Genomic DNA, 60,948 nt, shown 5'->3' with positions numbered 1-60,948 from the left:
TTCAGATTAGACCTACACATTTCAAAGAATAACTAATCCTATTTTGTCGCGAGAGTAATATGTTTGCCACCACACAGTCTTTCCTTCTCTCCAAAGCATACGGATTCGGGTAACAAGAGCTAAGAGATTTCAAGCCGATCCAAACATCTTGCCAAAAAAGGATCGAACACCCGTCGCCTAAAGAACGCCTAATAGCTTTTGACAATGCTGTTACAATCAAAATAAATACCCGCAATCTGTTTCCAAGGACAGGGGTTCGAAAGGCGCATAGGGATAAAAGGCCAACAACGAGACCTGCTATGCATAGCCCATATAACCTGCCTCGAAAGAGCGTTTTGTTTGTTCTGACTTAAAACTCCACCGCCACTTCGCAAGCATGGCGAGATTAGAATCCGTAAGCGAACCAAAACCAATACCACCATGCTCGACGAGACCAATGACCTTTGACCTTGTCACCCAACCCTTTTTATCCTTATCCTCATTTCTATCCCAAAAGAAATTGCGTCTGAAACAATCGATGGCCTTTATAACCTGAACGTGTGCCCGGTACCAAGAGAAGAAGTAAGTCGGGAATGTGTTCAGCACCAACTTGAGCATAGTAATCCTACCCCCAACTGATAACTGGCGGGCCTTCCAACTCCGTTGTCCAACTCCGAACCGGGTTCATGTTTCCACCCACCAGAAGGCCAAGGTGGATGAATGGGAGAGAACGGACCTTACACCCGAACCCCACCACCATATTATGCAAAGAAAGCTCACCAACTCCTATACAGAAAAGGCTGCATTTTTTAAGGTTTATTTTGAGACCCGAAATTAAGTAAAAACACCGAAGGATCCGTTTAAGGGCAGTAACATTATTAGAGGACCAATCGCCTAAGAAATTGCACCATCGGCAAAAAGGAAGTGGGAGAGAGCCGACCCATGCCCATTAACCCGGACACCTATAAACAAACTAATAGAGCAAGCCTTTTTCATCATACTTGAAAGAGTTTCCATGGCGAGGATAAAAAGATAAGGCGATATCGGGTCACCTTGCCTTAGACCCCAAGAGCAAACAGATTCGCTAGTGGGCGAACGTTTATCAACACCGAAGCCTGCACCATTGATAATATGGCAAAGATCCATTTTCTCCATTTCCTAGAAAAGTTCATTTGTTCAAGTATAGATAAGAGAGAATCCCAACTCAAAGATTCGTAGGCTTTCTCAATATCCACTTTAAACACAATACCTTTACGCCTAGATTTTTAAGCAATGTAATCACCTCATTAACTATCATGAGCCCATCAAGAATACTCTGATTCACTTAGAATGTCGTTAGCTCTTCAGAAACAAGCCCCCCCCCCCCCAATCACACTCTTCAACCTATTCGCCAAGACCATCAATAGAATTTTGTTTTCGTCTCACTTCGATGTTTCCGCCATCGGTTGGGGTGTGACATTGCCTCTGAATGGTTAAGTATTATACTGAGTTTGAATGGCTAAGACCTCTAATCTGAATTTGTTAGAGATTTACCTCTGAAAGGTTAAGCATTATACTGCCTCTTAATGGTTCAAACATCTTATTGGTTCAGACCTCTTACTGGTTCAGCACTTAATGGTTCAGACCTCTTACTGATTCAGCACTTAACCATTCAGAAGTTGCCAAACAGCCCCTTAACCTTATAACAAATATTCGCAACAACTGTCAAATCCTTACAACAATAGTTCCGACTAGTTTAACCTGTCCACCTAAGGCGTACGTCTTCATAAACGTAAACACAATAACATATACTATTATTGAATACATGCTTATATTAGGATGTGGGCTTCCAGGGCATCAAATGGGTGGGTAGATGTGGTTGTTCATGGATTTTTCAAATTCTTTTATGGTACAAAGGATAACGAAGGTTACACCTTTTTGGGCGGGTAGATTAGTTTTCTTAATTCTTTATCCTATGTTTTCAATTTTTTGAAAAAGGACAAATCATACACTCTATACTAAACCACAACTTTTTTTTGTCCACGTCAAGGATTAAACTCTCACAACTTGAAAATACAAAGTCTTACCTAGCACCTTAGTACCGCTACCGCTAGACCAAAGGCCCTTTGGTGCTATGTTTTAAAAGTGATTGCTATAGCATTTTTATACAAGTTATTCAAATTGGTGGTAAATATACATCACTAGTTTAATTAATGGTCTTTTGGGGTTCAGAACCCTCGCATAGTCTTGTAAGAAAAAAAAAAGCTAAGGCTAAGTGGTGTGGTCTAAAGCCCCCTTAGTTAAAGTGGAGGGGGCTTTATCATGTCAACCCTTTTACCTGGGTGAGGTGGTTTAAATCCCCCTCCAACCATCACTTCCACCACCACTACCATTCTCTCCCATTACAAGCACCACCTACATCAACAACCACTGTTGCCACCCCCTCACCTCCAACCTTCCACCACCATTCACTAGCACCGTCTATCATTACCACATTGTGGCACTACCATCTTCCAAATAAGCACCATTCAAACCACCACCACCACCTGCGACATCTATCCTCCCCCACCACCAAACCTGACCACTTCATCACCGTGAACCACCACCACTTACAACAAAAGCCATTTTATGGGTAAACAAATATGGAGATCGAGGCCGGCCATGGCTTCCGGCCGACCGTTCTTCTCAAGATGATAGTTGTGGGTTAACCGATTTAGGGTGGGCCCGTTTTCTTCTCTTCTCACACCTGTTAAAGGGGTTGGCGGAACACATCAACCCCCCACCCCACCCCTCTTTGGTGCACCTCCTATGGTGTTGAAGGAGCTGAGCTGGATAGGGGCGCTAGCCCACAACATCCAACCTAACTAACACCATGGAGCCCTACGGACTGGTGTAACACTCAACATAACCACGTATCGTCTAAACTATGAACGAAGAATATAAAACATGAATCAAACTACAAACCTTTGTATCACGGTGCATGCCCCCAATTTCTAAGCCACAATCATGAAAACATGTTGTGTAAACACAATCCGTCATTGGTAGTTATAAACAACTTGAGATAATAATAATAATAATAATAATAATAATAATAATAATAATAATAATAATAACAATAAAATAATAATAATAATAATAATAAAATTTAGAATTTGTGACTGTATTTTTGGTAAATAAATAAATTAATAGACCATAATTAAGGAGTAGAATACTTTAGAGAGGAAATTGAGTGACCTTTTAAGGCCTAAAGAGTGGTAAATTATTGGCTTTATGTACTCATTATTGCAATATCATTGTTAACCGTTTCGACATAGAAAGCCTACATGCATTTGACCTCACTTTAAACTTGAATAAAATGGGGCAACTTCAATGGTAATTAGAAGCCTAAAACAAACTTTCTTGCATGTGCTCCCTTTTCTTTATTTTGCTTTATAAATAAACTATATTATTGTAACTTTAAAAGATATTCAAAATTATCTCTTATCATTTTCATTGTTCAAAAGGGATGTTCGGATGTTTTGCGAACCTAATTATCGTAATTTAAAATTGCAATTATCGAGCTAACAAGGATTTCAAAAGTGATCTACAGTACACACATACACACCAATACGGTAAGGATATGATGTTATAATAATTTTGGGCATGGTGTCCTTGTATACATGAGTTAATTACACCTTTTAGGAAAAAAATGGTTTTTTAATTGAACCCAAACATACACACACTCACACATACTAGATTAAAATCCTGTGTAATTAAATATAATATGATATGATCTGCTAATCTATATACTCGTCAAAATATGTATTTAAAATGAAGTCACTTGACAATTAAAAATTTGGTTAAATATGTATTTAAAATGAAGTCACTTGACAATTAAAAATTTGGTTAAGTTAATTCTAAACAGTTTTTTTCAACCAAGCTTTAGTTTTTTTTAGTAAGTGATAAATGTTTATTTAATTAAAGTGTATATAGTCTTTTAAGCTTTTAACATAGTTAAGTTAACCTATATTGCAATTATAGATATATAAATACAAATAAAAAATTAGGAACCAAAACTTGGATTTTTTATACCACCTATTTTTTTTATTATTTGAAATATTTTGTTTTTACCGTTCAAATCATCCAAACCACATTAAATATTTAAAGTGTTTTATGGATACTCATAAAAATATTATGTGTTTTATGGATACTCATAAAAATATTATCATTCTTCTTCTTCTTCTTTTTAATTTTAGTGATTACTGTTTTGAATATGGAGATATTTGAAGACTTCAATAGAAGTTTTAGTTATTTAAAGACTTAAATAATTACCCATAATTAAATAATAAGTATTGATAATTAAATTTATATTATATTTAAATAGGAAGTTTATTTTGGCTAGAAAGGATAAAAAGTAATAGGATCATAACATGTGGTAAAATTTAAAATAAAAAGAAACGGTATTTTAGTCAATCGTATCCAATCTTCTTCCTTCTTCTCCCCAGTAACTTCAAAACCCACCATTTTCAAAACTCACCTTCTTCAACCTTTTCTTCACTTTCTATCTCATTAATCACTACATTATAGTGCGATTTTCGTCACCGATCAATGATTCAAAGCACCAAATCAACGTGTTCTTCAACTTTTTTTTTTGAAGAAACCCAATTTAACTTCATACAATATCTCATTTTTTTCCCGTGAATTTGAAGCTAATCACTCAATCCGTTCGATTCGATCGCTGATAAGTGTTTGTATCATTCAAATTTCGTCAATCGTTGAAGAAATCGGCTTCGATCCATGTAAGAAATTCTTGAATTGCATTTTTACGATCTGGGTTTTGGAATTGAGTCATTGCGTTTTACGATCTTGGCGGAGGTCCGGGGGCAGCGCCCGCGGGAGCAGGGTCCAAGGGGCAGAGCCCTTAGCTGTGGGCAGCCCTTGGAATTTTTTTTTTTATTAAACTGCTTTAATAAAACTGCATCAGAAAATTTGATTTTCTGAAAATTGCCTTATTTTCGTAGACAGTTTCTGGTTCAGAGAGAGCAGTTTCTTTTGTGTTTTTAGGCCATTGCGTTTTAGAAATAAGACATTTTAAGTGTTTTCTGGTCATTGAATTTTAGAAATAAGACATTTTTGAAGTGTTTTTAGTCATTGCGTTTTAAGTAAAAACACATTTTTATGTGTTTTCAGTTCATTGCGTTTTAGAGAGAACAGTTTCTTTTGTGTTTTTAGACCATTGCGTTTTAGAAAAAAAAGACATTTTTATGTGTTTTCTGGCCATTGCGTTTTAGAAAAAAAAAGACATTTTAAGTGTCTTTTGACCATTGCGTTTTAGTAATAAGACATTTCTTTGTGTTTTTTGTGCATTGCGTTTTAGGTAGTGATGGGACAGTGGATGCTGATTTGAAACTAAGGTAGAAGATGGTGATGAATGTTCACCGGTGAATCACACCCTTTGACCTAAGAAATAAAATAAGCAAATAGGAATTCAGAAAGATAAATTACGTTTTTGGCCACTGTGGTTATATCACTTTTACTATATTAGCCCAAAATAATAATTTTTAACATATCTGCCCACATGGTTTCTATAACTAACCATTTTGGCCCCTAAGTCTAGAGATCATGGGGGCCAAAATGGTTAGTTATAGAGACCATGGGGGCTAAAATGGTTAGACTTAGGGGACAAAATGGTTAGTTATAGAGACCATGGGGGCAGATATGTTAAAAATTCTTATTTTGGGCTAATATAGTAAAAGTGATATAACCACAGGGGCCAAAAACGTAATTTACTGAATTTAGAAATTACGAAAAAATTTAGAACAAACTAAAAAAAACTTATGACATTTATATGCACTTTAGAGGACTATGAGTCAAATTTATAATTATTTACCATTTTATATAATAACAAATGATGAAAGTTCTTAGGAACAGTTTAGGTTTCCAACTTTCTCATGACCAGCATCTGCCAGTTTGCACGACTTACTTACATCCCAATGCTGCCACGTATCAGAAAGAGTATAATTCTGACGGTCAAATTCGTATTAGAAAAAATGTATTGCTAGGTTTTAAAAGAACTTCAAACGTAATTTGCTGAGTTCCAGAGTATGAGGTTGCCGGAATTGTCAACATCGGAGGTTGTGACGCCATGGCCGGAGCTGTTGGACTGCCAGACGACGGCGCCGGAGGAGCCCAGGTTGCCATCGGGGAGGAAGGTAATGGAAGCATTGGGATGTAAGTAAGTCGTGCAAACTGGCAGATGCTGGTCATGAGAAAGTTGGATGCGGAATTTAATCAAAATTATATATATAATTTTAAATCATTAAAATAATGGATGTGGAATTAACTTTTGAACTTTCAGTGTATTTTAGATGATTATGTCCCTCAAGATGCTAGCATTTGTATGTTTTCTAATATCGTTTTAATTATTAGAAGTCCGTTTTAAGAATATATTAATACTCTTAAAAAACGTCAAAAATGTGTTTTTAGTATTTTTGGCTCATAATTCCTTATTTAGATGATAGATAATAACTTGATTTTAAATTTAAAAATTTGATTTGGAGGATAATATAGAAGTAAACGATTTGGAGTTAATAACATTAATTAAATTTCCTTTTTAGTTTGGTTCAATATACCTAGACATGTTAGTGATTAAATTCTTATTTGTGCTTTTTTAATTAGGGGAAATCTTGGTTTTTGAAATATGTTAATTCGTTTTTAAGAGTTTATGGATCAAAGTAGTTGGGTAAAAAGTCAATATGGATTCAGGCTTTCGATTCGGTTGACCCAAATCATTTTTAATTTAGTAGTATTTTCATTTGCTTGAATAAAATGATCTATGATGTTTTGGCATGTTTTCAGTATTTATATTATCTGTTTGACCCACTTATAGAGAAAACATAACATGAATCACAACCTAAACATAAAATCTATATAACCTTTGATACTATTATCTGCAATTCTTGATTTTATGGCTTTTAAACGGGTCGTCATGAGGTATTATCATCTGTCATCTAAATGAATCTTATTTGAGTAGTAACATGCCAACTTCATTAATTTTTCACTTCAAATACTTGGCTATTTCTATGGTTTTTTGAGGTTTGTTTGTTTTTAGTTCCAGGTTCTACTTTTATTTTTCCTTCTATAAATCTATAATATGCAGGGCTGTAACCGTAATGAATGAAACATTAAAGCATGCCGAATGCTTGCCGACTCGGACATGCTTTGCCATGACGCAATATTGTGAAGGAACCCTTGACGCCATCAGGTGATTGTGCAATTTTGGGTGTGTCGTCGTTCCTTCACAGAATTTTGGATATGTATTTTTTTAGTTTTCTATCTTTTGAGTTTTTACTTGCAAGTCCTTATTCTAATTCAAGATAATGTGAAACATTTTTGAGTTTTTCTTTGTCGTTCCTTTGTTAAGATAATCATAAACTTTATAGGTTTCATCATTTTTTTTTAATTTTAAGAATTGTCATTGTGTTGTCTTTCATCATTTGCAACTTTTCATTTTCTTTAACACATCCAAACATGTCTTCCATGAAATCTTTGAACAGATTACCAGGACACTGGTATCAAAAGGGGCTGGATCTGAATCTTATGCAGGTTTTCTTTTGATGAGTTAGATATTTACATGATAAAAACCATGTATTTTATGGAAACAGACTGAATTAAAACTATATTGAAGCTTTGCAAATTTTTAGGCCCTTCAAAGTTGTTCATGTTCGTCAAAGCTCCTTTTTCTTTCAATATGCCTCTCCACTTTCTTCTCAAGCGTGATTATAGATTCAATAAAAAGGTAATGTTTAATTATCGGAACATTTTTATTTGAGCATGTTGATGGCTTCAAAAGACCTATATCATTTTAAGTACTTTTAGAATGACCAGCTCTTTTTAAATTATTAAATCGTATCGAGTTTTCTTTACTAATGGTTCCTCTTATGAGCAACTTTACTAATAAGTGATAACATATATATTGTATATATTCATACAAATCAATAACCTAGAGCTTGATACTGGACGTTCATATTTATTTGTTTGTTATCTATTTTTTTTTTTTTGCCACATTTACAACTCCATCTAGAGTTTCATGTTATAGTTGCTTTTAGAGGTTCCAAGATTAGTGGGATGGGTAATTGGTCAAAACGGGTAGTAGCTTTGGATCATATGTGATGCTGTCCTTTTACAACTCTATTTAGATTTATAGGCTACACTTGCATGTAGAGGTGGCAGGTTGGGCCACATGCTAAAACAATTAAATTTTAGTTGCTTAGGTAAAGCTTTTTAAAGGCGTTTGGAGGAAAGGATACTAGAGTTGACCAATCAAGTCAAGGTAAGACTAACAAATTTTATCAAGCTTGGATCTTTGACTACAACAAATGATCAGTTCGAAAAAAAAGCAGCCTGATATTTTCTAAATGTCGTTACAATTGATCATTTTACCTTAAGGCTTCCTAATCGCTTAAATACACTAATTTGCAGTTTCTCCTATAAGTAATAAAAATTCTTCTTATTGTTGTGACCTTATAAACTCCATTTCCTTAGTCATGTCCTGAACAAAATGTAACTGAAATCTGTGGTATTGTTTTGCTTGGAGTGGTCTGAACCTTTGATCATATTTGCTTTATGCAGTAGCAACTGATCTATGAAGGACTGGAGAGGCGAAAGATCAGTTTTTTCAGCATTATTTATCGGCACCAAAGCTGCCAAGGTATAGACCCACATTTAAAACATTCTCAAACTTACATTGCTTCATTTATTATATTTTAGGAGTGTTTTGTTTAAAAAAGACCAAGTTCTTATCAAATGGATATAAAACACAACCCAAATGGGTTTGAGTGAAGAGTAAAAAAGTCATGACTCTTCAACTTTTAACATAAACAAACTGAGTCAGTTGAAATAGGGTTTGTATACTAATAGTTTTTCATCCATATTTATAAACCTTTTGTAAATAAATAATGCACTAAGTGTGATAATTAAAGACAATATTATCACATTAATAACATGCATTTAGGAGTTTTATGCACAGTTATGATGAACCACAACTCAAATGGGGTTGAGTACTAGGTGAAAACGTTAAACAAGTCCTCTTAACACAACTTTTATTAAATAACCGGTGCAACAAAGATTATTATTATTACAATAATAGTTGTAATTAACTACCTATTTGATCCGTTTGAGATAAGACACAAATCACATGGTTTAGCGACTCATCTTTTGCTTATTCTAGCATCTGTCAATTTAGGAAAACCAAGATTGTAAAACATATTTCATTCCTGTTCTTTGTAGGTTATCGAGAAAGTTTTGCTAGCCCTCAATGGCACATTGAGCCAAATCGCCTTCCGTGTGACAACCATGGATGTCTCGGACTTGACCATGAGAATTGAAAGGTCGTCTACTTATGACTAGGACAAGGCCGCCACAAGCAACTTTTGAAGGTTTGTAAAATGAAAATAATCAAATTATCTTTTATCCGTTATATAAGGTTTAATGTCGTCGGGAAAGGTGATTTGATGAAGGTTATACGAAGCCACTATGTATTGTTTCTCGAATGGTTGGTGTGCTATGGTTCGTGATGTTGGTCTGGAGGATAAAGATGTTATTGTTTTCCATGTTGTTGATGCTCAGATGCTAAAGTTCACTCATTTTAAGGTTGATTGTCTTTCCGGTGTTAAAAACAATTTTTTTTGTAGAGATGTTATTTCCCGAGAACGGTAACTTGGTAATTTATACTTTACTACTTAGGATGAAGAACCAACTGACCTTTTTATTGTCGATTGCATTTATTCTTTATTTAGTGGTTGCCGAAAGAGTTTATGAACAGGTATTTCAAAACCGACACTTTGGACGATAACTTTACAATTCGTTTTGGAGGTACATACATGTGGAATGTCAAAGTGAATAGGCTCGGGGGATCGAACTACTTCATTCAAGATTTCTCACAAATCAACAAAGAACTTAATCTCATATCAGGTGATGTAATCGTTTTTGAGTTGGTTGCGAGACGTATTTTCAACATTCTGGTTTTCCGTCCTAATGGAATATAGTATGTTGTTCCCGAGGTTGCCAATAATGTTGGTGTTGAAGAAGAGGACGACACATAACAAATGGATGTTAGTGAAGATTTGTTATTAGACGGCGAAAATCAAGACGTGGAAGATGACATTGTAGACGTTGAACATGATGTGCCAGTCATTGTAGCGGATGCTGTGTTGGAACCAGACTTTGTTGACGTTCCACATATTCCGGCCGTTGTTCATCAAGCCAACCAATACGAACTAACATGGTGTCCATCTTTTCGTTTTGTAAGTTTTTCATACTCTAAATGCTTTATTTTAATATTATGTAACGCTTTGAAGTTTGTATTTTGTTTATTAGTTTTTTAATTTGTTTATTTTATCGGACTGTAATGCAGCGGTTCCCAAAGGCATTTGCAGCAAATGTAGATATGTCTGTCCTTGATGAGATGGTAGTTCAAACTGAAGACGGGTTTTCAATGACACTAGAGATTCGGCAAGAAACGGCACGTTGGAAAATGCTGCAGGCTGGGTTGGAAAATGGAGCTCAGTTTTTGCTGCGATATTATAGGGATCAAAACACGTTGCGAATTCTTAATCCGAACCCCTAGGTGATGTATCTATTGACAGATAGCGTCAGAAGTAAACAACTAATATCGTTACCAAGCATGTCGTATGTGTGGTAACAGTTTTGGAACAATTATTACTATATATGTTTTGTTTACAAAAACATAATGTGTAACGAACATTATGTCGATGTACTTTTGGGACGTGCTCAAGTGTCTCAAAATATTAGGTTTAACAATCAAAGTTTAACGGTTCTACGTTTAAATTATTTTATGTGTTTAGTTGGTGTTTAGCCACCCGCGAAAGTCGCGGGATCTTAGGCTAGTTATAGATATATAAATACAAATAAAAAATTAGGAACCAAAACTTGGATTTTTTATACCACCTATCTTTTTTATTATTTGAAATATTTTATTTTTACCGTTCAAATCATCCAAACCACATTAAATATTTAAAGTGTTTTATGGATACTCATAAAAATATTACGTGTTTTATGGATACTCATAAAAATATTATCATTCTTCTTCTTCTTCTTTTTAATTTTAGTGATTACTGTTTTGAATATGGAGATATTTGAAGACTTCAATAGAAGTTTTAGTTATTTAAAGACTTAAATAATTACCCATAATTAAATAATAAGTATTGATAATTAAATTTATATAATATTTAAATAGGAAGTTTATTTTGGCTAGAAAGGATAAAAAGTAATAGGATCATAACATGTGACAAAATTTAAAATAAAAAGAAACGGTATTTTAGTCAATCGTATCCAATCTTCTTCCTTCTTCTCCCCAGTAACTTCAAAACCCACCATTTTCAAAACTCACCTTCTTCAACCTTTTCTTCACTTTCTATCTCATTAATCACTACATTATAGTGCGATTTTCGTCACCAATCAATGATTCAAAGCACCAAATCAACGTGTTCTTCAACTTTTTTTTTTGAAGAAACCCAATTTAACTTCATACAATATCTCATTTTTTTCCCGTGAATTTGAAGCTAATCACTCAATCCGTTCGATTCGATCGCTGATAAGTGTTTGTATCATTTAAATTTCGTCAATCGTTGAAGAAATCGGCTTCGATCCATGTAAGAAATTCTTGAATTGCATTTTTACGATCTGGGTTTTGGAATTGAGTCATTGCGTTTTACGATCTTGGCGGAGGTCCGGGGGCAGCGCCCGCGGGAGCAGGGTCCAAGGGGCAGAGCCCTTAGCTGTGGGCAGCCCTTGGAATTTTTTTTTATTAAACTGCTTTAATAAAACTGCATCAGAAAATTTGATTTTCTGAAAATTGCCTTATTTTCGTAGACAGTTTCTGGTTCAGAGAGAGCAGTTTCTTTTGTGTTTTTAGGCCATTGCGTTTTAGAAATAAGACATTTTAAGTGTTTTCTGGTCATTGAATTTTAGAAATAAGACATTTTTGAAGTGTTTTTAGTCATTGCGTTTTAGGTAAAAACACATTTTTATGTGTTTTCAGTTCATTGCGTTTTAGAGAGAACAGTTTCTTTTGTGTTTTTAGACCATTGCGTTTTAGAAAAAAAAGACATTTTTATGTGTTTTCTGGCCATTGCGTTTTAGAAAAAAAAAGACATTTTAAGTGTCTTTTGACCATTGCGTTTTAGTAATAAGACATTTCTTTGTGTTTTTTGTGCATTGCGTTTTAGGTAGTGATGGGACAGTGGATGCTGATTTGAAACTAAGGTAGAAGATGGTGATGAATGTTCACCGGTGAATCACACCCTTTGACCTAAGAAATAAAATAAGCAAATAGGAATTCAGAAAGATAAATTACGTTTTTGGCCACTGTGGTTATATCACTTTTACTATATTAGCCCAAAATAATAATTTTTAACATATCTGCCCACATGGTTTCTATAACTAACCATTTTGGCCCCTAAGTCTAGAGATCATGGGGGCCAAAATGGTTAGTTATAGAGACCATGGGGGCTAAAATGGTTAGACTTAGGGGACAAAATGGTTAGTTATAGAGACCATGGGGGCAGATATGTTAAAAAATCTTATTTTGGGCTAATATAGTAAAAGTGATATAACCACAGGGGCCAAAAACGTAATTTACTGAATTTAGAAATTACGAAAAAATTTAGAACAAACTAAAAAAAACTTATGACATTTATATGCACTTTAGAGGACTATGAGTCAAATTTATAATTATTTACCATTTTATATAATAACAAATGATGAAAGTTCTTAGGAACAGTTTAGGTTTCCAACTTTCTCATGACCAGCATCTGCCAGTTTGCACGACTTACTTACATCCCAATGCTGCCACGTATCAGAAAGAGTATAATTCTGACGGTCAAATTCGTATTAGAAAAAATGTATTGCTAGGTTTTAAAAGAACTTCAAACGTAATTTGCTGAGTTCCAGAGTATGAGGTTGCCGGAATTGTCAACATCGGAGGTTGTGACGCCATGGCCGGAGCTGTTGGACTGCCAGACGACGGCGCCGGAGGAGCCCAGGTTGCCATCGGGGAGGAAGGTAATGGAAGCGGTAGAGTCGGAGGTGGCGACGGAGTCAGATATGAAGCCGAAGAAGAAGGTGTTGTTAGGGGATTTTAGGTGACGGTGAATGATTGAACGGGGCCGATGTCGGTGATGGTGACGATGTTAAATCAACCCCACCACCTGCAGAGTCGGTATGCCCCCGGACTGCTCGGTTCTGCAATTGAAACGTTAGTCTTAACTCGATTACCACCCACCAGTCTACTTGGGAAGAAAACGTACAAGATTATCAAGGTTGTGAAATGTTGTTCATATATGATTTGGGTTCTAGGTTTTATAGAAAGATGGTTTAAACCATCAATGAAGATGAGAGAACAAGTGAGAGATCTGAGAGGGATGTGTCATATGGCATTTTTGTACAACAATTGTAATTTCTGTCATTCACATTTAACAATTTTCAAAATCCGTATTTTTTGTTCAAACTTTTAAATATTAGGGGTTGTTTGGCAACATCTGAATGTTTAAGTGCTGAATCAGTAAGAGGTCTGAATCAAAAAGTGCTGAACTAGTAAGAGGTCTGAACCATTAAGAGCTTGTATAATGCTTAACTGTTCAGAGGCAAATGTCTAACCAATTCAGATTAGAGGTCTTAACCATTCAGACTCTGTATAAATCTTAACCATTCAGAGGCAAATCTCTGAACCATTCAGACATCTGCTCGTGAAACAAACAGTCTGAACCATTAAATGTTGCACCAGTAAGAGGTCTGAACTATTAAGAGCCTCATTAAGAGGTAAACAAATAGCCCCTTAGTTTAACCAGTTGCGACAGCTAATTTTGCACATCAAAAAGTAGATAATAAACATGTCGTAATTTGTACATGCCATTATAGTCTAGTGGCATCTTGAGGTGGGATAAAGCTTAAGGACCATTAGGTCGTGGGTTTGATTTCCATAAGGAGGTTTTTTCCAGATTTATTGGGTTTCCTCCTGAATTTGTATATATGTATTATTGCCTAGTGGAGATGGATATGATTGGATGGTTTCGCTGGTAACACGATCATACTCCAGTGGTACGCCAGTGATCTAAATTTGCCGTTAAAAAACATGCCGTAATTTAAAATCATTTAAAATCGTGACTTATCCAGTTTTATTATAACTAATTAAAGTGTTCTAATATTTTCTTAAAAACAATTTTAAAATAGATTAAGCTTAAAACAAAATAGGAGACACGAAAAAGTAAAGAATGTACATTAAAAATATTTGGCTAAATATAAAAATAAAATTAAAATCGTATAAAACCGTGACCTATACAAATTTGTTATAACTAGAAAAAAAAAACAAACTAAATGATATAATATTATCATTAAAAAATTAAAACAATTACTTATATTTACAAATCACTACTCATTGGTTATTCTCAATTCTTACATTTAATTATTAATATTAATATAAAAAAAATAATATACTATAATAAATTAAAATATTTTAACTATTGCCTGAAAACAATAAAAAGAATAGGTTTAAAAAATAGGAAAATGGAAAAAGAACAAAAAGAAATACATTTAATTATTAATATTAATATAAAAATATAATATACTATAATAGATTAAAATATTTTAACTCTTGCCTGAAAACAAATAAAAAAGAATAGGTTTAAAAAATAGGAAAATGTAAAAAGAACAAAAAGAAAAAAATGGAAAGAGATAGGAGGGACCAAAAACAGGTTGGGCAAGGATAAAAACCCGCAACTTAAGAGGATTTACCTATTTATTGTAGATGTCTAACCAAAGAGTGTTATGTGGCAGGTGTTACTATTCATACCAATCACCATTTTTAATGATACCTGAGGCTTCGGATCAATTCTCGTTACCACTTGATTCTTTCTGAACACGTAATTTATTTCCCTAATGTTGGACCACTCAAGTCAGTGGTAGACGCCTAGTGGTGGTGTATACATAATGTGTATACATAATATATCCCTATACAAAAGTATATTTATAGTTAGACATTGATAAGTGAGTTTGTTTGAGTTATATTTACTTTTTTTTTTTTTGAAAGACGAACTTCATAAAAACACAAAAGAACGTGCTATCTCCAAGCTGGAGATGAACGCGAACCACAAAAGTTACATTACATTACATCAAAATGAAACGCTTGCCATCCCTTCCAATCTACTAACCCACGTTTACTCCGACTCCTATACCATAAATAACCCAACGATTTTATATCGGAAACAATCTCAAAACTCTTCCTACTCGTACTCTTAAAAACATTCTCATCACGCGCTTTCCAAATTCGCCAACATGTTATCATAAAAATGCCGTACAATAACTCCTTTTTCTCCCTCGAGCACTCCAACTGATTGATATAAAGCTGCATATCATAAACATCAAATAAAAAGATTGGTGGTATATGCAGCCAACTAGCAATACCACACCACACCCCATCGGAAAATCGGCAAGCCGTAAATAGATGCACTGCAGTCTCCTCGTCGGCATCACACAGACTACACATAACATCGCCTGCGCAAACATTCCTTCTACGAAGAGCAGTCTTCGTGGGAATCCTATCCAAAGCCGCTCGCCACAAGAATATGTTACACTTTAACGGCACCCATTTACACCATCGAAACAAATGCCCAATGTCTTCCATACCAACACTTCTGATCCATTTTTTAGCCTCCTGCACATTAACAATCTGCAGCCTACTTTTATTCCAGTCCCAAGTGTCCACATTCGAATCCAACCTGATGTTAGCCAATAATAACCTGGTGCATTCGATTAATTCAGCCGTCTCCTGCGGAGTACTCGGGTAATTTTTCCACTCCCAAGTCATAACTCCATCGAACTCATTTCTGCCAACTCTGTCCGCAACAGCGCACCACTTGTTCCGTTCAAGCCGAAAGAGCGCTGGAAACGAAACCTTCAAAGGAGTACTATTTAACCACACATCTAACCAAAACTTAATCGTTAAACCATTCCCCACTTTTCCTGTGATAAGGCTGCTGAAAGACGACCCGTTTACTTTCAGCCGATTACCACAGCCAACAATTTTCGACCACACCCCCGACACTTTACTGTTACAAGGGCCCGATTCCCATCTTCTTTTAGACCCATGGATGGCGTTGATAACTTTCCTCCACATCGTGTTATTCTCAATACGATATCTCCATAACCATTTGAGAATAAGCGCATTATTACTCACATCCAGTTTACTTTATCCCAAACCCCCATTATTTTTCGGACGAGTAACCGAATCCCACCCAACCCAATGAATTTTTTTAACCTCCGAATTACCACCCCACAAAACTTCTTACTCATTGATTCAAGCTTGTTTATAACCGCGACCGGGGCTTTAAACAAAGAAAAATAGTAAGATGGAAGACTCTCCAACACGGACTTAATTAAGACCACCCTCCCACCAATAGACAACACACTTGATTTCCACTTCGACAACCTATTTTTGAACACTTTCACCACCGGATCCCAGTTACAGATTCTATTCATATTTGCGCCAACTTGTTACAAACCTATTTTTGAGTTATATTTACTAATTTCGTAAATAAATCTTTCATAATTCATTCAATATAAATAATAATGTTAGATATTAAATAGTAAGGGGTTTAATTGTAATAATAGCATAATGAGAGGTTTGTAGGTGTAACTAGTTATTTGTATTGATTGTACTTAAACAACGAGATGGTTAGTAATGAACTAGCGAATTGATTGAGAAATCTCCTAACGAATTGATTGAGAAATCTCCTTCTTCCTTTGTGTTTTTCTTCTACTTCTACAATCTTTATCGTTCTTATCTTTGATTATCATTTTTATCCATAACAAATAACTTTATTATGCTAATACTACCATTTAACGTCGTATCAAACATAGTCGTATAAGTTATTTTTAGTTAAAGTGTGCGAGTAAAAGTTGTATCCGAAAAAAGTGGTCAATACTCCTATGTATATTATAAGAAAATAAAAGAAAACAATTAATCTTTTCATTCAAATAATTACATTACTAGTTATAAATTTATTGCACAGTTATTCTTTAATCCCTTACATTTATGTGAGTGAAGTAGTTATATCATAAGAATATTGGGTATGGGGAGGATAGTCTCCAAAAAGACTATCCGCCATATAGGCGCCACATAAGCTTCGGTGAAGGAGTATCCTCTTGGAGACTACCCAAGGGTGTGGTGGATGCTCCTCCTCTATTTTTTATTATTATTTATTTGATTTAATTAATTAATGAAAACAAAGTAAATAAAAATAAAAAAGTTACATTTAAATAAAACCTAAAAAAACAACAACCTAAAGTTACATTTAAATTAAAAAAACACACTTAAAAAAACCTAAAGTTACATTTAAAAAAAAACTACACTCCCTAACTCCATTTTTTCCTAATTTTTACCTTCATCATTTGTAAAATGGGGCGGTCTTCCGGTGGATATTCGCTAAGGTCGGCGGTCATTATTTTACATTCCTCCAACTCCTGCGCTTCTTGTTGCTTCTCCTCGGCTATTTTTTTTTCATCTTTACCTTCTCGGTTTGCGTCTCGGTAAAGATTTGGTTGAATGCTTTCAACTTGGCCATAACACCTTCCAACTTCGAACCACCACCACTTCCTGATGCGGCTTGTTTCTTTTTTTCAGCCGCTATCTTTTTACTTTTGTCCCTTCCTGGGGAACGTTCTCCATCTTCAATCGGCTCCTCCTCATAGTCGGGCTCGTCGTTGATATTTATTTGGCAACGACCGGTTGAGCCTCCAACGCTATAACTTCCTGACTCGGAAGTTTTAGACCGTTTCGTTGCTCGTTTAGCGCTTGCAACCTCATTTCGAGTTCCCTTCCATTTTGGTTGATCCTTTACAACTTGCCAAGCACGGACATGTGGGAAAGAACTTTTGCTCTCATTTTCGTATAAACGCAACGCTTCATTGAAAACATTTTCGTTGTTCCACCCACTCAGTTTGTTGGCGAGCGTTGTGTTATAAAACCCACAAAAGCGTTGGATCAACGTATTCATCTTGCGTCATTGGAGCTGATAGAATCAATGGTTCTGTACTCGCCTTGCTCCATAAGCCCGTGGAATATATCAAGGGCTTCTTGCTAAAACGAATCGCTTTGTTGATTGTTACCTACAAGTTAGTAACAATAATAATAATATTTTGTTAGAAAAATATAGTGTACAAATAAATATTTAATAACAACACTAATAATATAATGTACAAATAATATTTAATAACAATAATAATATAATGTACAAAAAATAATTTTATAACAATAATAATATTTTACCGATTATAGGAGACGTTGAAAAGTTAATATATGCCTTCGCCAACGCCTCTTCCTCAATTTTTTTTCCAATTTTGTTGTTGTTTGGCGGCTGCATCTTCTTTTTTTTCCCTTTCCCTTTCCCTTTGTATTTTTCTTTTTTGAAGGTTCAGCTTGCGTTTCTGGCACAACCTCTACGTCATCATCTTGTTCCTCGATTTGTGTTGGATGTGCTTGTGGCGGTGGTTGATATGGCATATTTAGCGGGTTTTGCATTAGTTGTTGCATTTGATATGGGTTGAACGGCATGTTGGGTTGTTGCATTTGCATTGGGTTGAACGGGTATTGGTTGAAAGTGTTGGGCATTTGTTGGTAACCCGCAAAAGAGTTGTCCATTACGGATGTGTAGCCGGATGACGAAAACGGGTGTGAACTTGAGTTGGGATTATTTGGGTTGTAGGGATCCATAATTTTTTTAAGGTTGGGAGAGGTTTTTTTATAAAATTGGGAGAAAAGTGGAAGTATTTTGGTAAAAAAGTGGGGTGAAAAGTGGTTTAGTTTATAGTGGTGGGGTGAATTTTTTTTTTTTTTTATAAATCATGCAAGTTACCGTTAGGGGCGGCCACCCCCATTCAAAAATTAGCCCCGTCTCCAACGTCTCATTTGTGCCGGAAGTGACGAGACACCCCCTTGGGGGCGGTGTGCGACGGCCCAAAAGGGGGGGACGGCCCGGTGCCGAGCCCCATACCCTTTGGTCTAAGAAATGGTTATGAGTTGTTATGTGTGAGTTAGTTAGTTATATCATAATAAATGGTTATGAGTGGTTGTGAGTGTAGAATAGAGAAAATATAGGAGAATTTTACTGTTTATCTTAAAATATATGAAAAACATTGTTCAACCTTTATAATTTTTTTAATATATTTTTATCTCAAAATCATTAAATGAAAGGGACATGATAAACATGGTTCAATTTCAATCCATGGTTCAATTTCAATCCACGCGAACGGACATCAGTCAAGCAAAAAGGGTGATGTATCATCTAATTAATGATTCTATATGACAAATAATATACCAATCCATGCCATTCACTCCCATAGCCTTATATGATTATAATAGGAAAGACAAAATATTTGTCGGTAAAATTCGTTTTGACTTGCTATACAATGCCATCTTGTAACAATAAAGCTGCCGTTAAGAAAACAATATAATAATAAAGCTACAACAACATACCCTTTTAAATAGCGAATTTAAGTCCTACATTTTTCGCGAATGAGCTTGTGGTAGAGTGGTAAGAGAGAGACTTGCGTTTTCAAAAGACCTAAGTTTAATTCCTGCTTCTCCCCATTTGTTTTAAGCAACACCTGGTGATGATGGGAGACTAGACGAATAGGCGGCGATCGCTAGTTCGATCCTTGAACTGAATGGACTTTACCTCACCGCACTGTCGTGCCTTTGAGCGAGTGTTCACGGGTTTCTGCCCTAGGTGAGGGTTTTCCCCAGTTCGGAGACAAGTGTATCTCGATATGGTGAATTTCACCAATAGTCCATTTTGAAGAATTCATTGACCGTTAAAAAAAAATGCTACATTTTCATATCAGATGGAGAAAAATCCCTTTTGAACTTTGAAATGAGAATTATCTAATAGAAATATTAATTATTAAAAAACTAACAGTTTAATTCATTCTTATTCTTACTCTTATTCTTATCTAATCTAAATCTAAACTATATAATAAAGGAAACCACTTTAGGGACACTTGTAATCATATTAGGCTATCTCTTATAGATAATTATTGTTTTAATTTAATCTCTTCTAATTAATTATAGATAATCCTTCTACTAAATATTATTTAATTTAATATCTTATATTATAGATAACCCTCCTACTAAATATTATTAGATTAATATCTTATGGATAATTATTATTTTGTTTAATCTCCTTCTCATTTATAATATTATTTCTTTGAATTAATTATATTTGAACGTTTTGTTTAGTTTGGTATCAAATAAATTTTACAAAACTTAAAATAAAATTAACTAATATTATTTATCATTTATACATTTACGGAGTTTTAAATAAAGGGTTAATGTGACAACCCGGACTTGAAAGGTTAGTATATTTTTGTCTCACGATTCTGTTCCTTAGTTATTCTCGTGTACGTCCCTCGCGGTGATATTAATTGTTATACGCTCTTAACTAACATAAACTTTCTAAACTTAAAGTGGATGGGGAAAATGTTGAGTATGTAATTAGACTATAGATTGGGCCGTATGTGTTGCATATGAGAACTAGCATACACTTTATTCACCTTATATTATCCTTGGCCCATATTGATTCGAGGGTAACAGAGCCCAACATACACCTTAAGCCCAGTTCGGTTATTAGTAAACAAACCGCCCAAACCTTTATCAATATGTGTACGTATCATATTAGGATGCTTTACTATAAAACAAACCCTACTATTCTTCTGGTTACGATCGGCAACAGAAACCCCCCCCCCCATTCGCGTGACAGCATCCCTACATCAACAATTTTGGTTAGTAATTTCATGTGCATATTAACTGTTATGTTAATTATTTATTGGTGTGATCTTGTTATGTGATTATCTATGCTAGGATTGGACCACCAAATTGTCTATGTGATTATAGACTTTTTGCATGCCATAAAGTGTGTATTACCATACAAGTCTGATTGGTCCAATGATAGGGTAGGAATGCATGTGATGATATATACACACACAATTATCGGCTCACTATTTTAAAAGTGTTATGATGCATGGTTTAGTAATGAAAAGACTTGAGACTATGGCTTCGTGATGTGTGTATGAAACCGGTTAAGATAAGGATTGCTATTTATGTGATTTGATGGAGGGTTTTATGTAAATAGTTGTTGAGTTTGTAGAAAAGTGGCGGCTCATGCATGAGTAGTCTTGTTCTCATTATGTAAATAGTTCGTGATGTGTGTATTGACCTGGTTGTACATGAAGTATGAATATGATGTATGAATATGTTTGCATGATTAGATGTGACCTTCACAGGAATAAAGTTGTCAATACTTGAATTGGTCCAATAGCATAAGGTGGTTGAATGGTCCAATAATATGTGGGTGATAGTTTGACTAGTATAAGGGGGCGGCCATGTGTGTGTGTGCTGTTTTGAAAGTGTAGTCAATTAGATAAGGACCCCTTCTTAATTGGCGGCTACTGTGTTTATAATATGCATGTGACTTTTGATGAGTTGAGTTGAGTGGCCGCATGTGTTGATCGTTTAGTGGGCCGAACAAAGGTCCAATGGGGCGGCTTGTGTAATCGAGTAACTCCCATGTTATTAATTAATTGTGTATAGTAAATGGGATTTTTTTTAACTGTTAATAAGTATCTTGATGGGTTGTGTGCTAGAGGAGGTTTTAATATAATATGGGTCGCATCCAAGAAAAATAAGTGTAGTATAAATCGAACATTATTGGGGTTATAACCTGAGTAATTGTGTGAAGATATTGATTGAAATATTTGATAATGCATGTTAACGTGACTCAAGATGTTTTATGTGAAAGTTTATAAAACAGTATATATGCTTTGATAATTATGGGTTTTGGTTAGTGTTGGTGATGATAGTAAATTCATGTTAATAGGTTGGAGTTATAGGAATAAATGGGTAAATGATGTACTATTGATTAAACATGGAGCATAACACATGTGATTCGATCAGTAATCGTAGATGGGCCGCCCATATCCTATAAGTAGGTTTGAAACATATGTTAGTCGACCATGAAGGTGTGTATGTGGTATGTGACTGATTGTATATCGTGTTGAACTAATTGGATATGTGCATATATAGTAATAGTGTTTCACATGAACAACGAATACGTGACTTATTTGCACGTGAAAGATGTGATCCGTGTGCTTATGGAACTAACTGTTATCGGTAACCATTATAGGACGTGTCTGTATAACTGATAAATAAGATATTTAATCTTAATCTTACCGAGCAAACCCAAGGTGAGTTCATTGCTCTTTTCTCAAGCATGGATCCCAGGGAAGGGATAACGGGTAACATTCCGAGGGGGAATGCATGTGTAATGGGATGTTGGTTATCGTACTCCGTTTTCTATCATTGTAAGACCACTACATCTACCGGGTCGTTGCTTGTAGGGCAACGGGGGTTATTAGTTGATAGCGCTATTAGGTTTGGCACCCTCACGACGTTCGAGGAGAACGGGCGTGAACTAATTACCTTAAAACATGACCAATGCTTTGATAGAGGCATTGGGGTTGGCAATCACATATCATATGGCCATTCAGTAATCGAGTAATAACAACATCGAAACATCAAACATCACAACAACAAACAACATATCGTTTTGTAAACTGTTTTACTCACATGATCGGTAACACAACTTGGTAATCAAACACAAACCTTGAACTCACCAGCGTAGTCTGACACACTTGTTTACATGCTTGTAGGTAATTATTGAAGGAACTTGGGAGCTTGCCGTCTGATGCTGCTGGAGTGGTTATGGTCATAATAAACGATTATATTGATTTGGTTTTCATACATTTATACGCTTATACATTTATGCTTCCGCTCAATACTTTGGTTTTGGTTTAACTTTCAAACAATACATTTCTTTCAATTGAGTATTTCAGTACATTATAACTTGTGTTTGATATGATTGGTGGCTCTCTGTTGGATCGTTACACCTCCAGTAGGGACACGCCCTAGGTGGTAATTTGGGGGTGTGACAGTTTGGTATCAGAGCCACTGGTTATAGAGAACTCGGTTTTAAAATGTTTTCATAAAACCAGACTATAACCGAATTGATCCAAACGATGACCATGACACTCAGCTTCAGACTGCAAGGTTCGTTCCTCGTTAGCTTATGATTTATATGCCTAGTAAACGTAACTATATTTATAGCATGCACGATACGACATGGTAGGCATCATGACACATTGATAGTGTAACATAACACTTGCATCTAGTAAATTCTAATCTTGTTGGTAGTGCTTATTTTGTGTTGATTGGGGTGGGAGAAACTTCAAACATAAGTTAAGAAGCATTGAGAGGAGCATGCAAACCGCCTTATTATCATGGGTGCACACATAATAATAACGCGTGGTGCATGCAAATCCCAATGAGGCTTAACGAGTGTAAGAGGGGTTCTTCCCTGTTTGTGTATGAATATGGTAGTTAATCGTTCTTAACGTGATAAGCCTGAACACTTCCCTCGTTTTCGACTCCTAAATTAGTTCATTTCCATATATAGAAACATGAGTGGACGAGGACACGGACGTGGTAGCATCAACATGACTCATGCTGAGTTAACAAATCTGATAAACACACGTGTGGCTGAGGCTCTGGCAGCCTACCAAGCTGGTATGAACTGTACCAAATACTTTTAATCCTGTATCATGTACACAACTCTTACTCCTGTGTTGTATCTTCTTTCACCCAGCGCACCCGAACAACCAGCCTGCCTGTACGTTCAAGATGTTTATGGACTGTAAGCCACAGACCTTCAGCGGGATGGAAGGGGCTGTGGGACTATTGAGGTGGTTCGAGAAAGCTGAGTCAGTGTTTGCTATGTGCAACTGTCCTGTGGGGGACCGCGTGAAGTATGCGACAGGCACGCTTGAGGATGGTGCCTTAACCTGGTGGAATGCCCAGGTTCAGCTGCTGGGTATTGATGCAGCAAACGCTACTACTTGGGACGACTTCAAGGAATTAATGAGGGAGGAATACTGTCCTCGTACGAGATACAAAAGCTAGAGAACGAGTATTACGATCTGAAACTGGTGGGATCTGAGGTTGAAGCGTACGTGAAGCGGTCGTATGAGTTGGCTGACTTGTGTCCGAATTTGTCTCGACCTATGTCACGAAGGATCGAGTTATTCATCAAGGGGTTACCTCCACGAGTGAAGGGTTTGGTTACTGCTGCAAACCTCAATAACTTAACCCAGATTGTCCGGTTGACTCACAAGATTATTGATCAGGAGGTGGAAAGCAACTCACTGCCACCGCGTGTTTCTAAAGCTACTACTGCCACCACCACAGCCACTACTCCTGTCACTGATAGTAAACGCAAGTGGGGTGATATGGACAAGGCGTCCCACTCGATTCAGTCCCAAAAGAAGACAGACACTGGCAGTACTCGCAGCTTTAGCCAATCATCCTCAGTGAATCAAAATCAGAGACCTTATGTGGGAAAGAAGCCTCAGTGTAGCAAATGTGGGTTTCATCATTATGGGCAGTGTGATCGAGTTTGTCGCAGGTGCGACAAGGTAGGCCATGAGGCCAAGGATTGTAGGGCTCCTCAGCCAAAACAGCAGCAGCAGCAGACTCAGCCGAATCAGAGACAGCAAGGGCAGCAATCTCAGCAGAGTCAGGGGTCTAGAAAAGGATGTTATCAGTGTGGGGCTGAGGGGCATATGAAGCGGGATTGCCCGCAATTGAAACAGAATACAGGTGGTAACAACGCAGGGAGCAATGGTGGGAACAATGGGGGCAACGTGGCGCGTGGGCGTGGATTTACTATTGGAGCTGGTGAAGCTCGGAACGACGGCAATGTAGTTACTGGTACGTTTTCTGTGAATGGTGTTTATGCTTCCATTTTATTTGATTCGGGTGCCGATTGGAGTTATGTGTCTACGGGGTCCAGTAGTCGTCTAGGATTGAGCCCTACACCTCTTGTTGTTAAGCATGTAGTGGAAATAGCAAATGGTAAAACTATTGAAGCGTCTCATGTCCTCATGGGTTGCAAATTAGATCTCTTAGGTCAAGTATTTGACATTGACCTACTCCCTGTCACTCTCGGAAGCTTCGATGTAGTTGTCGGAATGGATTGGTTATCCAAATATCAGGCGGAAATTCTCTGCAAGGAGAAAGTCGTTCGTATTCCCCTTGCTAGTGGTGAATCTTTATCGGTTCAGGGTCATCGTAGTGGTGCTACAGTAGGTATTATCTCAGCCATGAAGGCTCTAAGTTGTCTACGTAAGGGCTATCCTTCCCTCTTGGCCCTTATTACTGACTCTCAGACTGACGAAAGGAAACTCGAAGACCTCCCGGTGGTTCGAGAGTTTCCTGATGTCTTTCCTGAAGAGCTCCCTGGTTTACCTCCACATCGTCAGGTAGAATTTCAGATTGAACTCCAGCCAGGAGCAGCGCCGATTGCTCGTGCTCCATACCGTCTTGCACCAGGAGAGTTGCAAGAATTATCGAATCAACTTCAGGAGTTACTAGACAGGGGTTTCATTCGTCCTAGCTCTTCTCCTTGGGGAGCCCCGGTATTATTTGTGAAGAAGAAGGACGGGTCTTTCCGTATGTGCATCGACTATCGCGAGCTCAACAAGGTGACGATCAAGAACCGTTATCCTCTGCCGCGTATTGATGACTTGTTTGACCAGCTGCAAGGGTCAAGTTTCTATTCCAAGATCGATTTGAGGTCCGGATATCATCAGGTACGGGTTAGAGAGGAGGATGTGCCTCGAACAGCTTTTCGAACGCGGTATGGCCACTATGAATTTCTGGTTATGCCATTTGGGATGACCAACGCACCAGCGGTCTTCATGGATCTCATGAACCGCGTGTGCAAACCTTACCTTGACGACTTCGTTATCGTTTTCATTGACGACATATTGATCTACTCCAAGAACAAGGAAGACCACGAGCGCCACCTTCGCCTTATTTTGGAGCTCCTGAGGAAGGAGCAGTTGTACGCAAAGTTTTCTAAGTGTGACTTCTGGATTCGGGAAGTACACTTTCTCGGGCACATCGTGAACGAAAGGGGTATTCATGTGGATCCTGCCAAGATCGATGCTATTCGAAATTGGGCGGCACCAAAGAATCCTTCGGAGGTGCGTCAATTTCTTGGTCTTGCGGGATATTATCGTCGGTTTATCCGGGATTTTTCTAAGATTGCTCAACCCCTCACCGCCCTGACTCAAAAGAAAGTTGTTTATTCTTGGGGATCGAACCAAGAAGAAGCATTCCAGCTCTTAAAGCAGAAGTTGTGCAGCGCGCCGATTTTGTCGCTACCAGAGGGTACTGAAGATTTTGTGGTTTATTGCAATGCGTCTATTCAGGGTCTCGGCTGTGTGTTGATGCAGCGAGACAAGGTGATAGCTTATGCTTCTCGACAGTTGAAGGTACACGAGAAGAACTACACGACACACGACCTGGAGTTAGGAGCCGTAGTCTTTGCGTTGAAGATTTGGAGGCATTACCTGTACGGTACCAAGTGTACCATATATACCGATCACAGGAGTCTTCAACATATCTTCGACCAGAAGGAATTAAATATGCGGCAACGTCGTTGGGTCGAGCTTTTCAATGATTATGAGTGTGCTATCAAGTATCATCCGGGTAAAGCTAATGTTGTAGCTGATGCCCTCAGTCGCAAGGAACCGAAACAGAAGCGTGTTCGTGCCCTACAGCTTACTATTCACTCTGAAGTGAGTGACCGCGTCATGCTGAAAGTCTCGCCGTGGAAAGGGGTTGTGCGCTTTGGGAAGCGTGGCAAGCTGAACCCACGTTATGTTGGGCCGTTTAAAGTTCTTGAGCGTATCGGTAAGGTGGCTTACAGGTTGGAGTTACCTACTGAGCTGGGTAATGTTCACGACGTCTTTCATGTATCACAGTTAAAGAAGTGTTATGCTGATGACCCATTAGCGGTACCTCTTCAAGAGTTAAAAGTCGACGACAAGTTACAGTTTGTTGAAGAACCCATCGAGATCATGGACCGTGAGGTCAAAGTGCGTAAACATAGTCGTATTCCCATCGTTAGAGTTCGTTGGAACTCAAGACGTGGACCAGAGTTCACATGGGAGCGCGAGGATCAGATGAAGCTAAAGTACCCTCACCTCTTTCCCAAAGACAAAGCAGAGTCAAGCAAAACTGGCGAATCTCGGGGAGAGATTCCGCTTCAAGTTGGGGATGATGTCACAACTGAGCAGAACCCGCAACAACCCTGATTTCTCACTTCGTTTCTCTCACACTTGACGCTTGCCAAATTTCGGGACGAAATTTCTTTCAAGTTGGGGATGATGTGACAACCCGGACTTGAAAGGTTAGTATATTTTTGTCTCACGATTCTGTTCCTTAGTTATTCTCGTGTACGTCCCTCGCGGTGATATTAATTGTTAAACGCTCTTAACTAACATAAACTTTCTAAACTTAAAGTGGATGGGGAAAATGTTGAGTATGTAATTAGACTATAGATTGGGCCGTATGTGTTGCATATGAGAACTAGCATACACTTTATTCACCTTATATTATCCTTGGCCCATATTGATTCGAGGGTAACCGAGCCCAACATACACCTTAAGCCCAGTTCGGTTATTAGTAAACAAACCGCCCAAACCTTTATCAATATGTGTACGTATCATATTAGGATGCTTTACTATAAAACAAACCCTACTATTCTTCTGGTTACGATCGGCAACAGAAACCCCCCCCCCCATTCGCGTGACAGCATCCCTACATCAACAATTTTGGTTAGTAATTTCATGTGCATATTAACTGTTATGTTAATTATTTATTGGTGTGATCTTGTTATGTGATTATCTATGCTAGGATTGGACCACCAAATTGTCTATGTGATTATAGACTTTTTGCATGCCATAAAGTGTGTATTACCATACAAGTCTGATTGGTCCAATGATAGGGTAGGAATGCATGTGATGATATATACACACACAATTATCGGCTCACTATTTTAAAAGTGTTATGATGCATGGTTTAGTAATGAAAAGACTTGAGACTATGGCTTCGTGATGTGTGTATGAAACCGGTTAAGATAAGGATTGCTATTTATGTGATTTGATGGAGGGTTTTATGTAAATAGTTGTTGAGTTTGTAGAAAAGTGGCGGCTCATGCATGAGTAGTCTTGTTCTCATTATGTAAATAGTTCGTGATGTGTGTATTGACCTGGTTGTACATGAAGTATGAATATGATGTATGAATATGTTTGCATGATTAGATGTGACCTTCACAAGAATAAAGTTGTCAATACTTGAATTGGTCCAATAGCATAAGGTGGTTGAATGGTCCAATAATATGTGGGTGATAGTTTGACTAGTATAAGGGGGCGGCCATGTGTGTGTGTGCTGTTTTGAAAGTGTAGTCAATTAGATAAGGACCCCTTCTTAATTGGCGGCTACTGTGTTTATAATATGCATGTGACTTTTGATGAGTTGAGTTGAGTGGCCGCATGTGTTGATCGTTTAGTGGGCCGAACAAAGGTCCAATGGGGCGGCTTGTGTAATCGAGTAACTCCCATGTTATTAATTAATTGTGTATAGTAAATGGGATTTTTTTAACTGTTAATAAGTATCTTGATGGGTTGTGTGCTAGAGGAGGTTTTAATATAATATGGGTCGCATCCAAGAAAAATAAGTGTAGTATAAATCGAACATTATTGGGGTTATAACCTGAGTAATTGTGTGAAGATATTGATTGAAATATTTGATAATGCATGTTAACGTGACTCAAGATGTTTTATGTGAAAGTTTATAAAACAGTATATATGCTTTGATAATTATGGGTTTTGGTTAGTGTTGGTGATGATAGTAAATTCATGTTAATAGGTTGGAGTTATAGGAATAAATGGGTAAATGATGTACTATTGATTAAACATGGAGCATAACACTTGTGATTCGATCAGTAATCGTAGATGGGCCGCCCATATCCTATAAGTAGGTTTGAAACATATGTTAGTCGACCATGAAGGTGTGTATGTGGTATGTGACTGATTGTATATCGTGTTGAACTAATTGGATATGTGCATATATAGTAATAGTGTTTCACATGAACAACGAATACGTGACTTATTTGCACGTGAAAGATGTGATCCGTGTGCTTATGGAACTAACTGTTATCGGTAACCATTATAGGACGTGTCTGTATAACTGATAAACAAAATATTTAATCTTAATCTTACCGAGCAAACCCAAGGTGAGTTCATTGCTCTTTTCTCAAGCATGGATCCCAGGGAAGGGATAACGGGTAACATTCCGAGGGGGAATGCATGTGTAATGGGATGTTGGTTATCGTACTCCGTTTTCTATCATTGTAAGACCACTACATCTACCGGGTCGTTGCTTGTAGGGCAACGGGGGTTATTAGTTGATAGCGCTATTAGGTTTGGCACCCTCACGACGTTCGAGGAGAACGGGCGTGAACTAATTACCTTAAAACATGACCAATGCTTTGATAGAGGCATTGGGGTTGGCAATCACATATCATATGGCCATTCGGTAATCGAGTAATAACAACATCGAAACATCAAACATCACAACAACAAACAACATATCGTTTTGTAAACTGTTTTACTCACATGATCGGTAACACAACTTGGTAATCAAACACAAACCTTGAACTCACCAGCGTAGTCTGACACACTTGTTTACATGCTTGTAGGTAATTATTGAAGGAACTTGGGAGCTTGCCGTCTGATGCTGCTGGAGTGGTTATGGTCATAATAAACGATTATATTGATTTGGTTTTCATACATTTATACGCTTATACATTTATGCTTCCGCTCAATACTTTGGTTTTGGTTTAACTTTCAAACAATACATTTCTTTCAATTGAGTATTTCAGTACATTATAACTTGTGTTTGATATGATTGGTGGCTCTCTGTTGGATCGTTACACCTCCAGTAGGGACACGCCCTAGGTGGTAATTTGGGGGTGTGACAGTTAAATTTATTGAGATTTCGTTAACAAATTTTGCAACAACAGAATAATCTATTTTTTATCACGGAAACCAAACTTTGTATTAATATATTAAATATTTTTATTTTCACTATACAAAATTACATTTACTCGACCCATGTAATACATGAGGTTTTTTAAAATATAACTTTTTATTATTTGATATATAAACTTAGATTTATTCAATTCGTACAATACAGGAGGTTTTTAAGGATATATATATTTTTTTATTATTTAGTACAGAAAATTACATTTATTCAAACCGTGTAATTAGCATATTTTTTAAAATGTAATTTTTTTATTATTTGGTATATAAAATTAGGGTAGGGATATGGTAAAAAGTGTCTAAAATGTAAGAAGGGTAAGAAGTGTTTTAAACCATTGGATATTTAATCTAATGGTTGAGATCAATAGGGTATAAAATGTAAATTGTGTTTTAATTAGAAGGACCTTATGTAAAAATTGAAGGGCAATAGTGACTTTTCCAACGTTTCAAATATGGTAACCGTTTCAAAACCCCCATCAACTTCCTAAAGATCAGCGAATTATATGGTAACCGTCATCAATCTCCAAAAAATCAACGAATTTCTTCATACTTTATCATAAATAGGTCTATAATCAGATTCATGGTGTGGTGTTTTAAAAACAACTGGATAAATTGACTACGATTCAGGTCATGGTGTTTTATCTGGAGACATTGTTCATGTCGTGGTGTTTTAAACGCTTATGATTCAAGTCATGGTGTTTTATCTAGAGACATTGTTCATGGCGTAGTGTTTTATCAATAGAAAACATTCCCAGATTTTAAAACACCATGACTATGATTCAAGTCATGGTGTTTTATCTGGAGACATTGTTCATGACGTGGTGTTTTAAAACATCTATGATTCAAGTCATGGTGTTTTATCAGGAGACATTGTTCATGGCGTGGTGTTTTATCAATACAAAAACATTCCCAGATTTTAAAACACCATGACTATGATTCAAGTCATGGTGTTTTATCTGGAGACATTGTTCATGACGTGGTGTTTTAAAACATCTATGATTCAAGTCATGGTGTTTTATCAGGAGACATTGTTCATGGCGTGGTGTTTTATCAATACAAAAACATTCCCAGATTTTAAAACACCATGACTATGATTCAAGTCATGGTGTTTTATCTGTAGACATTGTTCATGGTGTGGTGTTTTAAACATCTATGATTCAAGTCATGGTGTTTTATATGGAGACATTGTATAATCAGATTCATGGCGTGGTGTTTTAAAATAACTGGATAAATTGACTATGATTCAAGATGGTCGGAGAAGATGATCTGAATCGGAGATGGAGATGAAACGATCAATCCCTAAAAATTCTCATCGTCAGTTTTTTTTTCCAGTTATATTGTAAATCAATTAAATGACAAAAAGGTACAATTAGTAATCTACCCTTTTGAATTAATTAAGAGGAGGGACACTTGTCATTCCAAGATTATTTCTTACACTTCTTACAAAAGATAGACTTTTTACAGGATCCTTTACCTATAAAATTATATTTATTCAACCCGTGTAATAAAGGAGGTTTTTTAAAGATGTATTATTTTATTATTTGGTAGACAATATTACATTTATTCAACTCGTGTAATACACTAATACACGTGGTTTTAAAGATATAACTTTTTTTATTTGGTATATAAAATTACATTTATTCAACCCGTACAATATGGTTCTTATAGATATAATTTTTTGTTATTTAATATATAAAATTATATTTATTCAACCCGTACAATAAATGAGGGTTTTAAAGATGTATTATTTTATTATTTAGTATATAAATTTATTTATTCAACCCCGTGTAATACACGGGGTTATAACCTAGTTCTTAATATATTAATTTGTAACCACCTTAATCAATATAGATCTCAAAATTGATGAGAAACAAAATGTGCAGACTAGATTTAATCCAACAGATCTAACATCATCTTTAAAAAAGCATAAATTTGCATTCCAGATATTGGGTGTTACGATTTATTAATATAGACAAAAGAAAAGCTGAAAATAGGCAATAATTTACACGAGGGAATAATTTAGAGGAATAATAATTAGGAGTTAATTACAATTGTGAAATATTCGGTGAACGTCATGCAGATACTCCAAAACACAAATCACGTTATATTTATTTTGTGGGATTATATTATTAGTGGTTCAAATAAAAACCACTAGTTATTCTGAAAACTCGAAAACTAATTAAAAAAGCCAAAAAAACATACCATTTTTTTTTGCATAATAATTTTCGCTACTTTTAGTATATAAAAAATCAAAAAAAAATTCTATTTTGTAGTGTACATGTGTAATACTACACATGTAGAGTACACATACACATGTGTAGTATAGTATTACACATGTGTAATACAATTTTTTTTTTTGAAAAAAAGTTTTTTTTTATATACAAAAACCTGCGATTTTTTATAAAAAAATTGAAAAAAAAAATTGGTGTGTTTTTTAGGCTTTTTTTAGTTAGTTTTCGAGTTTTCACAATAAAAGTGATTTTCATTTGAAGCATCTCCTATATTATTATTGATTTAAATCAAATATTAAGAAGAGTAAGAAGGATTCTAGTTCATTATCTTATATTTGGAGGGTTAGATTAGTTTTAGAGAAAATAAAATAATGGAAGGGGTCCATATGCAATGCATATGCCAATTTCCCACATCAATTTAAAACGTCTATAACTTTTTTATATGACAGTTGTTTTTAAAAAAAAATTACCATAATAACGAGCGTTTTTTTATCTTTAATATGAGTATGATATTGTTATACAAAAATAAAATAAAAATTTTATTTTTACTGGGTTTTCTTTGTATTGGGTTAAAGGTTTTGGTCATCGTGTCTTTTAACTGGGTTTTGGTCCTTACGTTTTTTTACTAAGTTTTCTATACATTGTGTTACTATCAAAACTTATAACACAATGTTAATTTGGGTTATGTCTATTGCGTTTTCATTAGAACCTATAACACAGTGTGTGACACGATGAAGATAGTGTTATATTTCAGTTTTTTATACATTGTGTTCAGTGGCGGACCCATGAATTTTTTGCTGGGGTGCGGAATATTTTTAAAGATTTTAGGCCCTAGCTATATAAAAAAATCGGTTAATAGCGGATCGGGTTGAGTCATGTAACACAAAAGAACATTAAACAAAAATTTATATAATCATCAAAAACAAGTCAAACGTCATTACAAACGTATTTAAAATTGTGCCATACAGGTTTTCATTTTTTAAAATCTATCCAAAACATCATGTAGAGATACTAAACACTCTATAAGTTCATTACATTCTTACTCATGGTTACTATTACATATAAATCGCTTCATAAGTTCATAAAATAACACTAAACACTTCAAAAATAAACAATCATGATCAACCATAGTCCATTATTTTCAATTTTATTTTCAAACGTCAGGTCCTAGTATTAAGGGCATGTTTGGCTAAGCTTTTTGAACCAACTTATTGACTTATTGGCTTCTTTAAAAAGCCAATAAGTCAAAATATTGTTTGGCTAAGTGAGAAGTCCTTTTCAAAACAACTTTTAAGTAGGGAGAAAAAGTCATTTTTGAAAAGTCAGAAATTTATGACTTTTTAGAGCTTTTCAACACAATTACAAATTTACCCCCTACCAAACAACTTTTTTACCCCCTACCAAACAACTTTTCAATATGAAGAATGTCCTTTTTAGTAATTTTGGCTTTTTCCACCCAATAAGCTAATCCAAACACTTTTCTAAAAACTCCTTCTCAAAAAGCCATAAGTCAATAAGTCCTTTTAACAAAAAGTCCTTTTTAAGTTAAATAAGCTTAGCCAAACATACCCTAAATGTTGATTACTCGTAACTAATCATTTAAATAAACAAGGCTATAAATAAAACAACAAAATCATTTAACTACAAGTCTAGAACAACCTAAAAAATATAAAAAAAACATAAAAAGGTCAAACCCTTATACGTCTATATTTTCTCCTAATCATCACATAAAACAAAAAAAAAATCAATAAAGAAACGATACTAGTTCTATATCAGAATTCTGGCGTAATATGGGTCGGTCTCGCCAGAATTGGAATGGGTGGATGGGTTTGGGTTATTTTATTTAGTTCAAATTTCTTTGGGTTGGGTTTGGGTTTAGGTTAATAAAAATATATTATAGATTGGGCTTTGATTAAGTTAAGTAATTAAGTTAATAAATGGTTAAAGAATAATTATATAAATTGTGTTATATACTTATATAAAATAATAATCAGTGTTTAATTTTTTTTATAATTTTATAATATTTTTTTCTAAGTGAGGCGGTTGAAAATTTTCAAGGGGTGCGGGTGAAAATTTCCAAAGAGTGCGATCAGAATTTTCGGCGAAAAATAACACTAAAATTTTTTTTCAAGGGGTGCGCCCGCGCCACCCTCGGCTTGGGGTGGTTACGCCCTTGATTGTGTTATAGGTTCTAGTCATTGTGTTTATTATGCGATCAATTGTGTTTTAATCTGTTGTCCATTGTGTTTTTGTTTTATTGCACATTGTGTTTTAATCTGTTGTTCATTGTGTTTTAGTATGTTGTCCATTTTCAAGGGATGCGGTCGATATTTCCAATGAAAAATAACACTAAAAAATATTTTTTCAAGGGGTGCGCCCGCCCACCCTCGGCTTGGGGTGGGTACGCCCTTGATTGTGTTATAGGTTCTAGTCATTGTGTTTATTATGCTATCGATTGTGTTTTAATCTGTTGTCCATTGTGTTTTTGTTTTGTTGCGCATTGTGTTTGAATCTGTTGTTCATTGTGTTTTAGTATGTTGTCAATTGTGTTTTAGTCTGCTGTTCATTGTGTCTTTTATCTGTTGTCATCAATTATGTTTTTAATTTGATATTCATTGTGTTTAATCTGCTGTCAATTGTGTCTTTTATCTGTTGTCATCGATTGTGTTTTTTGTGTACTTTCAATTGTGTTTTTAGTTTGACACACATTGTGTTTTACGTTGTGTCCATTGTGTAATACGTAACTGGGTTTTCTCATTGTGTTTTATGTTATGTCCATTGTGTACTACGCAACTGGGTTTTCAATTTTTTTTTAAGTATAACAATAGGATACTCATATTAAAGATAAAAAACGCTCGATTTTATGGTATAATTTCTTTTCAAAAACAAATGACGTATAACAAAGTTACGGACCTTTAAAAAATGAGAGGGAAATAGGATATGACTTACATGTGCACAATCATTTTATTCTTTTTGACAAAATTACCCTTTCCACTTAAATCTCTTTTGGACACTTATTGCTTTATAGTTTTTTCTTATACTTCTTATTTTTAAACTCCTCTGTATTATAACTCAACCCCAATACCAATAACGTGACAACTTATCTTGCAGCCAAATCCATAAAATATGTTATTATATTTTAAGTAAGTATTTTTTTATATAAAGTATTAATGAATTGAAGTTTTTGTTATAAAAATAAATTAGTGAGTTTATTATGTATAAAAATCTATCTACTATAATAAAAGAAACCAAGTTTTGGACACGTGTCATTCATAGAATATATCCTCAAATTTATACTTATCTTATATTAACTAAATAAATAAATAATAAATTAATATTAAATCTTATCATACTTTAATAAAATATTATCCTCAAATCTAAATTGTTAATTTAATATATTTTTAAAACAAATACCTCTCTTTCCTACTTATTTTATATTAAATATATAAATAATAAATTAATATTAAATGTTATCCTAATTTATTAAAAATATAACTTTTTTTTATTAATTGGTATACAAATTATATTTATTCAACTCGTGTAATAAAAGAAGCCAAGTTTTGGACACGTGTCATTCATAGAATGTATCCTCAAATTTATACTTATCTTATATTAACTAAATAAATAAATAATAAATTAATGTTAAATCTTATCATACTTTAATAAAATATTATCCTTAAATCTAAATTGTTAATTTAATATATTTTTAAAACAAATACCTCTCTTTCCTACTTATTTTATATTAAATATATAAATAATAAATTAATATTAAATGTTATCCTAATTTATTAAAAATATAACTTTTTTTTATTAATTGGTATACAACTTATATTTATTCAACTCGTGTAAAACGCAGGTTTTTTAAAAGTATAATTTTTTTTATTATTTACTATACAAAGTTACATTTATATAGCACGTGTAATACACGAAGTTTTTAAAGATATAACTTTTTATCATTTGCTATGTAAAATTAGATTTATTCAACACGTGTAATACACGGGGTTTTACGGAGAATTTTTTTTTATTATTTGGTAGATTTTTCAACCCGAGTATACATGGGTTTTTTAAATATACGACGTTTTTAGTATTAAATATACAAAAATACATTTATTTAATATGTGTAATACACATGGTTTTTAAAAATATAACTCTTTTTTAGATCTATTCAACACATGTAACATACGGGGTTTTTAAGGATGTAATATTTTTATTATTTGGTAGATTTATTCAACCCGATTATACACGGGTTCTTTAAAGATACGACGTTTTTAGTATTCAGTATACAAAATTACATTTATTTAATTTGTGTAATACACATAGTTTTTAAAGATATAACTATTTTTTTATTATTTGATATATAAAATTACATTTATTTAACCCGTATAATATACGAGGCTCATAAAGATATAACTTTTTATTCTTTAATATATAAAATTACATTTATTCAACCCGTATAATACACGGGGTTCTAACCTAGTAATAATATAAAGTTCTTATTTTTTTAAATTTTTAGAAAGAACCCGCAAGTTTACTCAATAAAGAACCAAACAATACAATATACAAAAGAAGAGAGAAAAGGAATGCCTAATGTCGGGGGATGTGGTGGTAATGATGATACTTTGAAAAAAAGGATAAAAAGTTAAACTAATCCCAATTTTTGACATGTAAAGGTGAAATCTTTTTCCCTAATAATAACTTTAATATTCATTAACATATCTTTATGATTATTTAAGTTACTTGCATTGTTTCAAGGGTGGGCGGAGTGGGTTCGATGAGTAGAGCAGAGATGGTAGTTTACCGAGCGGTGATGTGGTGCCGGGGTTTTATCGGTGATCGGGGAGTGGGTATGGCGGTGAGTACTCACTGAGAGAGACACCGCATGAGAAGAGAAGTGATGGAGGAGAGATTGGGTTAATGATGGGCCCTACCCTTTTTCAACCAATCACATTTTTTTAATTGTTTATCACTCTTCATGTGTTTGACCATTGCTAGTGATTGAATACAAAACAGGGAGTGTAGTAGGGACTTGACATGACATGACATTATTTGCTAGAAAATAAGTTAAACACTCACTATTTGATGACCGCTCCCTCCACCCTAATAATCGTTAACATACATATTTTCTAAACCTATTTCTAAATTTACACATTTTATTTACTACGAGATTTTAACTTTCACCACTTAAAATGAGACATTTCCCAGCACCTTCGTACTCATTTATGTGGTATTTAATGAACTAAATGTTTAGAATATAGAAGCTATGGTTAAAGGAATGTATGTGTTTTCTAATTTGTTTATCATTAATTTAGTTATCTTGACAACTTTGTACTACATAAAAATACAATTACGTTTAAACTAGTGGTATAAATAAGTCTAGCTACTTGTGAGCCACTTAATATCGATTTATTAAAAGCACAAATCGAGTTAAACTTAAATAAACTCTAGTCTAACTTGGAACTCTTTAATAAGTGAGCTCGAACAACCTATAAGTCACATACTGAGTTTGACTAGATTTGCGTGACTCAACTGACCGAACCAAGTTTTGCATGCCCGTAATGTGTTGGACCGCATAAGAGAATAGCTTTCTTTTATAAATAGAAGATACTACCTCCGTCCCATTAAATGTGTCTTATTTTGAATTTTCAAAGTCTTTATTTATAAACTTTGACTTTAATTATATATTTTTGTGTTATATAAAACTTGATGAAAATTAACCCGATAAAAACACTTGTAAAACACCCTCAAATCATATAACTTTCATCAAAGATTATCTAACACAAACAAAATTATTTAAGGTAAAAGTTTACAAATAAAGGTTTTAAAAATTCAAAATATGACACTTTTAGTGGGATGGAGGGAGTATCATCATAATTGCAAATATTGCTTTTGAGTTATGGGAGTCTTTGTTGGTATGTTGGAGAGTTGACTATGCCTTCCAATTCCAAGACGCCAAGAGTAAACTAACTTTCAACCACCCCTTTGATTTTGGATAATATCATTTGGGACCCAAGTATCACTATATTTATTGTACTTGTTTCACGGATCCAAATGTTTAAGGTTCCATTAAATCATCTTATTCCTGACACCTGACACTGCAAATTTTTTTTAGGGAAAATTACCAGACTAGCCGCTTGACCAGCCATTTTACGAAAATAGCCATTTGACCGGGCTTAATGGACCTTCCCATCAAAGTGAACTCCCATTTTTATGCACCTTCAATCCAGCCACAAACAAGCGGACACGTGTCCCTCTTACCTGACCAGGCTTTATGCACCTTCAATGTCAGCCGAGCCGCTACAAGTACAAGCCGAGCCGCTTCGCCCCCTGCCCCACAAGTACAAGCCGAGCCGCTACAAGTACAAGCCGAGCCGCTTCAGTAGTATTTTTTTTTTAAATTTCAAAAAACATCAAAAAAATATCAAAATACATCAAAAAAAATATCAAAATACTCTTTTCTCCATTTTTTTTATGAAGGCCGTCTAAGAAAAATATAAAAAAAATTATACACATACTAGCTTATATCTTTTAACTAAGAAATATCGTTTTTAAATATTGATGTGGACAGTGTTTCTTTTTCTAGCCATATTTTTTTATTGTTTTCAGGCCAAATAAACATTACTCAAAATTACTTATCTTTTTATTAATTTGCAGGTATCAAAATTATTTAATATTGTAATATTTTTAGGATTTATAAGACCGTTTTGTGTAATATTGATATAAGCATAATGTTTATTGTTTCTAATTCATCTCTTATCGAAATAAAGAAATATGTGAACAAATCAATTTGATTGCTATATATGTATAAGTTATGTTAGTGTATATGCAAAGGTTCAAAAAATGGTAGACAACAAATAAGTTCGGTGACTTTTAATATAACCTGTACATTTATATGTAAGTTAGATAATATTTTAAAAAATATACATAAATTACCGATAAAAATATATATAAATTTCCGATATAAATTACCGATATATATCATGATTAGTTATTTAAAAAATTATATAAACGATATTTTTTAGTTTTTTTTCCTGAATGTCTTGATATACATTTTATTAAAATTATAAAAAAACTATTATTTTTTTTATTCATAGGTTAAAATTATAAAAAAACTCACTTTTTTTATAATATAACCTGCACAAGATGTAAAACTATTATTTTTTTTATAAAAATGTAATGTCTTGTTCGTAAGTTAAAATTAATATTCATAGGTTTGAAAATAAATATTTTTTTATTTGTTTCGAAATATATATAGTCTTATGGACGTGTGCATATTTTTTTTAAAGTAATTGTTCGAAAAAAAAAGAAAAAAAAATTAAACTAAACGTGACCAAAGTATGTATTCAAACAAAGATAACGAGAAGACAAAAAACACATGTGTGCAAAATCCAGATGTTATATATACTTACGAAATTATACATAAAAAACACATGTAAAGGCTTGGGCATGTGTTGAAAGCCCATAAATTCAAATGAAACGGCTTGGGGGTAGGTGGCATGCTGAAGCGGCTTAGATCCAGGGTGTAGCGGCTTGGGCATGGGTTGAAAGCTCATAAATTCAAATGTAAAGGCTTGGGGGTAGGTGGCATGCTGAAGAGGCTTAAATCCAGGGTGTAGCGGCTTGGAATGGGGCAAAGCGGCTCGGCTTGGCCATGAAGCGGCTCGGCTTGTACTTGTAGCGGCTCGGCTGACACTGAAGGTGCATAAAGCCTTGTCAGGTAAGAGGGACACGTGTCCGCTTGGTTGTGGCTGGATTGAAGGTGCATAAAAATGGGGGTTCACTTGGATGGGAAGGTCCATTAAGCCTGGTCAAATGGCTATTTTCGTAAAAAGGTTGATCAAGCGGCTATTTTGGTAATTTTCCCTTTTTTTTAACAGGCAGGCAAATGTTACTACTACTCTACTGCCTCAATTAATCTACTACATTTTTCCTTTATGCAGTTTTGAATCTGAGATCTCTCCTTTAAAATATAAGTGTCTTTATCAAGTGGGCTACTCCACATTGGCAACAATACATTTAGTAACTATTATTAACCAAGGAAGTGGTAGTTTCCTGGCAAAGAAAAAACCTTTAACACCTGGTTTGGAAGGAGATGTCTTGGGTTCAAGTCTCACAAATGACATGGATTAAAAAAAGTGTCGTACAAAAAAAATAGTTATTATTATTATTATTATTAAACAATGAATTCATGCCCTATTAATCATATACTTAGGTATGATAAAATACGTTTATTCATAAAACCATCTATAGAAACATAAACATAAGTAGAAACAACAGTAGCGAAAAGACAAGACAAATAAAAGAAGAAAAAATAATGAAAGTAGGAAAGGGGGATGAGACCCGTGTCTAACACATTTCATCTAACATGGATTCGTCACTTGTGTCGTGTGAGATAACATCCGGAGCAGATTGTACAGTTAGACAATGCCTAAAACTTCATATTTGTGTTTAACCTAATGTTTTGAATGAAGTTAAGAGATATATATTAATTAATTATGGATATATATACATCTTTAAGAGTAGTAAACAAGACCTGATTTGCACTAGCCCAAGATTTTTGAGGTACATTTTTTGGGATAAGTTCTATTGCATTTTGCAATAGGTTTTCTTTATCTCATAAAAAGACAAGAGGGCCGTAGAGCTGTAAACGAACCGAACGTTCAGCGAACAGTTCGTGAACCGTTCGGCGGGAAGTTCGTTCATGTTCGTTCGTTTAATAAACGAACGAACATGAACAAGAAATTCCGTTCGATTAGTTAAATGAACAAACATGAACAGAGGTCTCGTTCGTTCGATTGTGTTCGTGAACGTTCGGTAAGGTGTTCGTGAACGTGTTCGTGAACATTCGTTGATTTGCGTTTGTTTATGTTCGTATGTTTGTGTTTTAATTGAAGATCTTTGTACTTTCTTATATTTTGTTTGTACTTTTTATATTATTAAACTTTTATTTATTTTATTGCCCTAACAATTAAACTAGGAAACCCGGTTTCACCTTGTTTATGCATCATTTCCCTTTCATTTCTCATCATTTACATCGGCGAATACGATCGACCTCCGTTCCACAATAAGGGATTAAAGTTCGAGTGCTACTTGTTGGATCGTCGTGTGACTGAACGAGTCAATCAGAAGAGTTTACAATCTATATCAAAGGTGGAATCAGTGATATGGACATGATAACAGCTTAATTCTCCCTAATTATCTTCTTTTTATTGATTTCAAAGCTTTTACAGATCAATTGACAAATCGGCAGCATCTCGGCTCTGAAATCGGAAAGTTACAAATGACATCACAAGCTTGCTATTTATAGACTTGCTATTTCGCACGAAATAGGTAGAGTTCATTTTGTGCGAAATGAACACTTGTTCATTTCTTACGAAATACCTATCTCATTTCGTGCGAAATGACTCCTAAACATACAAAACCTAATTTCTTAAATACCAAGCTCCATTCTATCCTATCTAGACACAAGACTCGATAAAGACGAAGTTAACAGACATTAGTGCACCAACACTACTCTCTGGTCATCTATCTTTATCCTTTGTCGCGTTCGCCAAATTTATTTGTGTTCGTTTGTGTTCGTGAACCGTTCGCGAACACGCTCATTTCCTTAATGAACGAACACGAACATAAAATCTCGTTCGGTAAGTGTTCGTGAACCGTTCGTGAACACATTTATTTCCTTAACGAACGAACACGAACAAGGCTTTGTTCGTGTTCGTTCGGTTCGTTTACAGCCCTAAAGAGGGGTGATAATCACGTTGGGTTTTAGTTCGACGAGTTCATTGGTTAAAATGATTAACCCAACCCGATCCGTATAATTCTTCGTGTCAAATACATTGATCCTAACCTGGACACAATTAATAACGTGAAACCTGAACACAATCCTTTTAACTTGTATTCGTGGGTTGTAAACGGGATGAGCAATTGTAAAGGATTGTGGATGTAACCAAGTTGTAAACGGTTAAAAGGATCATAAACCGGTAGACGAGCTTATAATAAAGGGTTAAACGGGCCTCAAAATAAGTCGACTTAAAAATGATATTTTTCATTCTTATTTATGTTTCGAATGATGACAAAGAATTATCAACCTTAGTTTTAACTTTTAAGACACCAAGATGATGCGGGTCGGGTTTAGGAGTTGTAACTTGTATGGGTGGGTTCTATGGGTAAATGGGGCAAGAGGTTTATCCAATAGATGTTGGGTGGGCCGCAGGAAAACAATTATTATTTAATCACGCGTTTAAAGCTGTGGGTCTTGGTTGATTAGTGGGCAGATTAAGAAGCCCTTTATCCTTTTTTCTTTATCTTCAATCAAATATTTAATTAATAATAAGTTGTACTTAATTAACTTTATAATTCTTTATTAGTAGGCAGGTAGCTTCACGCTTTTCGGCCCGTAACTTCCGCAACCCTAAAGTATTTACCCTCAATTTAATCAATTACATTTATTTTAACAAAAAAATTAAAAATTAACAAATAACCAATCGGCTTTAAGAATGACCCAAGACAAAAACTGTAAATAAGGACCAAAATTCGAAAAGAAGTTGCAGCCCATTAAAACACGTGAAACTGGGCCCCGCTCAACAACGAATTATTATTCATTCCACTGTTTTATGAATCTCCTCTAATCCTAGTCAAGAAAAAACCTTGAACACTTTCGGCCCAAACTCACTTGGCCCAAATACACAACTTTACGGCCGACCACTAGACTAGAGATGACCATATCGATTTTTTATTAGGAACTGAAACCGGTTCCAAACCGGCTATTTTTTGCGGGTTCTTGGCCAAACCGGTTTCGAATTCGTTTTATTTCGGTTCTGATTCTAATCTGGTTCTTGCGCGCACTTTTTTTCAACCGTTTTTATGACACAAAAGTAAAAAAAAAAAGAAAACAAAACATAAAATATGCTATTATTTGTATAGTTTTGAACTATTTTAGAGTAAAAATAACTGGCTTTTTTATAATTTGTTTTAAAAAAATCAAGTAAGTAACACTTTATTAAAATCCGACCGTTTTTCCTTACTGATTCCAAACCGTCTTTTCCCAAATCGGTTTGGCCAAAAAAGGTTCGGTTCGGATTTTGGCGTGGGGAATGAGAACCAGTCTTAAACCTAAGCTATTTATATTCTTGCATATTTATATTCTTGCATCCTAGTTCAAAACAATCAAAATGAAAATTGTAAGATATAAATTTAATATTGTCAAAACACATGATCTGAGCTCAACACTTTACTAACCCGAAAGAACTCAATAAACAATGAAACAACTGAACAAATCAAATCTCTCAAACTCTACTCACAAGCAGATCATCAACACGACGATCTGCAACTCTCTAGACAACAGATTTGATATGAACAAATCTTAACACAAGATCTTAAACGAATCTACTAGAAACCCTAAGAGAGAGAAACGGGGAGAACTGACTAATATCTGTAACAGTGAATGAGATCTCATCTATGAGATGAGACCACTTAAATAGCCATCCGAAATCCAATCAGCTGCAATGGACCCGACCAGATCTCAGCAACATCTTTAAACCTTTAAGCCCATTCCAGCCTTTAAGGACCTTTAGCCCATCTCTCACATAACAAGCCCAGTATATACAAAACAATAATAAAAGTGTAAGTATAAATGTAAATGTATAAAATGTATAAAATATGTACATTTCTTTTCAACACCCCCTCACTTTTATTATTAAAAACATCAAACAAATTAAGCCATTTACAAGACAAAACTTGTTGCAAACCTTTTGTGAAAATATCAGCACTTGTTTACCAGAAATAACACCAATAGTTTTAATACTACCATTTTGATTTTTTCCCTTAAAAAGAAAAGATCAAATTCAAAATGTTTTGTTTGATCATGAAAATACCGGATTCGCAGCAATAGAAATTGTTGTAGTGTTGTCACAAAACAAATACACAGGCAAAGTCACAGAAATATTTAACTCAGCAAGAAGATTTATCAACCAAAGAACTTCACATGTCACAACACACATTACTCGGTACTCAGCTTCAGCTCTAGACCGAGAAACAGTAGACTGCTCTTTACTTTTCCAAGCAATCAAATTCTGGCCTAGAAAAACACAATAGCCAGATACAGATCTCCTAGAAACCAAACATTTACCCCAATCAGTATCTGCATAAGCAGACAACTCATAACTATCATCTTTCTTAAAGAGAATCCCTTTTCCAGGAGAACCTTTAAGATACCTTAAAACTCTCATAGCTAAAAGAAAATGAGCTCTAGTTGTTTATGCATAAACCGACTTAACAGATGAACATAATATGCAATATTAACATTCCTACTAACTTTGATAACCAGTAACATTAATAGAATTCTCAGTTTCTTTTTCACATAAAGCTGCAACGGCAAAGTTTAGCTCAATAGGACTACTAACAGGTTTACAACATGTCATTCCATAATCGGTTAATAATTCTAGACAGTATTTCCGTTGAGAGAGACATAAGCCATCATATTCATCAACTTTAAGGACTTCAATTCCCATAAAATACTTAAGAACTCCTAAGTCTTTAATTAAAAACTAGGATTTAACAAACTTCTTTACTTCTAATATTTCTTTTTCACAGTTACCAGTAATCACAATATCATCAACATAAACAAGTAATACTACAAACACAGAACCAGGAGATTTTACAAACATAGAATGATCACATTTACTTTGACAAAATCCTAATTCAAATAATACACTTAACAACTTCTCATTCCACATTCGCGGGGATTGTTTAAGCCCATACAAGGATTTATTTAACTTACATACCCTTGTATCATTTTTCGAATAATAACCTTCTGGTAATTTCATATAAACATCTTCAACAAGATCACCATATAAGAAAACATTATTTACATCCAACTGATAGATAAACCAGCTATTTTTAACAGCAGGTGCTAAAAGACATCTAACTCTAATCATTTTAACCACAGGAGAGAATTTTCATCAAAGTCAATCACTTCTCTTTGGCTATAACCTTTAGCTACTAATCTAGCTTTATATCTCTCAATTTCACCAGATGATTTATATTTTATTTTGTAAACCCATTTACAACTAATTGGCTTTCTATTAGCATGTGATTCAACCAAATCTCAAGTTTTATTCCTATTTAAAGCTTCTATTTCATCTTTCGTAGCATTAATCCAATTATAATCAGCAAAAGCTTCTAAATAGGTTCTAGGTTCAACAGATCATAATTCACCACCCTTTCTAAACCATATTTCACCTTTCCTTCAATAACATAATCATCAAGCCTTTTAGGCATAACAAATGTTCTAGTAGACCTTCTAATAGAAACACTAGGAGGTTGTGATAAAGGTATACCCTCAGACAGGTTATCTTGTTCATATTCTACTGACTCATGCTCAGCCCTATCCAAACTAGGACTAGACTGATCGGATTGCTGAGGACCAGCCTCTCTAACATCTACTTCAACAGTCCTATTCGACTCTTGAAAATTAGAGGGTTGTGTCTAAGCCTTATCTACAGCAGCCTCAGGAACCCAGTTAGATTACTAAGGCTCATGAGTACTAGAATCTACATTTTGATTAACCCCAACCCCTTAGAATGTCTGATATCACTTTGTTCATACAAATAAAAAAAAGTTAAGTGTATTTAAATCTTTTGGAATTTCAAAATATGTTTTATTTTTAATCAATTTAAAAGGAAAAACATATTCATAAAATCTAACATCCCTTGAAAATAAAACAGTTTTATGCTCTAAATTCCAAAGTTTATACCATTTCTTTTCATTAGAATAACCAATAAGAACACATTTATCAGCATGACTACTAAGTTTATCTTTATTATTCAAAACTGTACTAAAACAAAGACAACCAAACACTCTACGATGGGATAAAGAGGGTTTAAACCCATGAACTAGTTCATAAGGATACCTACCATTTAACATAGAGGATGGAGTCCTGTTAATCAAATATGCAGCAGTTAGAACACACTCAGACCAAAAATACAAAGGTAAACTACTCTGAAATAACAAGGCCCTAGCAATATTTAACAAATGTCTATGTTTTCTTTCTACTATCCCATTCTGTTGTGGAGTGTATACACAAGTAATTTGATGAATAACTCCATTTTTATTTACAAAATATTTAAATTGACTATTAACAAACTCCGTTCCATTATCACTTCTTAATACTTTAACATTTCTTTCTAACTGAGTTTTAATAAGACTTATAAGATGTTTAACATTCTTCATCTTTATGTTTCATCAAATAGACCCAAACTGACCTAGTATAATCATCCACAACACTAAGAAAGAATCTATAACCTTCTTTACTTTTTACCCTACTAGTGGGAATGCCCGCGCGTTACGGAGGGTACTTTATTTTTTTTGGCGCAAATTGTGTGACGGGTTTCACTTATTCATTCATCATACTTTATATCTCTCAAGAACTATATTCAATATGGTGGTCAGTAAACAAAAATCCACAGTAACAATTTCTAACTCAAGATCAAAATATCTAGCTCCTCCACATTCTTAGTAATTTATGTGATATGGAATAAAAAAAGATAACATGATATTTCCAGTAAAATAATGATGAATCAAGTTATATTGTTTTCATAGGTATAACAAGTAAACCAACATAGTAACATTTTTTTAAGATAGTATGTAATAAATATCATAAAAAAACTGACATAAATAATCAAAATAATCATCTTTAACTTTACTACCATAAAATGAGGTCATGAATAGTTTTTTTTCTACTTTTTTTTCACAAATCATTCGTAAACATGAATATGTTTGTCCAATAATATACGTAACAATTGCTTTAATATTTGATATATTATTTATCACATTTGAAATAACTATGTATTTTGTATGTTACTGTTACTAAATATAAGCATCAAATATTAACAAGTCACAACTAACACAACCATTGTAAGAGGATAAATTACCACACTTAATATTTGTCCATAACAATTGAAATTCATAACGTTGAAGTGTGATGTTAAATCAAACTTATGGAAAAATTGACATTTACGAAAGTAATAATAAGGTAAAATATATTAAGAAATACTTTACTCTTTTGATGTAGTAGTAAATCTCACATAACCCAAAATTATAGGAGTTATGATATTGTGAATGTTTTGAGAGAATCAAGACAAAACTAATATATATGAATCTCAATGCAGCCCAAAATCGTATGAATTACAATATGGGTTTTCTTTGAGGGAATGAACAAAAACAAGTTAATTAGATGGTGTTGACTTACCATACGATAATATGCCTCAACTTCAAAATTAAGTCGTGTTGATAACGTGTAGTAAAACAACTACTCCTATTAGCACAATAGAAAGAGACAAGGAAGAGAGAATGAGGAATAGTTTTCTTATTGATAACTACATAAGCCTCTATTTATAGGCTTACAAATATGAGAGTTAAGTACATGGAGAGTAACCATATCATGATGAACACATGTGGATAGTCACACATTAAAGATAATAAATGTCCCTAAAGTGTCTTAGTTATATAGGTTACAAAGGTGCCGAAATCACTAAAATGACCCTAAAGTGTCTTAAATTTTTGGACAATGCGTAAGTTTACCCCCTCTAAAATAGCTTGGCTTTGTTGTACATGTTGCTTCAAAATGTGTACACAATGTAAAATTACCTGACATGTGCGTACATATACATGTTTTTACAATGAATTTTACACACGAACTTGGTTTTAATATTTATAAAAATGATTTATACCTTAACATTAAAACACACACAAAAGGAAAGTGTACCCTATCGTATATGTAGAAAAGTATGGGTAAGAACCAGATATCGATCGACGGACGCGGGCGGACACAAAAGTACTAAATATTTGTCATTTATTTATCGGTAAAAAGATAGGTGAATTGATTTTAAACTAAAATTATCTAAAACTACAATTAAGACATTATAGACTCCAAATATGAAATATATAATATCTTGTTTCGCAAGCAACCTAAGCATGTTATCTACATCGGATATGTCACAAAAGCAAATGATCAATCTTCCAATTATAAAAACAATTAGTATCCCATTCGGGAATCCTAACATGATAATCCTTCAGAAAGTTAATGCGATAAACACACTTTAACCACCTAAAATCATTCATTAACGAGCTGTTGACATATTTTCATGTGAATCTTTTAAAGATAAGTTAGTCATCCGTTAAGAGTTTTCTAACCTCACTTATTAAGGAAAGTACCGAATCACAATATAACCCCCAAAATAAGCATAAAGTAGATCATATCACAAACTATTCCATTTTGCAAGTCTTGAACATAAATTTACTAAGAAAATAATTTCAACCAAAATTACCAAACAAAGATTATCAACCACGTCAAGAACTCGCAATAACACCATCTAACCCGTTAAATCCCTCACGTGTAAGAAAGCATTCTTGATCAAAATCAGATTTATCTTTTATTAAACCAATACCCATTTCTAGCTTCATGGTGTAAATACATTAACAAGTTAAAAGTTTACTAACAAGTGATTAATCAAGGAGTTTTCAACAATCTTAACTAACCAAACATTAATCATCCAAGATAAACAACCACGATTAAGAATCCAACATCAATGAAACAAGTTTGCCATATGATCATCACGATTCAAACATGAAAAAGTTGCTAAGGCTTCATACAAATAAGATTACAAACTAGAGGTTGTCCATGAAACAAGTTTCTTAATACTATTGCAATAATACATAAACATTAGCTGCAATGCTTGAAAATGTGATCAAAATACATGTTAAGAACAAGAAATCAAACCATAAACAAGCAAGGATTTGATGGATTGGATGATAGATAGGCTTGTTGCAATCTTGAGGCTTGAAATCGATCAAAGCAGATGGCTCTCGGACCCCAGAAATCGGCCAGAAACTTGGAAAAATACCCAATAGTTTGATCAGTAACGAATGCTCTGTTTTATAAGGATTTTTCATATCTGCACGGTCGTGCACTTTATGCGCACAGTCGTGCACCAACAATTGTCGCATGACGTCATTGCTTAGGTGGGCTAAAAAAGTGGACAAGTGGGCGACTGAGTCTCAGATGTGCACGGTTGTAACATCCCAAAATTTGCAAACCATATGAAATGAGTAAACGAAGTATCCAGGTTTTCTTTCTTTCTGTTTTTTTGCCAAACTGCATCGGTTGAGGATATTAGACGCACAAGCTGTGACTTAATGGAGATAACTAGTTCAAAGGTTCGGATGCCGTTATTTGAAACTATGTTATATAGCTTTGGGAACAAGTTAGATAAAGTGAATATTGGAGGGGCCAAAGTGCAATGCTAGAATTTTTAAAATTGTATAATTACAAACCCTAAGTCATGCGGCTGGGTTATTTACGGCTGAAGAAAATTCGAGAGAGAAAGAGAGGACATCAGATTGGAGGAAGAAGGCGACGGGTAAGCTGTGACGGCGAGTTTGGTTCGGTCCTGCTAATTCTGCGTTTGGCTTCGGGTTTAAGGTAATCCCCGTGTTCATTCTTACCTGTTTTTATTCGGTTTTGTTTTCAAATTCTAGGGTTTTAAGATGTGTACGTGTTGAGGAAGAAGAGGATGGTGGTTGCGGGTCGGTTATACTGAGTGGTTCTGGCGGTCGCGGAACGATGATAGTGAAGATGGTCTCTAGAAGTGATGTCAGCGTTAGCGGTGACTGTTATTTTTGGCTACGGTATAGAGTGATGGTGGCCGATGGTGATTCTGGTAATGGTTATAGAGAAGGTGGGGGTGCGTCGTGATCGGCGATGACCTCGACTACGGTGGGAGTTGGTGACTACAGTAGTTCCGGTTCTTCCGGTTTGAGTTCGGTTTGAATTATGGTGCAATGGCAGAAGTGGTGTTTGGCGGTGGTTAGTGTGAGCGGAGGAAGGTGCTCGGGTGTGAGGCGGTGCGAAGGTGGTTGAGAGGTTCGATGACAAGTGGCGTGGTGATGCTTTGTGACGTCGGGATCGGATGCGGTGGTGAACCGAGATGGCCATGGCGGAGTTCTACAGTCGTGTATGTGATGGGTTCGGGTGAGTTGATGAAGGAAGATAAGGTTCAGTTACGGGCGCGTGACGGTTGTGGCCGTGAGGGTGAGCATTGGTGGTGTGATGGCGGTGCGGTGACGACTGCGATACACGGCTGTGCGAGTGGAGGTGGTTGCGTTATGGTAGGTGTGTTTGGTGGCGTTGATGTTAAATGTTTTCTGGGGTTTGTCTAGGGTTGTTTAGGAAGAGGATGGAATGTGACGCATAGATGAGTTGTAGACATGCATGAAGTTTTGAGAGCATTTATTATGTAATCTTTGTTGCATGAAAGTTGATGACCTATTATAATATTTTAAGATTTGTAGGTGCATGAAACAGTGGATGAAGATGGTTTATACAATGGTGTATACGTATGCATGGGACTTTAGAATTTATTATGGCATGCTGCTAAAAATGGCGCATGGTGTTATCATCATAAGTAGCCATAATCTTAACCTTACCCTTTTATGAAGTTTGACCAAGTGTGCATGAGTAATTAGTAGGCTATTTCATGGGGTTTTTGAAGAGGATGTGATGGTTGTGCATGGGAACCCAATGCAGGTTCGCGGGTTCAAACATGTCGAGGGCGGTCCGACTTGCATTATAAGTGACACTGGAGTTGGCGAGTAGTTGGGCTCGTGTGTTTGAGAAATTTTATGTGTTTTTTTTCATAAGGATCGAATGGGGTTTGATTCCTGATTATCTTCCGACATATTGGGTTTTGAACTCGAGAGACGAGTAGCTGCGAGGAAATTGTGAAGCTTCGCAACCGGTGAGTTCTTGAGCCCACTCTTTTAAATGCTTTTAATTTTTTTCGGGCTAATGTGCATGCTAAACTCGTATGATTATTTTCATGAAGAAAGTTGTGAAGTTCTTTTTACATATTTATATAATTCATTTTTTTTATTCACATGCTTTTTAAGCATGAATTGTGAGTAGGGTTATATGTTTTTATACACCTATTTGTGTGAAGGCAATTATTGATCAGAATAATATATATACTCATATTTATATATGTTTACATATATATACAAATAAGTTGATATAGATATATTGTTATATAAATACTTGAGTTTATGAGGGAATTTATATAATTATGAGGTGTGTAGGTACGAAGGTACATGTAGGATGGTTGAAGTATGTATATATACACACGTATGTATTTAAGTGTAAGTTTATGATGCCTTTTATTTAATGTCTTAAAGTCTAAGGGCTTATAGGCATGTTGGATGTATTAAATTGTTGATAAACTTCTAAGATGTTTGTATAGTTACTTTGAATCTACATATTAATGATACATGAGGATTATTTGCTTGCTCAATTTATGTGCTAATGTGTGATGTGTTGGGTCATGCCACAGCCAGGTCGAACAGAGGAAGTCCCCTTGCAGTTTATCTATTCTTGGGGCAAGAGGAAGTCCCTTAGCAGTTTACCTGCTCTTGGGGCAAGAGGAGAAGAAAAATTCCTTTATCCCTTACTTTGTGTTTAGGATTTAAGGTGAGGAGATCTGTGTTATGCGTTTGACCCATTAAAGATGAATTTGTAGATAAAATAAATATATTTATTTATGATCATGATGTAAATTTTATGTTGCATTAATCTGTATGTGAATATGAATGTGAATGTGTAGGTTTTGGGTCTTGCCATGACTGGGTCGAAAAGTCCCCTAACTTTTTAGTTGACTTATGTGGGCAGAAGTAGTCCTTGCAGCTTAACAGTCCTTGGGGCAGAGGAAGTCCCCTAACCGTGTCTATCTGTCTTGGCGGGAAGACCCCTCACAGTTTAGAGGTCCTTGGGGCAAAAAGGGTCCCTTTTCCTTACTTTGTATTTGGCTTTAAAGGTCGAGGAGACCCATTGTTATGTGCTTGACCCATTTGATTGGATGCTTGAATTATTTCGAAGAATGTTTGAAAGAAGTTGATGTTTTACTTAAGAGGATGTGATGAAAATGTTTTACAACTATTTTATTGTATTACATTATTAAAAAAAACTTGAATTCACTCAGCCTAGCTGACTTTTGCATGCATGTTAGATTGATTTCAGGTTAGCTGGATGAACGATGACCTCTTGGATGTTGCATGAAGCTACCCAGTACATGAAGTTGGCATTTCTAGTTGAAGACGATGCTTTAATAAATAAATTTTAAACATTAAATTTTGTATGTTTTGCTTGGATGTGTCCCATGATTTGGTAATTTGACTTAAACATTTTCCGCTGCGTATTTTTTTTAAATTAAGAAAATAATAATAATTAAAATTTTCCAGTGTTTGGATTATTTATGCAGTGATGTCCCAACTGTGCGACACCCGGATTTTGGGGTCTTACAACGGTCGTGCACATGATGTGCACGGTAGTGCAGGATCTTGAAATCACAGTCTCTTTAAGGTTCAGATAGTGCACAGGAGTGTACTTGGTCGCACGGGCGTGCGTCTCCGAGAAGTCAGCTGCACTAGCTTGTGCACTCCCCGTGCTTCCGGCATCGTAGGTCATGCACGGTCGTGCAGATGGGGCGCACGACCGTGCATCAGCTGTAACTTCAACAGAATGTGCAGAATTCATCTGTAATACCCTTAAATCCCTTCTTTTTCTCCAACTATATCTTTGGCACACTGTTTAAGACCTAAAAATGGAAAAGTACCTAATTAAGTACCTAAACGACGAAGTTTTGGTAAAAAATGCATAAAACGGAAGTAAAATGGGGGACTTAAACATGTATAATTTAACGAATATTATTACCAAAAGGGTAAAAATCCTTGTTCTTTTAATAAGGTAGTATAGATAAAGACCCCATACATCTAAGTGTATAACTTCTCCCAAATGTTTAGTTTTATGATCACTAAGCGAGAAAGGTTCTCTATGTTGTTTAGATTTATGACAAACTTCACATGGTAAATTTTTATTAAATTCTTTAAGACTTAAATCATTCTTTAAAACTTTTAACACAATTTCAGAAGAAGGTCCTAACTTAGCATGCCAAACATCTGTCATATCTACACTTCTAGAACTAAGACAAGCAACAACTGAAGACTCACCACAAAAATACAACCCCTCATGTTGATTACCAGCCACCAGGACTTTCTTTGTTAACGAATCCTGAAGATAACATATTCTCATCAAATGAATTATTTTGCTATCCTTAGCCAATTTATGCACAGAAATTAAATTCACACAATAATCAGGCACAACAAACACATTATGAAGAGTGACTTTATCATTTAGTTTTATATCTCCAATTTTAGTTACCAACGCACTAATACCATTTGGATGATTCACTTTAATTTTATTCTCAGAAATATCTAACTGATTTACTAAATCTTTATCACTCATTACTATGTGTTGATTTGCACCAGAATCATAAATCCAACCCAAACCTTTTAAAGAATTAGTTAGACTTGCAAAACAAAAAATAGGTTTAACTAAACTAGAAGAACAAAACAAATTTTTGAACCTACTTGACATATTACAATTAACAGAATTTTCATCAGGTTTAAGGTTTAACAGACCTAACAACTTTGCCACTTGCTCAGAAGTAAGATAACGGAATCAGACTTATTAACATCAGATGAACTAATATTAAAAACATTGTTACTAACAACCTATTTCTTAAACCCTTGACCTGATTTAGACTTCATCCAGGGAGGATATCAAATAAGCTCAAAACATTTCTCAATATTTCTCAATAGAATGACCCAATTTATTACAGTGAGTACATTTAGTGTTTTGATTAGTGTTTCTGACAAATTTTTTCTTGTTATCAATTACAGGATTAATCTTGGATAGAAAACCAATATTTTGTAATTGGTGTGCTTTGGTTAAAACTAAAAAGAGTTGAACGAGTTTGTTCAAATCATGTTTGCGTGTTCGTTCAAGGGCCTAATTTCCAACAATTGGTATCAAAGCTTAGCGGTTTTGAGGGTCACTTTACGAGAAGGGGGAGTCGCCCCTCACGGGGCTGCAACAATGGTGGCCAGTGGTTGAAGTACCGAGATTGGTTTTTGGTCTGTGTGTTAGTTAAGTCGGCAACTTGGGAGTCGGCAAATTTTCGGTGGGTTTGATTGGTTAAAGGTTGAACTAACTTCGTGTTAGTTGGTGAAGATCAAGTCTTATAAAGATAGACAAGATGGTAATTTTGAGTTGGGGAAATTGTATTATGTCAAGAGCAATAAGCGAGTGCTAGAAAGCTGCTTGGCACGAATAAAAATTACATCGATTCAACAATTAAAACAAAACACTACCACATATCCGCTAAAAAATTAAAACGATGACAAGACTGTAATTTGGAACTGGGGGAAAATCGTAATTTTGACTAGGAGTATAATCGTAATTTATCAAAGGCTACAAAAATGGCAAGACTGTAACTTTGAGCTGGGGGCAAAATCGTTATTTTGACTGGGGGTAATATCGTTATTTATCAGAAGCTACAATGATGGCAAGACTATAATTTTGAATTGGGGCAAATCGTAATTTTGAACTAGTGGGAAATCGTAATTCAGAACTGGGGGTAAAATAGTAATTTGTTCGAGCTAATGGGGAAGTGTCAGGCAACTACCTGGCACTATTCCCTCCCATGGTCTTTAAATGTAGAATGAATTACAAGTTTTGTCCTTTATCTTTATACCAAATTTCAAGCGGTATCATTTGCCTTTAAAATTGACGAGTTTTGTAGTTAATGTTTTCAAATCTTACATAGTTTGTCCTTTGAGCCTAACCCAGTTGATTTTAACCGTTAATCAAAGGGAAAATTGGTCTTTTTACTTATTTATTTAAAAAGCCATTTTAGTTATTCTAATAAGCTAAACAAAATGAATTATGTAAATCTAAACACATTCTGTCTCTTTCTGAAACACACGCATTCTTCTTCTCTACTCTCTAGATAGAAATCCCACCCTCACCACCACTTGCTGCCACCAGCACTACCACCTACCAAGTGCCACCATCCACCCCCACAACCACCGTCCAGCTCCGCAAATTCCATCACCATACCGTTCGGACTGTTAAAAACGAGGAGCCCGCCAGATTCAAACTCAAGCTCTGGAAAAATGAGTTGTCAGATGTAAACAAGCCATCCTGACTATCAACAAGCTGAAACACATCCAATTCGGATCTTTGCTCGTGAGTCGGAGTCTCTTGTCGGTCGGGAGTCTTAACATAACAGGTGGAGGATCTTGATATGCAATTTCAAAGCTTTGTTGAAAATAGGGTTATATCTCTTTCATTTAATAATTTAGAAGTGAAATTGGAAGTGTAATTTGGGGGTTTGTTGGCCACTTTATTTGCGTGTTCATCACAGCCAGCTGCAAGCTTCCACCTGACTCCCCTACTACATATTCAAATGGATACACACCATACCTATCGAATAAATAATCAAATGCATATGCATATGAATATGGATATGGATATGTCATGCCCTTAAATTCCATGATAATTTCTAGTCATATAAGATAATTGCCTTTAAATTCTGTGATAGTTTCTAGCCATACAAGGGAATTGATGCTGAAAATTTGATGTTGGGTTAACCTGTGTTTATTTAGATATATATATATATATATATATATATATATAAATGAGATGGATTTGGGCCATGTGGCATGTGATTTTGGACATTTTTGATGATATGGCAACCTATGGTGAAGGTGGATTGTGAGTTTAGGAGGGAATTGAGAATAGAATTCTAAATTCACAAAGAATGCCTCATTGGACGCGGGATCCGTTTGTTATTCGGGTCGAAATCCTGAATTCGGGTCAAGCTTGACGAATAGTATATATTTCCTTTTTTTCTCATTCTTCTTGTACACACTTTACAAACCCTAAAAAAAACTAAGTTGCAGCCTCTCTCCTATCACCACCACCAAGATCCTCAGTTCCAAACCCTAGCCAAACCTCTGCAACATCATCTTCTTCACACAAATCAATCCTATTAACCAATCAAAGGTATATTTCTATGTTTTTGATTTTATTGTTTCTGATTTCTTTGTTTTACGATTGTAATCTACACAATCGATCCTAAATCTGCTTTATTTATGTTATTCAATTCTATAGAAACTTGATTTTATAAAGATTGCTTCGAATGCTATTAACTTCTTCTTTGTCCTAAACTTTGTAGATCTGATCATAAAAATTGAAGGTATGTTGTTTTAATTTGTTGTTTATCTACTGTGTATCTTTAATCAAGCGATTGAACATTTATCTTTTTTTTTTTGCAAACAAAATCAAGATCAGAGGTTTTGTTATCATCATCTACATTCTCCGATTTATGTAGTGTCTATGAACATTAATCATCTGTTCGACATTTATCAAAGTTACTGATTTTTGTTGATTTTGTTTTTCATGTGGAACCCTAAATCTTGGATAAAATCAGACTCCGATCATTCGTCAAACAACAGAGGTTAGTTAAATGTTATAGTTGTTTTCTCTTTTTTAAGTTTGTGTAGGTGTTATTTTATCCTTTCTGTTCGGTATTTTTTTTAAATTAATAACATATGTTCTGAGTGTTTTATGGTTTGTTTTTCTCATGGTAAACCCTCAATCTTTTGTGACAATCGGACTCGAATTGTTCGTCGACCAAAACAGGTAAGTTCAGTTTTGTTGGTATTGTTTGTTTTTTGATATGTATAGTCTTTCATTTTTATTTTTGTCTTTAGGCGTTAATTTAAAATTTTATGTGATTATCTTTTGAAGTTCTTATGGTTTGTTTTGCGAGTTATAATTTTTTGTATTTAGTTATAATTTTTGTATTTAGTTAGTTGTTAATTCTTTAAAGATGTCTTTAATTTCTTATTAAAGTTTTTTTTTGTTTCTATAAATAGATTAGTGTTGTTAAAGATGATTTTTGTATTCGAAATTATGATTCGGTTTCTGTAAATAGACTTTGTTTCTATAAATAGATTACCGTTATATTTTTTTAAAACAGTGGTTACTTCCTTTGCAGTTATGGATCATGAAAACAACGCTCATTCGTTGTTAAAGTTGATTGAGGACTATCATCCTATATTTTTGGTATGTTTCTTTAGTTTTCAGTTTTGTGCACACAATAAGTTATTGCAACTTATTTTTTTTTTTTTGTTATTTCGATTGATAGGAAATACCGTATGATTTTGCAACCTTATTGTGGGGAGAACAACTTCCATATGTCAATGTCTTAAAATTATTGATGATGATTTATCGTGAGTCATTTAGTTATAATTTTTGTATTTAGGTTTAATTTGGCTGTAATCGTCTAGATCTATGTGTTATATAATCTATTAGGTTATTGTTTGATGTGAAGTTTTTTAGATCTGAAGATTGGTTTTTTAGGTTTATTTTGTGTAATGGTATTTTATTAGTTTTTTAGGTTTTGTAAATTTGTTTTTAATCTTTTTATTATTTGTCATGTGACTGATGTTTGAAGCTTTAATATTTTGTTAGAATCTGTAATTTTTTTTTATATCTTTTTAGTTGATTTTAGGTTTTATTTACTGTTTTATTAATTATTATCTCTTAATTGTTATGCAGTGGATTGAATAATTTCTTACTAATATCATTATTCCATTGATAATATTAATCAAGAAGAGATTTTGAGTTGATTATGATGAACACAAACAGAGAAAAAGGAGTAATATTACTTTAAATTAAAATTAAAAATTTCAGAATTTTTTGTCTTGTAATTAGTTGCTTAAATCAATGGTTTTTATCACTTTGATTAATTGAATGCTTTGAACTCTTGATGTTTTTTATGAGATGCTTTGACTATATTATTTGTAATTTTAGGGATGCTTAGAGTCTTCGACTATTGTTTTTGTACTCGAGCTGCATATCTAATTTAAATTGTGTTTTGTAATTTTAGGTGATGAGCTTCTTTCAGACTCCTTCCCCTACAAGGAACTCTTGAATGAGATCCTATGGGAAGTTAAAGGAAAGGTATATCTTGCACCGATCTTTATCTATATCTATATATCTATATATCTTGAATGGGATCCTATGGGAAATTGATCTCTATTCGATTCACTGATGTATATTCTTCTCCTCACCATTTTGTTCTGTTAATCAACTCATTTGTGTTCTTATGTTTGATACCAGATCTGATTCCAGTGATTAATATCCGCTTGAGTAACCTAATCTGAGTCTGATTTTTTTCGTTAACGATTCAGGTAAACTTTCCCGATTTGGGTTTTCTGCAAGGCTAATCATCTAAATTAATTTGTTATTTTTATGGTTTACCATTGCATAAGTTAGTATAATTTGTTGACAAAGTTTTGTTTTGGGGGATAGTAGTCATAAATTGAGTAATATTCACGGTTAATGTGTTTTTATTTTGATTCATTAGGTGTTTATTTTGGATGGTCGGAGTTTTTAGTTGCGACTATGTTGGATAGAGATATTGTTGTTGTGGCTAGAAATTGGTACCATATCGGTTGGTTTTGCTTGGCAAGGTTAGACTTTCCTAATAAGTTTGCTTGATTTACGGGATTGGATATTAGTGATTTAATTTTCAGATTTTAAATTTTAAATTTTGAAGTCAATCATTATTTTAAATTTAAATTTTGAAGTAAACCATTATTGTGTTTGATTTTAAATTTTCAGTTTTGAAGTCAATTATTATTTTAATTTTAAATTTAAATTTGAAAGTTTGCCATTAATTTGTTTGATTTTAAATTTGGAAGTCAATCATTATTTTAATTTAAATTTGGAAGTAAACTATTAATGTGTTTCACCCGTTTAGTCCATTACTTTTTTCAATTAACTTAATTCATCTTTAATTTGACAGAATTGATGGAGTGTTTTAAGAAGGTTTCTTTGTTAGTTAGTTCTTCTCTTCGGCTTACAAGTGATGGCGCTAAGGTAATTAACATCAAAATTCTTTCTTTTTATTACTTGAATTCTCTTGCTTTATAATTTCTTTCAATGTATTATTTTGTGTTTTGACTTGGATATACAACATAATGTGAAGGTATATTTCAAACTTATTTTACCGGTTTTTTTTTTATTTGGATTGCAGAATAAGTGCTTTAATGAGCTAACAGGTATTTGGATTCTATTGGAGTGTAAACTTATTTCAAATGTTCTAAAGGTTCTATTGGAGTGTAAATTTAGTTCTTGATTTTGATATTTGGTATTTTTGTTCTTTCAAGTTTTAGGTGAACATCCAATGAATAAAAAGAATTTTGATTATCGGTGTAGGCTTTATAATACAAAACTCCAGTTAGGATCTCTTCGAAAGGATTATTATGCAAATCAGGTCTCTTTTTACTGACCAGTTTACTAATTATTTTATGTATGTACTGTTTCATACATTCTTTTTCATTTTCAGTTATAATCTTTTCTCTGTTTTCTGTTTATAACATCCGCTTGAGTAATCCAATATGAGTCTGATTTTTTTCGTTAACGATTCAGGTAAACTTTCCCGATTTGGGTTTTCTGCAAGGCTAATCATCTAAATTAATTTGTTATTTTTATGGTTTACCATTGCATAAGTTAGTATAATTTGTTGACAAAGTTTTGTTTTGGGGGATAGTAGTCATAAATTGAGTAATATTCAAGGTTTATGTGTTTTTATTTTGATTCATTAGGTGTTTATTTTAAATGGTCCGGAGTTTTTGGCTGCAACTATGTTGGACAGAGATATGGTTGCTGTGGCTGGAAATTGGTACCATGTCGGTTGGTTTTGCTTGGTAAGGTTAGACTTTCCTAATAAGTTTACTTGATTTACGAGATTGGATATTAGTGATTTGATTTTCAGATTTTAAATTTTAAATTTTGAAGTCAATCATTATTTTAAATTTAAATTTTGAAGTAAACCATTATTGTGTTTGATTTTAAATTTTCAATTTCGAAGTCAATTATTATTTTAAATTTGAATTTGAAAGTTTGCCATTAATGTGTTTGATTTTAATTTTGGAAATCATTATTTTTAATTTAAATTTGGAAGTAAACCATTAATGTGTTTCACCCGTTTAGTCCATTCCTTTTTTTCAATTAACTTAATTATCTTTAATGTGACAGAATTGATGGAGTGCTCTAAGAAGGTTTCTTTGTTAATTAATTCTTCTCTTCGGCTTACAAGGGATGGCGCTAAGGTAATTAACATCAAAATTCTATCTTTTTATTACTTGAATTCTCTTGCTTTATAATTTCTTTCAATGTATTATTTTGTGTTTTGACTTGGATATAAAACATAATGTGAAGGTATATTTCAAACTCATTTTACCGGTTTTTTTATTTGGATTGCAGAATAAGTGCTTTAATGAACTAACAGGTATTTGGATTCTATTGGAGTGTAAACTTATTTCAAATGTTCTGTAGGTTCTATTGGAGTGTAAATTTAGTTCTTGATTTTGATATTTGGTATTTTTGTTTTTTCAAGTTTTAGGTGAACATCCAATGAATAAAAAAGAATTTTGATTATCAGTGTAGGTTTTATTATACAAAACTCTGGTTAGAATCTCTTCGAAAGTATTATTATGCAAATCAGGTCTCTTTTTACTGACCAGTTTACTAATTATTTTATGTATGTACTGTTTCATACATTCTTTTTCATTTTCAGTTATAATCTTTGCTCTGTTTTTTGTTTATTTCAGCACATTTGGGGTTTCGAGTTACATTATTGTGCTTTAACACAATAGATATGTGGCCTGATGATTGCGTCTTGGCATAAGGTTTGTTAACAATCAATAAATCTGTGTTAACAATCAATAAATTTTATGAAATTAT

At 34.4% G+C, this 60,948-nt stretch overlaps 2 protein-coding genes across 2 annotated transcripts; both read right to left on the bottom strand.

Annotated features, from left to right (window-relative positions):
- Positions 1-15,115: 15,115 nt before the first annotated feature.
- On the bottom strand, positions 15,116-16,129 carry LOC110899287. Its single transcript, XM_022146195.1, has one exon. It carries the CDS (start codon positions 16,127-16,129, stop codon positions 15,116-15,118), a length of 1,014 nt encoding a protein of 337 aa, XP_022001887.1.
- Positions 16,130-17,501: 1,372 nt separating this feature from the next.
- On the bottom strand, positions 17,502-18,008 carry LOC110899218. Its single transcript, XM_022146121.1, has one exon. The coding sequence runs from the start codon at positions 18,006-18,008 to the stop codon at positions 17,502-17,504; it is 507 nt and encodes a 168-aa protein (XP_022001813.1).
- Positions 18,009-60,948: the final 42,940 nt, after the last annotated feature.

Source organism: Helianthus annuus, chromosome 1 (assembly GCF_002127325.2).
Source record: "Helianthus annuus cultivar XRQ/B chromosome 1, HanXRQr2.0-SUNRISE, whole genome shotgun sequence".
In the NCBI taxonomy this organism is placed as follows: domain Eukaryota; kingdom Viridiplantae; phylum Streptophyta; class Magnoliopsida; order Asterales; family Asteraceae; genus Helianthus; species Helianthus annuus.
This window is presented reverse-complemented; position numbering and strand designations above follow the sequence as displayed.

Bases quoted from the DNA above. Each gene is read 5' to 3' on its own strand.
- LOC110899218 (XM_022146121.1), bottom strand. From the start codon at position 18,008: ATGAATACGTTGATCCAACGCTTTTGTGGGTTTTATAACACAACGCTC.
- LOC110899287 (XM_022146195.1), bottom strand. From the start codon at position 16,129: ATGTGGAGGAAAGTTATCAACGCCATCCATGGGTCTAAAAGAAGATGG.